The sequence below is a fragment of the Pinus tabuliformis genome, chromosome 1_1 (genome assembly GCF_031772625.1).
Source record: "Pinus tabuliformis cultivar Carrire ecotype Pingquan chromosome 1_1, CPIR1, whole genome shotgun sequence".
NCBI classification, from domain to species: domain Eukaryota; kingdom Viridiplantae; phylum Streptophyta; class Pinopsida; order Pinales; family Pinaceae; genus Pinus; species Pinus tabuliformis.
In genome coordinates, this window is record NC_142297.1 from 462,472,538 (window position 1) to 462,544,626 (window position 72,089).

Consider the following 72,089-nt stretch of genomic DNA (forward strand, 5'->3'; position numbering starts at 1 on the left):
CCTAAGGTGTGACAGTGCCTTAGCAACAAACAGATACAGCTATTCTGGTTCTTTCCTTTATGAAATGTGAAAGAGGGGAGATCAATGGACTTACCGTTGTCTTCTGTTTGTCCCTCGATCTAGATCCTCTCCTCTTTGGGTGTTCACAGCTACTTGCCTCCTCGCTTGCTCAAGAGAACAGCTACTTGATTCCCACGAGATCACAAGAGAACAACTACCTGTGACAAGAGAACAGCTACTTGCGACAAGAGAAGAACACAACACAAAGGCAAATATACATATTCATAAATGATTCAGGATTAGAAATAAATCAAATACACTAATGCAATCATACAAATACACCAGCACATAGGAGCAAACCAAGATAGCTTTATTGATAAGTAACAGGGTTCAGGAAGAGATACAACCCATAGGGCTCCAACCCAGCATCTCCTTCCCAGCAGAATGGAATTCCTTCTTCAGCTCCCTTCAAAGCATTAATCACCCAATATTTCCAGTCTCAAACCAATAGCAATTCTTTGCATTCACCAAATTCCAGCCTCTAGATCCCATGGAGGTGAGATCCATATATAGATGTTTGGAGAGAGGATGAGTCAGCTTGAGATGTGACTAGTGTCATCTCCCTCTGTCAGTTCTTGAGTCCACTTGGAGGTTCTTGCTTCCACTTGGAGATTTGGAACCTCTTACTCATCACCAGTCGAATTCCCTGATACAAGTGTCATTTTGGAAGCTTCCTAAGTATTGACACCTTGAGGAATGACTCTGCCACATGTCCAAACTCGCTCAGTGCAGGTAGCTAGTGTTGGAGTTGACATTCAACGCAGGTAGCCAGTATAGCAGTTGACATTCAGCGCAGATGCTCAGTGGAGCAGTTGACATGATCCTGAATTGACTTGTTTTTGAGTGGTTTCAGGTGGAGAACTTTTGTGAATTGCTGTGGCTAGTTAGCCTTGTTCCTCTAGGGGTAGGAACAACATGTTTAGGGACTTTGGATCCCTTAGATTATGGAAATTTCATGCTCAATGCTGTAAGGTACAAAAATGTCTATAATAGTTGCCCCCTAAAGTACGAGGCCGTTTATCGGGTGAAATGCTTTATCAAGGAGTGTCCGAAGTTCATCCATTTGCTGGGAGGAGACCTGTAATAAGATACAATACAATAGATTATGATTCATACTGCTTTCATGATCTAGCTGAGGCGGGCATTCCCATGCTCAGCTTTATAAATTCATTTTTGTACATAGAACAGATGATCGTCTGATGGTAGACTGATAATTTTGGCGAAATTATCATCCTTTGAGTAGGATGATCATCTGCTGCAATGATGTACATCTCAAATGTCTTTATTTTTCCTGAATATATATCGCAGCCCGGATGGATGAAACTAGATCCATGGTCTTCAAACTCGTTCGATCTTCACTCTAAGTACAAGTCGATCCATGTGAGAATTGCGTTGAAGTCGAACATGGAAAGACATCTCTTGATTACCGGTCAATGATGTAAACCGTTAACAAGCGCGAGAGGAATCACCGATAATGATAATGACCCTCAAGGTACTGCAGTACAATTCACGTGGTGTGAATAAAGGACTTGGCGTCGAACACCACACAAAATCTTCTGGTCGAAGGTCATTGATGTATACCTGTCGCCGAAAGTGAGAAACTTGCCATTGAGGCATGCAAGTTTCAAAGTACTGAAGGGGTTGTTCCTAGATCAACTTCTTGGATAATGAGCTGATGTCGACAAGAAGCGATCCGTCAAAGGAGGGCCTTGATGAATCCCACATCAGTGACATGGAACGGAGCTAATGATTTTAATGGAGGTGAAAACAATCTGTGACATATGATTCAGGGTGGCGGTCATGAATGGATGAAGGATAATGTATGGCAGTGGATGGGACCCGGCTGACTCTTTCTGAACGACTTCTCTTGAACATATGGTGACACTGATGCGATGGATTGGTAGCATTACCCCAAATATGGATGGTATGGCGAGACCATGGTGATGTGACCGGTGAATGAGACAACCCAACCCGATTGTGGTACAGAGGAAAAGTGTCATGTTCAAGAGAGACCTGCTACCATCAAATTTCTCTTTAGTTTTCTCCCAATTTTTCACCAGTCATTGCTGACCAGTACCTCTTTATTTTTTTCAAGCTTGAGGAGGATAACATATGCTTGTTCTATAACCTGCCCTTCGGGTAAGCACATCGCTATGTTTTAACGAGCCTAGCGATAGGGAAACTCGTTCTCGTCTAAAGACAAGTTTGTCGCTATTTAATAATTTTAACGAGTCTAACGACAAGGATAACTCGTTCTTTTTCATTTTTAGAGAGTCTGAAAAGATACATAAAGCCAACTGCAAAATTCCTTTTTCGTCATCTAATCCCTTAAGTCCAAAAAGTATAAAACAATACAGAAGGGATGAGTTTTCGATAGTTTTAACGAGCCGAACAAAATAAGCGCTCGACCTTTTTGTGCAATAATCCCTCAGGTCCAAAAATATTAAAATCTAGAGGAGGGATAGCACTTCCGGTCCTTTAACGAGCTGGAAGGCCAAGACTCGGCCATCTTTTCTTATTTTACGAGTCAGTTGAAAAGAGCTTAAAGAAGACTCGTCTTTTGAGGAACGATTGATAAACAGGGATAGCAGCAGATTCCAGGTACAGGTTGGAATTTTCCAATCACGGCAGTGTTACACTAAAAAATGTCACCATGCCTACTTACAGTTAGTATGGCTCAAATCAACAGTCATGCTACCCTCTTAGGCAAGTCTTATGCCTCTGCTATCCATCTCAAACTCAAAGAAGAGAGAAAGTCTTGTAAAAAATGTGTTTATCTCTGGGGTCGCAGGTTCTCTCTAGCCTTACCTGCGGGGACGCTCACCATGTTCACAAAAGTTGCGTCCATGGACGCTCTGTATGTTAAGGGACAGGTGCGTCCTTCTGTAAAAGGCAAAATGCGCGAGTTTCATCTTAAAAAAGTTACTTGTGGTTACTTCTAGAACCTTCTAGAGGTCGGTTTGATGAAATGGATGCGCCTCCAGTTGGTTCATGTATCTCTATTAAGGGGGAACTTATCCCATCAATAAGGGAGCTATCCCACCCAAAGAGGAGGATTATCCCATTGATGGTGGACCTGAATAACCTCTTTACAGCACTATAAATAAAGACATTGAGCCAGAAGGAGGGGAGGTTGGAGCTATACATTTTCTTTGGGTAAACGCTGCAGGAATTAGGACTCCCATTTAGAACCTTGTGAGGAGAGATTGTCTTTGCTTGATTCTACTTGGAAGTGGGTGAGCTTTGTCAAAGTAGAGGAAAACCCTTGATGGACCCTGGGAGGAACTTGCACAACACCAAGGCCAGGTTGTAAGAGTTTCTTTGTTTCGTTATTAATACAAACTGGTTTATTTTTCTCAATAGCTTGTGTTAATGAGTTATTTCATGTGTTCCTTGGTCTGCATGTTGAATATATGTTTTATTATATGAAATGCAAGTGCTTGGTAATTGTTTGATTGTTTGTGGTTGCAGGAATTGACATGAAGGAGGAGCTCATCCGGATCGGCAAGGACGGACTACAACAACAGCGTTTTGGAATAAGGTAAGCCTAAACACTTGTAGTTTTCATGTTGTAAAAGGTATATTTAGAGAAAGATCACTCCATTTTGTCTTGTTTGTCGCTAGAGATTTTAGAATCCTAGGGAGGTCAGTTGTGTTCGCACAAACGACTTTTTCTGCCACGACAAATTGGCGACTCCGCTGGGGAATCCATTAATGAGAGAGTCTTTTCCTTTGTGTGAACTTTGCTCTGAGGAAATCATTTTTATTTTCTGGTTTTTGACTGTGAGAATTAGTATTTGGGTGGCTTAGCTTTAGATTTAGTTAGATTTGGTTTTTCTTAATTTTTCCAGAAGGACGCACCCTCTGAGTACTGCACAGTGCGTCTTTGGACGCGCTGTTGCCGTTTGCACAGAGCGGGCCCGCACCTGTTATAACGGGTTGCCTGCGTCTTCCTGTAAAATTTAGGAAAATTCCATTTTTTGCTTTAATTGCTTTTAGATTTTGATTTTTCTTAGTGTTTTCTGCCCAGATCCTTTAGTACCCTGTCAAAAATTTTCACCTGAACTTGTTTTGTGAGCTTTGAGTGTTTTAGTGGATTTCAACGAAGTTTAGACCTAGGGTTTGATTTTTGGATAGGTCCTGTAGTGACTTTGACGGTAGAAAGTTGTCCAGCCTTAGATCTCTCTGGTTAGTCAGCCTTCTTAGAAGTCGGGCCTGTCGTAAAGTCTCCTTGTGTGAGCAGCTTGCCATTTAAGTTGTTTTGGGTCAAATTTCGAATTACTTGTTTATAAAGTGTTGATTTCCATTTTACAAAAGAACAAAAAGATTAGAGTTTTGTTTTGGCTAGTTTTTGATTCTGCAATAAGCTAGTCCTTGATTTGATTGTGATCAAGTAAAACACCTTAGAATAATCATTGTTAGTTTTGGCCTCGTTAAGATTGCTTAGAGTAAATTTACCTTTTAGTTTGCTTATGAGTGAATTTTCGTAGATTTTAATAGTTGTTAAGATTGATTTTTGGTTATATAGATTTATTTGCTTTATTAAAAGAAAAATACAAAAACATCTTCTTTAAAAGTCTTGTTTCAAGTAGCTTTTTGTTTTTGAAAGAGGAAAAGAGTTTTTTCGTGCATGTAAAGAGCGGTCATGTTTTTATGCTTGGAAAAGACAAACGAATTGTTTCTTTGATTGTCTTCAATTAAGAAGTTGCTTTTATAAAGATTGCATTCTCTCAACTTTTTAGTTAAGCAATTCATCGAAAAAGTAAAGTAGTGGGTAAATCATCCTAGGTGCATTTTGTAGTGGTTTTGAGTCGAGTCAACACACCACTGGTTTCACTTCCATCACCTTTTGACTTAAGAAACAACCTTAAAAGTAACGCTTAAATTAAAATCAATCTAGTAATTTTTATTTTTCTAGGGCTCTGAAACACCAACATAGCTTAGGCTAGGGTCTTGGAGTAGGTGAGTACTTAACTCTCCAAGACTACAAAACCAAACAGATAGTTTATCTTGAGTAGATTAAATCCAATTGTTTCAGTTACACTCTGGGAAAGCTCCTCTTAAAGGAGAAGCACGAGCTCGTGTCCGAACCAGTGAGGGGATCATTCCTCCCTCGTTGGGAACGACGCCAGACAGTACGTATTACAAACGGTAAACCTCGGATTAACCATTGTCGAGGAGCCAGGGGTCACTTATCGGTAAACCTTGGATTATTGTCAAGGAGCCGGTAAGGGGATTGAGCTTGTTACTCTGCCCTTGCGTGCTGTCGGAGTTTAGACTGTTCCCCCAGGTGTAATTGTTGTGATTGGTAACCTTAGTGACCATAATCTCTAGGATTCTACCCAAGGTGACGGTGGAGGGAAGGTCCCACTGTACCTGGAGCAGACGTCGGCTATACTCACTTGGATTTTCTGGGGGGTTCACTTCACTTCGAGACGGTTAAAGTGGAGGAACTTGGTCCAGTCTATTCATTAAGCAGGTTGTCGGCGTAACTGTTCCACCCGCCATTTCTGTACTGAATCCTGCGAGGTTGGACCTAATCACCAACTAGCGCTTTTGGTCCGGAAGATACTGTTTGTGTTTGGTTTGACGCTCTAGATTCTTTAGGCGTGTGCTTCAAATTTGTTTGCTTCTTTAGAAGACTTTAGGTGGTTTGATTTGAAATTTTTACTTTGTTTTCGTGTGTTGTAGTTAAAAATCATTAATTGTGGCGGAATTACCGAGACAGTCCCGTCGACTTCGGGGCAAGTCTCCTGAGATTGTTACCGGAATAGATTTGTTAAGAAAACTCCGTAAATCGCGGGGTGAATCTCCTGAAGACATTCCGGGTCAGTACGAAGGGTTAAAGGTCCTTGTAACTCCTCCTAGTGACAGTAGAGTAGGTTCACCTGAAGAAGGAGAATCTTCCTTGGTAGTCCATCCAGATTACCAAAGTTTAGAAACAGGTTACAATCCCGAAACTGTTACAGTTTCCGAGCTTGCTGGTAGTTTTTCATCTGCCAGTGAAACAGGCGAAGAACCTGAAATTTCCGAACCTGTTACTCCAACTCCTAGTGTTCCTGATTCACCAAGAATAGAAAGAATTATCACCGAAAATCTCCCTGTTGGTTTAATTGCTATAGAAGAACTTGTTCCAGAGGAAGAAATAGGCGTCTCTGATCCTGAAGATCAAATTACCCTTGATCTAAGGGAGCGTGAATCCATCTTTTACAGTCCTCCTAGAAGTACTCCTTGGTACCTTGCGTTAACCAATTTTTTAGACAACTCAGTAGGTTTTTCTACACCTCGTACTCCTTTTCCACCTAGAGGAATTCATACTCCTGTAAATATGTCTGGTCAGTCATCTGTGTTTACGCAAAGTCCTGAATCTTTTTTACATGGCGGTCCTTCTGTTCCTACTGGGTATCAATCACTTTCTGGTACCTTTGCGGGAGCATCTCCTCAACCCATTGATCATGGGTTATTAGTTGGAAACAGTGGTAATGTACCATTGAGTATAGGTGACATTTACATGATGTCAGGTTCAGTTCCCGTTACCCAACCTCAAGGTGGCCAATTACCGCCTGGGGGGCAACCTTCGTTAATGCCTGGGGGGCAACCTCAAGGTACTTCATTCGTGTCTGGGGGGCAACCTCAAGGTCAGTACGCTCCTATGGGGCAATACATACCTCAAGGTCAACCCCAGCCTCAATATGTACCCCAAAGTCAACCTCAGTATCAATATCAACCTCAAGGATGGCAACCTCAAGGATGGCAACCCCAAGGGTATCAACCCCAAGGGTATCAACCTCAAGGATACCAACCTCAAGGTCAAGGTCAACCCCAGTACCCGTATTTACCTCAAGGTTATCAACCTACGGGTCAATACTCTGGTCAAAGTTATCAACCACCTCAAGGGCAATCATATGGGACTGCACCTTACAATTATCAACCCTATCCTCAATCCGGCTATGGATCTCAGTATCCTCAACCTGTTACGGGTCAGTACCCTGGAATGTTAGTGTGGGATCCGTCACAGGGTCAACAGATGTCGCAACCAAGTATACAGTCGGTACCTCAAGCAGGACAACCTGTAGTTCCTGGTCCACCCCAGCAACCGCAACCTGTCCAGTCAAGTGTTCAGACCCCTGTAACTTCGGTAGTTACTCAGCCGCCAATTGCACCTGGTACTCCATCTCAAACGGCTGCAGCAACTACCGCCACATCTACCATACTTACTTCTGGAGTATCGGCAGCTCCGGTTTCTACTGTCCCTGTAACCACTCCTCAGACATCTGTACCGTTGTCTGGATCTACGATTCAAACCACAGTCCAGATGCCTGTAGGCCAACCTGGTACAAGTACGGTTGTTACTACTCAACCTCAATTTGTTCAACCTCCGTACCAGGGACAGTATCAACCTGGGCAAGCTGCCCAACAACCGGTTTACCAGTATCAACCGTATCCTGGGTACACTTATCAACAACCTCAGCAACCCCAGTACGGTCCGGTTAATCCTGGTTTTCCAGGAGGATATAATATCCCAAATGCGACTCCTGTTCCTAGTTATCCTGGATATCCTCCTCCTGGGGCTGGTATTGTGACCCAGAGTTTTAGAGATCCTAACCGGCAGTTACCGTTTATTGCAACTTTGGATTTACCCGACTTGACGCGCCTAACGAACGATCCAATTCAATATCTTCAGTTCTGGCCGCCAATGCCAAATAAGTTGCCCAGCGATATACCCAAGTTCGAAGGTAAGTCTGGAGAGGATCCGTCCAATCACGTGATGACTTACCACCTCTGGTGTGCTTCAAATTCCATCTCGATGATTCGATCCGCTTACGTCTTTTTCAGCGTACACTCATTGGTCTCGCGGCCAAGTGGTACATTGAGTTACCACGGGCCTCTTTTTACAACTTTAGCCAGTTAGCTACCTCGTTCTTAACTCATTTTCAGTTACCAGTCAGATACGATAACGGTACAGAGTTATTAACTTCACTAAAACAATCGACCTCCACGTATATTTCAGATCACATCCATGAGTGGAGACGTCGAAGGAGATTAGTGAAAGTTTTTATCCCGGACCAAATCTTAGCTGAATGGTTTGTCAAATCATTATTACCAAGAATTACTGAAGATGTAGCTAAGGCCGGAGTAGTTACTGAGGAGCAAGTCATTGCTCAGGCACAATACCTTGACTTAGTTTACACTCAGTCGGGTACGTTACACGAGAAGATTCCGGATCTTCCAAAGTCGAACCAAATCGCTGCTGCTCCTTCGGGATCTCATGCCGCTGATGGTATGATTGGTATCGTGACTACAAAGAGCAAGAAGAAGTCTTCCAAGGCTTCAACTACTCCTATTATCACTTTGCCTGATTCCCGACAGGAGAGTCTTCTCCTGAACTTACCGCCGATATTCACGCTGTAGAGTCATCTACGGCCAAATCAAAAAACGGTGGAAAGAAGAAAGGAAAGAAGAAGGCTAAAGCAGACAAGGCTCCAAAGGAGAAAACTGAAAAGTCGGAAACCAATGACGAAAAACGCAAACCTCGATATCCTTGTCTTATTTGTGAAGAGGATCATTTTACGAGAGATTGCCCTCATCGGGCCGAGGTTGTAAAAATAGTCAAAGGTTCTCCCACTCCTGCTGTGTTAAAGAATCCATTTCCAGAGCAGGAGAATAAGATGATAGGTTCTTCTTCGAATGCCAGTGAAGAACCCATTTTGATGATGTCTCATGTGAGGATTGCGACTCGATCGCAAGATTATGGTAGTAAGGCTCCTGTTGATGGCAAGGAAGCAGAATCTTCTCACTCTAACCCATCAACCTCAGCTCCTGGTTCCGATCCACTACAGATCGAAAAACCTAACCCAGACTTAGTGATTAAGCCGCCCGCCAAGGGTGTACTTCGAAGGTCTGCTTTCAATCCACATGCGAGAGCAGCCCAGAATTACAACATTGTTGAGGACTTAGCTGTTTCACCTTCAGCAATGTCGGCACTCGAAGTGCTGCAATCATGTCCAGCACAACGAAAATTGCTTTTGTCGGCTATCGGAGCTGTCGATGTTCAGGACCCGAACCTAATGATCTTTGATCTAGAAAATAGTACACCACGTCTCCCCCATCAAATGGCTTTCCAAATTCCAGTGATAGTCAAAAACAGGCCTATTCATCGGACTGTGATTGATGAGGGAGCTTCTACGTGTATTATGTCGATTCAATGTTGGAGATCGCTTGGTTCTCCTTCGTTGAACCAATCCCCCACCATCCTTAAGGCCTTTGATGGCCGTGGGTTCCGTCCGTTTGGTATTCTACAAGAATTGCCTATAGGGGTCGAAGGTAAAACCGTTAGTCTGGATGTGGAAGTGGTTGATGCCCCTCTAGACTACAACCTTCTTTTGGGTCGAAGTTGGTCATATGCTATGACAGCGGTCGTTTCATCGGTCTTCAGAGTAATTAAGTTTCCACATAACGGTAAGATCGTGACTATTGATCAGCTGACATACTTTTCATCCGACCCAGCCTCTTCAGAGAGTATCCAACATGTTGGTAAGACGACAATCCCTTATAAGGACGTTGGTGTAGGTTTAGTTAAGGATTCCGGTTTACTGGGAACTTTTCCTCTCCCTCCACTCAGCGTAGAACCTTCGTTTGCAACAATTCATATGATCACGTCAGAAAACATTATTTATGATGATCCTTGGTATGTTCCATCTGACTCTGAGATAGACTCATTCGGTGATGTTATGCCGTTGAGTCCGTATGAAATTGCTTATGAAGCTCTTATGTCTTTTACCGACTTTCATTCAACCAAAGCCGACCAAATGAATGTGGTCAGTGAAGAATCACTTTTCACCTCACCCTTAGAACGGATAGCGTTTCCCGAAGTCGTGTCATCTGACGAACAACTTCGCGAAATCCTAAGTGTAGACATCTACCATGGGAGATCTCCATCACAGATCTTCGTTTTTACCTAAGGATGATGCATTTGAAAATGATTTTTCATCTATCTTTACCGCTGAATATGTCAAAGACGCTCAGGATCCAACGAAACATTCTGATTCAGAGTTGAATTTAGGGAATATTTCTCGTACTATTCCCATTGATATTTCAGTGAAGCCCGGAATCGAGGAGAACATTCATATAGGTGCCTCATGTACAGAAGAAGAAATCCAAACTTACAAGGCCCTATTCCAAGAATTCCGCGACGTGTTTGCCTGGTCTTACGAGGAAATGCCGGGAATCGATCCTGCCATTGTTGTTCATGAAATCAAAACCTACCCGGATGCTAAACCCATTCGGCAACGGTTGCGTCAGATTCACCCTCGAAAAGCGGCTGCGATTAAAGCAGAAGTCGAAAAGCTGTTGAAAGCAGGTTTCATTTATCCGATCCCGTTAACGGATTGGGTATCGAATATTGTTCCCGTCAATAAAAAACAAGGAACAATAAGAATCTGTATCGACTATAGGGATATCAATCGAGCTTGTCCAAAAGACAACTATCCTACGCCTTATATCGATCAAATTATTGATGATTGTGCCGGAAGTGAAATGTTTTCCTTCATGGATGGTTTCTCGGGCTATAATCAAATCAATATTCTACCTGCCGACCAACCAAAAACGGCATTCATTTGTCCATGGGGGACATTTGCTTATTGCAAATTACCTTTTGGGCTTAAGAATGCCGGCGCTACTTTTCAACGGGCGATGTCTTATGCATTTCATGACATCAAGCACATTGTGCAACCCTATCTCGATGATTTGCCTGCTCATTCTTTACATCGAGCTGATCACCTTGTCCACCTACGAGCAATCTTTATGAGGTGTAGGCATTATCGAATTCGGTTGAATCCCCACAAGTGTGTTTTCTGTATAGAAACAGGTCGATTGCTGGGATTTGTTGTTTCAAAAGCCGGCATTCGCGTCGATCCCTCGAAAGTCGAGGCTATCATCAAATTGCCTCCTCCTTCGAGTTTGCGCCAACTCCAAAGTTTGCAAGGGAAAGCGAACTTTTTACGCCGATTCATCCCAAACTACGCCGAGGTCACTAAAGGTTTTACACGGTTGTTGAAACAGAACACACAATTCTTTTGGGACGAGATTGCCCAACAATCTTTTGATGCACTTAAACACGCGTTGACCCATGCACCGTTATTGCATCCTCCCAACTACAACCAGGACTACTTCTTATACCTCGCAGCTTCGCATTCCACCATTGGAATGGTGTTAGTTCAAGAAGATGAATTCGGAGCGGAGCATGTGATATATTATCTTAGTAGGACCTTGAATCCCACTGAGCTAAAATATTCGCATGTGGAGAAATTGGCCCTGGCAGCCGTTCAAGCTGTCCAGCGTTTCCGTCACTACATTCTTCTCCGCAAAACTACAGTTATTTCGGATTGCAACCCTATGATTTATATTTTGACAAAACAACTGCTAGGGGGCAAGTACTCTAAATGGATTGTCATCCTGCAAGAGTTCGACTTGGAGTTCGAGAAGTCCAAGTCTAAGAAATCCTTAGTTTTTGCGGAATTGATGTGTGATTTCCCGAGTGCTGACACAGAGACTGTGGCAGAGGAGTCCATTGCGGACGAATCTTTGTTTCTTATCAGTACTGTAGATCCGTGGTACGGGGATATAATCATTTATCTCCAAACCCAAACCTTTCGGCCTGAAGCTTCCAAAGCAGAACGTCGAAAAATTCGGTTTCAATCCCAGCCATACAAAATTATTGGAGATACACTTTATCGCCGGGGGGCAGACTTAGTTTTTCGACGTTGTTTAACTCACGAAGAGGCTGAGAGGGTTTTGAATGATTGTCACTCTGGAGCATGTGGCGGTCATATGTCTGGGTATGCCACAGCTCAGAAGGTGTTGCGCGCTGGCTATTTCTGGCCGTCTATGTTTAAGATTGTATCATTGCAGTCAGGAAGTGCCACAACTGTCAAGTGTTTGATCGCAAGATGCGCGCTCCACCTGCTCCTCTCCACCCTATAATTGCCGTTGGTCCATTCGCCAAATGGGGTATCGACTTTATTACTTGTAACCCTCACTCGGCCGGGGGGCATGCGTATATCATCCTTGCGGTTGATTATTTTACTAAGTGGGCCGAGGCGATGCCTACATTCGACGCAAGCGGCAAAACAGCTGCAGTTTTCGTATTCAATCATATCATAACTAGGTTTGGTGTCCCACAAGCAATCATTACTGACCATGGGAGCCATTTTCGAAACGTCATGATGACTGAGCTTACAAGCCAGCTTGGTTTGCGCCACGATAGCTCTACTCCTTATTATCCGCAAGCCAACGGTTTGGTTGAGTCTATCAACAAAGTTCTAGTTATCATGATCCGACGAACCATTGGTGTTCATCGGTCGAATTGGCACAACATGTTATTTTCAGCGCTATGGGCATACCGAACCTCAGTGAAAAATTCAACAGGGTTCACTCCTTTCCAGCTAGTTTATGGCTTAGAAGCTGTGTTACCCATTGAATGCGAAATCCCATCACTTCAAATGGCTGTCGAATTACTTCCAGCTACTTCCGAAGAGGAGAAACGTTTATTATACTTGGCTAAATTAGATGAGACTCGACGTGACGCTACATTGGCAATCGAGACTCACGCGAAACGAATGAAAGCTCAGTATGATAGAAATGTAACCCCTCGAAGTTTTTCGGAAGGAGACCTAGTACTATTATATGATCAAGCTAACGATAAGCTAGGTGCCGGAAAATTCGTTCCCATGTGGCATGGGCCCTACATTGTAAAGCGAAAGCTAGCAAAATGGGCTTATGAGCTAGTTGACTTTGATGGGGACTCTTTGGGTAAACCCAGAAATGGACTTTACCTAAAGGGGTATTATGCTTAAAAGGATGGGTATGGAGAAATTTTTAGATAGGTTAGATTTTCTTTCTAGCTAGCAAGTGTGTTAGTTTAGTCAGTATGCTTAGCTTAGAGAGTGTGATTTTTCGTCGTTATTCTGGCTTATCTTGGTTTTACTCTTGATATTGTAGATGTCGACGCCTCTCCAAACATACATTGGATTTGCTGATGGTGCTTGTCGTAGTACACGGAATATCTCTTCCGCAGCTTGGGTTATCTATTCACCCTCTGACGAGTTAGTTTCTATGCATGGGGTAAGCCTCGGTCAAACAACGAATAACATTGCAGAATACAGTGCAGTGGTTGAATTATTATCCGAATCTATTTCATTTGGAATTCGACGTTTGATAGTGAGGTTAGATTCTGAACTTGTTGTATTACAGCTTAATAGAGTTTATGCCATTAGAAATCCTGTGTTATTAAGGTTGTTTTTGAGAGTGCGTCTCTTGGAACGTGAATTTGATTACATTGAATATCAACATATTCCAAGGTCCTTAAATACATTAGCAGATGCAATTGCTTCTCGAGTGTTGGACAGACATTTACGATAATCATGCAAGTAAATTTAAAAACATTTCATCATACATGTTAAACAAGATAAGCCGGTAATAGTGATATATATAGATAGAAGTGTGTCAAAAATATATACATCGTCTTCGATCATAGGTTGAAAACACCTTATGATCGGCAAAATGATAGTACAAAAAGTCAAAATGTCACATGTGACTACAAAAGTGACTAGTCAATCACTGGTGGTGCTCTCTGTATGACACCACTGCGCGGGCTACCTTACGCAAAAATCTCCTAAACGGTCCAGGGACCGCGACTACGAAACGCTGAAGCCTGATAGGAATGTCGTCCATAGTAGTCTCAGGTATATCTGCCGTGAGACGCTCTAGATCATGCTCCAACTCAGCTAGTACTTCTGCTGCCGCGTCCTGTGGGGCCGGTACCGGTGCAGCTGGATGTAGTCTATCAAAAGGCCGGAGGTTGGCTGGACGCTGTGGACCAACATCTGCATTTTGAAAATTTTACTGTTAGTTTTGAGACGATATATATGAAAAATAAAAAATACATAATTAGAAAACTTGTGAAAATAAAAGTACCTCTGTCATCCCATTGTTCTCCCTGTGGAAGAACCATGTCCGGATCACCTCTAAAATCCATTCCGGCATACGGAAAGTCCTGTATCGAAAAAACCTGGTCCTCTAACCAGTGAAAGTAACTATCTGAGAATCGAACCACTGTCGCACCCTCGTCAGGATGCCGGGCCATCACCGCAACCCATCGTATCAGCTTTGGCTCCCGAGGACCCAAGATATCAACAGTGAGTTGCTGAGGGATCAGCATTGGAACTCTCTCCAAGGCAAAGCTCACGACTATAGGCCCATATCCAAAAGTCTTTAGTCGTCCGTTCTTTGCCTTGGTCAGTTGGCTCTTCATATGAGCCGACACAGCTTCACACCAGTTGAAAATGGTGCCTTGGTAACAGTCAATTGCCATCCGCATTTGGGATCCGGAAGCAATGTGTAAAGCGGCCGCGCCGCAAATTCTGGTAACCGTGAACGCTATGACTTTGAGTTCAGGCAGAGTGATGTGTTTTATCTCTATGCCTTTTGAATGGTGAGCCCCACGTGTGCACCACTCCTCGCGGAGACTATTAAGGGATTGGCCACCCGGCCTAGTCCCCGCAAGACTGAGTTGCTCGCCTCTGTTCGGCAAGCCAGTGAGAAAGTATACATCCGAGGGCTCTATCTCGAGCTGGTGCCCTCCTATGTAAAAGCATTGTTCTTGAACGTTCCATCGCTCAACCAGCCATTCCAAGAATCTTACCTGGCCCCTCATGCCCGGTATGGTCCAATATTTGTATAATCCGCATGCTCTTAGGGCATCCAGGGAAGGTTGATGATTTATTGCAGCTTCATCTTCCTCTACATGCTCTCTTTCTCTCCAATCTAACATGGTTAATGCCCTGCACATCAGAAATAGCAATTAGAAATTGATTTGGGAATTTTTGGTAGTTTTTTGAGGGAGTTGGGGTTTTGAAATGCGCACTTCTCGGAAGACGCACCCCGGCTTTGTAGCACAGGGCGCCCGGACGCGGCTGGCCTGAAGGCGGGCCGCGTCTTCCGACCATTTTCCCGTATGAGAAAAAGTCGGGGGACGTAGGTCACCCGAAGGGCACCTGCGTCCGCCGAGAGGCGCATTCCAAAACCAAAACCCCCCCAAAAAATGAAACTAAGACCTAAAAATTGATTCTAAACGGATAGAAATGCAGAGTAGGATGTGTAAAATACCTGGATAAGACGGCGTTCGATTCCGACGGTCAGATTTTCCGCAGCGACCACGGGAAGTTTCTTGTCAAAAGCTCCTTTTTCAACCTCAAAAGTCAAACGGTAAAAATGACATGGTAAAAGGTCTTTTTATAGGTTTTTTGGATGAATTAGTTCATTTTTTACCATGAAAAGATGTTTTTCGATGTATTTTTGCCTATTTTAAACAGGTATGAGTAATGTGTTGCTTTTGTGCAGGACAAAGGGATTTCGAGGGAAATTGTAAATTTTCACAAACAAAAATATCAGAGTCATCTTTTAAGCCCTTTTCTGACTCCTAAAACATGAAAAGATCGCCGAGCGTTTCTTTTACACTCGTTAAAATGGAATTAAAAGACGGTCCCCTTTTAGCTCTTTTCTGACCGTAAAATCAGGAAAAGATTGCCGGGTTTTTGTCGTTTCAAACTCGATAAGGAAATAAAACGACGTGTCCTTGATCGCTTTTTACTTTTCAGGTCAACGACACTATTATGAAAGTACTCCTTGGTCGCAAGATCAAGCGGTTCCCCCAGGTATTATTTTATACTTTTTCGGGCTTGAGGGACACAAATATACGAAAAAGTTCAACGTGGAGTCTCCTTTTGTTTTTTCAGACTCTCTAAAATTGAAAAACGCCGAGTTTCTCCTATACTGGGCTCGTTAAACTTTTACAGTAAAGGACCTGTTCAATTACAAACAGGAACGAACCACTCCTTCCTAGGGTTCGAATTTAAACTAGGTTGGACTCGTCCGAAGGATGAGCTTATAATCAAGCATATGTTATCCTCCTCAAGCTTGTTAAAAATAAAGAGGTACTTGCCAGAAATGGTGGGGGAAAAGAGAGAAGAATGAACCTGTTTGTTACCTTTTGTCTCAAAAGAAACTTTATTACCACTCTTGAACACGACACTTTTCATTCACCTGGGTTGGGAAATCTTTTACCTCACAGTTGACCAAACCACTTTAAAAGTCTTTAACCGGGTTCCGGGGATTAACTTTGAGTTATTTGTCACCAAGCCATCTGTCGTGTCGTTATGTGTTCAAGAGGTCTGCAAGCAAAACTTTCATCTGCAAAATACTTGTCATCCATTTGACCATCCCTGAGTCAGTCCTTACAGCAACATTTCTTCAACTTGAACAATGATTTCGTGTTGCAGGCTTGCCTGCAACGGGTCGCTTTCTATCGACATCGACACATTATCTAGAAAGATGACTTAGGAATCGACAGTACCTTGAAGTCTGCATGCATCAATGGCAGGTTTCTCGCCTTTGACGTCAGTTTACATCATTGACTTTCGATCAAAGGATTCCGTGAAGTGTTCGACATCAAAACATCTATTCACATTTCACGGGTTGTGCTTGGTACTTTGAGAACCATTGACATTACTGGTGGTCTCTCTCACGCTTGTTAACAGTTTACGTCATCGACTGGTAATCAAGTGGTTTCTAACATGTTCGACATCAAATCATCTAATCACATGGCTAGAATCGTACCAATTCGGGAAGTAGAAGTGAGGACCCTGGATCTAGTTTCTACCATCCAGGCTGCGAGGAGTTTTGTATTCATTATCTATGTAGACTAATCATAAACAGATGGCTGCGTCCATACTATGTCTACAAAAGTCTATAAAAATGATGTACTGCAAGATCATTCCTGTATCAGAATAGTTAGTCCATTAGTTAAAGTTTTGAATCTGAGTATGGGAATGCCTACCTCAGTGATGATATAATCTTATACATGTATTTTGTGTTGAAAATTGCAGGTTCCAACCAGGTCATCCACAAGACAATCCTTGAAATGATAAAGCGCTTCACCCTTCCTAGAATTACAAAACCCTAATCTATTCCAGGCTTCGCACTTTAGGGGGCAATCTGTTACACTAAAAAATGTCACCATGACTACTTACAGTTAGTATGGCTCAAATCAACAGTCATGCTACCCTCTTAGGCAAGTCTTATGCCTCTTCTATCCATCCCAAACTCAAAGACGAGAGAAAGTCTTGTAAAAAATGTGTTTATCTCTGGGGTCGCAGGTTCTCTCTAGCCTTACCTGTGGGGACGCTCACCATGTTCACAAAAGTTGCATCCATGGACGCTCTGTATGTTAAGGGACAGGTGCGTCCTTCTGTAAAAGGCAAAATGCGCGAGTTTCATCTTAAAAAAGTTACTTGTGGTTACTTCTAGAACCTTCTAGAGGTCGGTTTGATGAAATGGATGCGCCTCCAGTTGGTTCATGTATCTCTATTAAGGGGGAACTTATCCCATCAATAAGGGAGCTATCCCACCCAAAGAGGGGGATTATCCCATTGATGGTGGACCTGAATAACCTCTTTACAGCACTATAAATAAAGACATTGAGCCAGAAGGAGGGGAGGTTGGAGCTATACATTTTCTTTGGGTAAACGCTGCAGGAATTAGGACTCCCATTTAGAACCTTGTGAGGAGAGATTGTCTTTGCTTGATTCTACTTGGAAGTGGGTGAGCTTTGTCAAAGTAGAGGAAAACCCTTGATGGACCCTGGGAGGAACTTGCACAACACCAAGGCCAGGTTGTAAGAGTTTCTTTGTTTCGTTATTAATACAAACTGGTTTATTTTTCTCAATAGCTTGTGTTAATGAGTTATTTCATGTGTTCCTTGGTCTGCATGTTGAATATATGTTTTATTATATGAAATGCAAGTGCTTGGTAATTGTTTGATTGTTTGTGGTTGCAGGAATTGACATGAAGGAGGAGCTCATCCGGATCGGCAAGGACGGACTACAACAACAGCGTTTTGGAATAAGGTAAGCCTAAACACTTGTAGTTTTCATGTTGTAAAAGGTATATTTAGAGAAAGATCACTCCATTTTGTCTTGTTTGTCGCTAGAGAGTTTAGACTCCTAGGGAGGTCAGTTGTGTCCGCACAAACGACTTTTTCCGCCACGACAGGCAGTGTCACAAGGATGGCTAGGTGAAATCACTCTTCGCAGCTGTTCCTCAAAATGGGTAAACATGGAGGTGAACGATCGGCCAAATGAAAAGTGGAGGTGGCAGGTGCAAACACGACCAAGGCTTTTATGGCTGATAAATTTACGATCACAATGGTTATTTACCGGGATAGGTTCATTTTTTATTTTAAAATGAGCTTAAACACTGGAGGAAACTCTTGCTCACTGCTTATATTTATTTTTTAACGAGCATGAAGACCGCGTTAAAACTGCTCGGATCTTGCGTTTATTTTTTAACGAGCATGAACTTTATGCTAAAACTGCTCGATTAACCAGTCATAAGATAAGAGTGTCTCATCAAGATTCTATTTTTTATGGAGCTTCATCTCACTAAGCTTTGCTCCCTATCCTTTCTTTATGCAAGTTTGGAAACGACTAATCCTACGAGTTTAAAGGGTTAGAGGTCCTAAAAATTTTAAAAATAAATAGTTGCCCCTTGCTTGCACTCCGAAAGGTTTGCATGCCCCCAGGTATAAAACAGAGTTTCAAGGTTACCTCTACTTACCCTCTGCCAAAACATTTGTTTTAATCGAGAGAGGCTTACCTCTTTCAGGTTACCCAAAGATTGTCTTGTTACTCTTTCAAACAAAACACTTCCTCGGCAATGTTTACCGAAATAGACAAGGGTGAATGACTCTGGCGCCAAAAACGTAACTTTGACAAAAGAATCCTATCTAGAACAACCCCTCTTCCATCCACGGATGGGGTACGGACTAGTCATATTCTCCCGCGGAAACCTACCCTATACCCAAAGTTTTCCTACCGAAGCAGGCCAGGATGCATGCCCCCTAGGTTCCAGTCATATCCTCCCGGATTACTCGCGCTCATCAGGAGGACGGACCGTGGGTTGAGACACTTCTTGGATGAATAGACCATTTAGGGATGGTACATGACTATTTGCGATGCGTGATCCCGGAAACGAAAGTTGGTCCACGAACTTGACCATTCTTCCTTCATGCGGAAAACACATTACTCTAAAGAGTGAGGAGACTACAGCTCCCATGCAATATATATAGTCTCGTCCAAGGAGTAGGTTATAATCCAAGGGTCCTTGAATGACCATCACGTTCATTTGAACGGTCTTCCCTTTCAATGTTATAGGCACATTGGGGAGGATCCCTAAAGGTCGACTGGTTCCTTTATCAAAGCCCGATAGATTTCTCATCTCAGGCAAAAGCGCTGGCGAACCAAGCGCTTTCCAAGCAATAGAGGAAAGGATACTCACAGATGCCCCCTCATCAATGATAGTGCCAGCCATTACCATTCTGTATATTTGACAAATAATTCTGAATGGTATACTGGCTGGCAACCGGGGTCTGCCTAGTTGGTTCCAGTCAAAGGACACAACTAGGTTGCTTGGTGGTGGGACCGAATATACGGCCGGATAGCGCTCTGATGAACTTCCTTCCTGCGATAAAGGAATGGTGGCATTGTCCCCTTGATCATCAGAGTCAGTGTTGATGAAGAGAATTTGGACGGTGTCGTCTTTATTCTCCTCTGTGATGGTGTCATTCGAAGATAGAGCCTCTGAAGGCAAAATCGGGTCAACTGTCGTATCAACCATTTGAATTTCGTCAGGCATGGATCCAGACGGTTCATCTTCAATGACAGGTGCTTCGGCTGACCACCTGGGTGGGTCAGTTGGATTCTCAACTAGCGAGGGACTTGGCAAGAGTTTTTGATATCCAGAAGGAAGTTGCGCCCGTAAAATCGGGCAATCTTCCAGAACTCTTTTTGCCTCGTCTAAGAAGGGACAACAGTGGATGGCGTGATCACCTTCACACAGTTTGCAGGGAAATTTAGCTTTCCCGCTCTGTCCTAGGGCTTCACTCCCGCTAGTTGAGGTGAGTAGTCGACATGGCTATCAGAGGTCGATGCTACCGAATTGTGCAAACGGGGGGACCAGTCTCTTAGTATCCGGGGGATACAGGGACAATCTCTATGGAAGTGGTCTCCCTTGCATATGACGCATGACGATTTAGGCCTTACAAGTGCGGTGTGTGGATTTTTGTTAGATGACACTTGTTTTCCCCCAGTTGCCTTAGGCTCCTTCTTCTTCTTTTCTTTCTTCTTCTTCTCCTTCTTCTCCTTAGGAACACGGTTTTTTGATTTACCAGTTCTGTCAAACGAAGAGGATGGAGGGGAGGAAGATGAAGTGGAAGACTGGGAGGCAACTCTTGTCTGATCTAACTATTGACTCGACTGTTCAGGAATGGTGGTATTCTGAACGACATTGGTTGAAAAGAGCCATACTGGTAGGCCAATTGTCAGTCCTGGAAGCGACAATGTGGCCATGTGGGGCGCACCAACATCTCCCCAAGAGGAGAAGGGACTAGGATTTCCACCGAGAGGAATTCCTTGGTTGGTGTGCTCCATCTTTTCAACCTAAAGATCAACGCAGGATTAAAGGGTGATTGTTCCGTTTAAAATAAATTGTTTAACGACGCTTTAGACACAACTTGATATTTCACTTTTAAAGAGTCGAGAAACAGCTAAAGATGACTCTAGTCTCCTTCGATGTTTTAACGAGCCCGAAGTGACAAATGCTCGGATGGAATTTTTCTGTTATAGAGTCTGAAAAAGGCCAAAAGAAACTGCTCTAGAGATCTAGGCAGAGGGTGTGCCAAACTTTTCGCAAAACCGTAGAATACTTTTTAGGGTACGGGCGGTCAATCTTTGTGAATGCTGTGTTCACTGCATTGCGATCAGTAGGGCGGCCGACACGGATTCCTAAGGATAAAAGATATATGCCTATAGGGGTCTCCCAATATATACGCGATGGTACGTGGGAGCAAAATCCGTACTAGCGCTATCATCCCTCAGGAGGAATCACCCACCTTCCACGAGATCGACAATCACTAGGCTTAACGACGCCGGAACACGTCTCTAGCCTAGACCTCTATGCTATGCGTTATGTTACAAAGCATTGTTAGGTTCATTCAGTTTATTTTAGGTTGATCTTTTTAAAGTTTGCCTTTCAAGGTTCACCACGAGATGTATGATACAAATTCCTAAATGCAGTCTAAAGATGATAAGCAAGCTTTGCAATCTTTTCAACTTTGAAAATCCTAGCTACTAAGGGAAAAGGAACTATCTTTTCTCAAAGAGCAATCAGCACACTCTAATGCACTTTTCCTAAATCCAACATGCAAACTTATCAAACACAAATGCACAATGCAGGTGTTTGTTTTCCACTTTCTTAGTATATATGCCTACAAAGAAAGCTTTTTGCACAACTTTGAATTTGCTTTTAAATGATCAATACAAACGAGTTCACTTTTTCGAAATCAACAAGGGTAGAAGAGATTACAATCACTTTGCAATTTTCGAAATAAAGACTTGTTTTCACATTTAAAAGAGACAAATTCAAACCAATAAGCAAAAGTAAATCTATAATCAATCTGCAAACAGCCAATGAACTCTCTTCTAAGATCACAGTCAATCAGATCTGAATCAAAGGCTACAGGATGACTACTTTACTCATGCAAAGGAAAACTGTAAATGACGCCACAAACACATAAAAGCACTCACAGTCTTTTTGTACAAAAGGAGGCGGAATCTAAGCAAAGAAAAGGAGTTATCAGATTGGTACCTATGCTGGTTAAAGGCTACAAAAAACAGAGATCAAAACAGGGCAACAGAGGACAGAGAACCCCAGCTGCATAAGGCTAAACTGGTTCAGCGCAAGTCCAACACTGAGGACTTGACATTCAGCGCAGGTAGCCCTCATGGGACCTACGTTGAAATGCAGACTGCCTTCACAGGAGTTGGACTGAAGGAGAAACTCTCGTTTCCCCTGGGTCCTGGGTCATAAAATGCTCAAAAATCAACTGTTTCAGGCCAAATCAGAAACACAAGCAAGGTATAAACAGAGGGATGCTTTGAGAGGGTACTAAAGACTATCACAAAGGATCATCATATCATTTGGGGATCTATTTTTTAGACCATAGACAAGTCCAGCAACTGGATCAAAGCAGCAACTTTCTACTTTGCATCCGGGAAAGATGCAGTTTGATTGTTGCTGTCAAGTCTATGAAGTAAACAAAAATGACGGAAACACAAATGAAATGAACAAACAAATTCTCCCCAGCGGAGTCGCCAATTTGTTGTGGGGAAAAATGCCTATGCAGGACGATCCTATCCACCTAAGGTGTGACAGTGCCTTAGCAACAAATAGATACAGCTATTCTGGTTCTTTCCTTTATGAAATGTGAAAGAGGGGAGATCAATGGACTTACCGTTGTCTTCCGTTTGTCCCTCGATCTAGATCCTCTCCTCTTTGGGTGTTCACAGCTACTTGCCTCCTCGCTTGCTCAAGAGAACAACTACTTGATTCCCACAAGATCACAAGAGAACAGCTACCTGTGACAAGAGAACAGCTACTTGCGACAAGAGAAGAACACAACACAAAGGCAAATATACATATTCATAAATGATTCAGGATTAGAAATAAATCAAATACACTAATGCAATCATACAAATACACCAGCATATAGGAGCAAACCAAGATAGCTTTATTGATAAGTAACAGGGTTCAGGAAGAGATACAACCCATAGGGCTCCAACCCAGCATCTCCTTCCCAGCAGAATGGAATTCCTTCTTCAGCTCCCTTCAAATCATTAAGCACCCAATATTTCCAGTCTCAAACCAACAACAATTCTTTGGATTCACCAAATTCCAACCTCTAGATCCCATGGAGGTGAGATCCATATATAGATGTTTGGAGAGAGGATGAGTCAGCTTGAGATGTGACTAGTGTCCTCTCCCTCTGTCAGTTCTTGAGTCCACTTGGAGGTTCTTGCTTCCACTTGGAGATTTGGAACCTCTTACTCATCACCAGTCGAATTCCCTGATACAAGTGTCATTTTGGAAGCTTCCTGAGTATTGACACCTTGAGGAATGACTCTGCCACATGTCCAAACTCGCTCAGCGCAGGTAGCTAGTGTTGGAGTTGACATTCAACGCAGGTAGCCAGTGTAGCAGTTGACATTCAGCGCAGATGCTCAGTGGAGCAGTTGACATGATCCTGAATTGACTTGTTTTTGAGTGGTTTCAGGTGGAGAACTTCTGTGAATTGCTGTGGTTAGTTAGCCTTGTTCCTCTAGGGGTAGGAACAACATGTTTAGGGACTTTGGATCCCTTAGATTATGGAAATTTCATGCTCAATGTTGTAAGGCACAAAAATGTCTATAACAACTTCCTATGGCTGTGAACACTTATGGTTGTATGAACAATGGTGAAGTGAAAACAGAGTGGAGAAATGGAGTGTATGGATGGGTATGTGAATATATGATATGTAAATAGAGTTTAGGGAATGTGAAGGGGATTTAGGAGAGAGGGTATGGTTTTAGGGAAGTAAGTAGGGTTTGTAGGGGAGTAGGTAAGGTTTGTAGGGTTTGGGGAAAGTGTAAGTAAGAGTGGGGAAATGTATGAGGGGAATGGAATTAGGGAAAAATATATGTGGGAGTGGAGTTTAGGGAGAGAGTGAGTGGGGTGTAATAGGATAGAGGGAATAGGGTTTTAGGGGGACAACCAATGGATGAGATATGAAAATAATCTATGAATGAGCTTTAAAGTATATGAGAGGGTTTGGTGAAAACTAGGGTTTGGTTTTTGATAAACACAATTACCATAGACTAATGCAATAAACCCTTTTTCAACAAGAATAATTGTGTTACTTACTTGTCAAGAGGAAAATTTGGAGAATTGAGGAAAATTGGAGTGATTTGGTAGTGTTTTGGGAGGGTTCAATAGGTGCACAACGCCATCCAATAGGTGCGCAATGCAATTTTAATGCGCAACGCTTGAGTAAAAATGCACTGCACTAACTCAACAGGTGCGCAACGCACTTTTAATGCACAACGCCAGTTAACAGGTGCACAACACCTTTTTGCATACCAGTTTTGGAGGCCTTCCCGGTGTCCAAATTGGGCATGTGATAGCTCATTGGAAATATTATTCCAAAACATCTTGAATGTTTCAATTTGGAGTTCATTTTCCTTGTCAAAAGTCAAATCTTCCAAGACTGGTCAAAATGTGCAAAATGAGGTTGCCTAAATGCAGAGTGTTGTTACAGTCAACGTTTGAAGGTCTTCCTCAACTCCAAATTGCACTCATGATAGCTCATTAAAAAGATTTTTATGTCTAGTTATCATTTGACTCATCAAGAAAGTCATTTGACCAACTAGGCTGGGAGAAATCTTGATTTTACCAACGTCACTCCAGAGGTGTAGTAATCCTCCTGAGGCAACAATATTTTTGACATTTCTCTAAAACCATGACACCTGTTTAAAAGGTGGAGGTTTTTCTTCCTTGGTCTATTGTGGACAAAAAACTCTCTCACTTTTTCCAAATTCATTTTTTCTTAGTTAGAAACAAAATTCCTAGGAGAGGGAAATGACCCTTACCTGAGCACAACTGAAGCAGAACAAGGTGTAAAACAATGATCATAACTCTTTTAATGATGGTAAACTCATTCGAATGGTGACATGGACCGACACTTGGAAAACTTTGGAAAGAATGAAAAAACAAATCCTAGACCTAATACCTAGTGACCAAATTTTACTTGAAGATTCTCTGAAATGACAAAATTTGACTTTGACATCCTAAGACCACTTTGTAAGAGCATGTTTGATCACTGGTGGAAGGCTTCAAAGGCTGACACAAATATGGATTAGTGGAATTTCATCTCAGTGTGATGGCCTTCCAACTCTTTAGCACACATCGCACCCTTTGGCATACTCCTTCGTGTCCTTGAAAACCATTGGCCACTATAATCCTGTCTGCAACACTTTCTATGCAGTAGTGTTTCCCCCAATGTGGCCACTCACAACCCTTGAATGGAATTCCCATAGCACATCGTGTCTCTCATGGTGGAGGATACATCTTCGCAACACATGGTCAAGCCCCAATTTATATAGATGACCCGCAGTCAACTGGTAATCAACCGCTCAAACAAGCATGTACCTTCTCTGCGTGGCTGTGTACTCTTCTAGACATTTTCCCATGGAAAGGAAATGAAATGTCTTCTAGGTAATCTAGTACTTATTCTATCCTCAAAAGGTCCACTTCAGATAGTTGATCGTCTAGTGACCCTATTCTTTCTTCCAGTTTTAGCCTTGAAAGGTTATCAGGTCCCACATTCAGTCAACCAGGTTTTACAATCAATTCGAAAGTAAATTCCTAAAATAACAACAACCATCTACAAATTCTCTCCTCTAGCACAAGCTTGTTTGCCAGGTATTTCATAGTGGAATGGTCAGTAACGAACTTAGTCAGCCCCCCAAGCAAGGATTATCTAAATTTCTAGAGAGAATACACCATAGTCAGTGCTTCTCACTCTGTCGTGGTGTAATTCTTCTCTGTTGTGGACAAATTCCTGCTAGCAAAGTAGATTGGGTGCTCAAGGGTTCCCTCCCCTAGTTGATAAAAAAAAAACCCTAGAGAAATACCAGATGCATCTATATGGATGTGAAATGACTTATTCTAGTCAAGGTATACAAAAATGGGTGCACTTACCAATTTCTCTTTCAGTATATTTAGCGTAACTTGACATTCCTCCATCCATATGAAATGTTAATCTTTCCTCAGTAGCTTATCCATTAGCACAATGGTGAAGGCATAGTTGCGGATAAATCTCTTGTAGTATGCGATGTGTCCCAAATTCAGTTTGAGTTTTTTTACACTTGTAGGTGGGTCTGATGCAGGAGCATCTGCTTAGAAATTTCATTGTATTTTAGTTGACTTAGGGGGTCTTATGTTTTCAAGGAAGTTGGTTTCCTGAGTATTAAATTAATGTAATTTTAATGTTTTTAAGTAATTTTATGAGAGATATTTAGAATAGGATTTAATTAAGTATTGGGAGGCATATTTGTAAATGTTCTCGAATAAATGAGAACATGAGAGATTTAGGCTAGTTGATATTTCATAGTGATTGAGAGATTTCGAAATTAACTGTAAATATTAGATTAGGAATTAGTTGATGATTTTGTGGATAAAGAAAAGATTTTAGGAATTGGTTGAGGAGATAGAGGATCTGAATCGAAATTAGTTAACAAAACGTTTTGTATATAATTGTAAGCCTAAAAGGCATGAGGGATATAGAGAAATTATCCTTAGATAGGAATAGAGAGGGTTGGATTGTAGCCTACGGGCAGTAGGAAGAGAGAGGCCACTGACTAGAAAATCAAGCCAGAGAATGAAAAACCTTTGTAAATATTCGTTTATACATATATAGAGATCCGATTTCTGAGTTTTATAGAATATGGAGTATTTCCTATTGTTTTAAGAATTATGTTTGTGTGAATTAGGTTATTTCCACATAATATATATGTGCAGGGAGTCCGAGCAAAACCATAAAAGAGTACAAGCGTGCAGAGAGGACAATAGATATGAATTCTGGATGCAATGAACGAATACACAATGGTATTCTAGCTTAAATATTTTAATATTGAACTTACTAGGGTTCAATAATGATTGTGGATTATTAATTGATCTTGATGAATTCCATGTGAAGAGGACCAAAATATCATAATAAGAAAATGAGTGGTATGATTAGTGCATTATGTTATAGCTACAGAACATGTGACTTCAGAGGCATTTCATAATTGGGTTTTGAATATAGAAGCCACACATTACATATTGAGATCAGTTGCAGGAGAGGTAAACTATGATGTCAAGGGTTAGAAATGGTTCTGTGATTCACAATTTCTTTCAGAATGTGTGGGAAAGGGAGAGGAAATAATACATTGAATTGTGAGATTAATATATGCATTGAAGGAGCTATCGCGCGAGCCTGTGTAATTAAATCAAGCTCGTTGTTGAGTTATGACTGGGGTGAAGTTTTCGTGTTTCAAGATTGCAGCATTTAAAAATGGAGGTAGTCATCCTTCAGCCCACCGACCATCGTTTCAAGAGACAAAACAAATAGGAGAGCCTAGATTTGGTAATTCTATGTCAAATGGGATGTGAATTGCATTAAAAATTGTGTCAAAGAGAATTGAAGGTAAGAGGATCACCTCTGTTCGAAATTGAAATACTTATAATCATTGGTTGAATTAGAACACAAACCTTTCTGTTCATTGTGTAAATACGAATTTAATTTATTCTTTGTTTATTAACCAAGTTTGGGACAACATTGAATGAGGATCATTGTATCCATACAAGTGTACTTAGCTATGTGTAAAGTCCTCCTTGAATATGGTTTGTGGCTAAGAAGAAAATGGCTCATAAATAAAAGGTAAGGAGTAATGTGTGAAGGGTTGTTGTGTGAAATTGGGTCCATTTAAACTTTAAATACATCTGAGTATGAAAACGTAGGTGTAAAGAGAGAATAGTAGTTTTTATCAGAGTGGTGCAACATGAGTGTTAAATGTTGAAAGTTTTGCATCATTTATTTTTTTATTAATGTGAAGTGGATGAGCAAGTTGTGGGTAGTGCAATGAATGGTTGATTTCATGTTGGCAACCATATTGGCTGCATCACTTAGTATCAGAGCTTGGTTAAAGCTCTTTATAATTAATTTAGAATTGTGCAGAATGCAAGTGTGTTTGCGAAAGAAAGAGGAGATCAGTAAAAGCAAATGTGATTTATAGAAAATTGAGAGATATATTGCAAAGAGGAGATCGGGTTATTTGAATCTGATAAGTAGAAGGCATGACAGAAGATGAGAGTGAGTGATACTCTTAAGAAGAGATTACAAAAGCATAAAGAAAGTACAACGATGTTTGTTTTCTTGAGGAAAATGGAGATTCACTCGAATGTGAAGAGTGGATGGATACTGCTTGTGAAATCATACATGTATTTTTTTATTTAACTTTGGTTTGATTTTTGCAGGATAAAAGACAAATTGAAGATTGATAGTTGCAGCTAGTGAAGTATCTCAGCAAAAGAAGATCAAGCCTTAAGAAGTAGTAAGGAAAGAAGCTGGTAAGCATTTATGAGTGATAGAAGAGTGTGCCCAGAACCTATTATTTCATATATGATTGAAATAAAAGAGAACGGTTGTGTTCTCTAAGGTGCAGATGAGTTGAAGCCTAGAAGGGTAGAGGAATGCTGAAAGAGGTTCTAGAGATAGAGATCTAGTGCTTTCCAAAAGACCAAGTCTATAGGAAAGCTTGGTGAGGTAAGTGGCAGCAGGGAGGACTTGCTATTGTAGAGGCTTAGTGCATCTCATAGTAAGTAAGTGAGGAACTCATAGATATGGAGAAGAATATGACTATTGATAGTAATAACAGAGGTTCTAACGAAGACCATAGTAGAAGAAAAGTGAAGAAAGAATATGCCAAGGAAAATGGCATATGGAAGTAGTTGATTGATGAAGAATATGAGAGGGAGAAGGTGGAGGTAGTAGTTCATCTTGAAGTATTGATGAAGATGTTGCAGAGAAATAAGGAAGACCAGAGGCATGGTTATGTCATGAGGAAGAAAGTAAAGTAGCATAGGCTACAAGAGAAAAGAAATCAGCAGGTGAATATGCAGTTAGTAGAAGAGCTGAGAAAGATTGAGTATATAATGAGTGTTCAATTGAGATCTGAGGAACTCAGAGAAGCTGCGTTTAAAATGGAATTTCCCATTTGTGAAGAAGAATAGGGAGAAGTTTCAAGTCAATATGAAGACTGGAGATCTGTGAAAGATCTTATGAATTATTGTGAGAATTCAAGACAACAAGGAGTTTACCTTTCCGAGGAAGGAATTATTGATGATTTCCTGAACTGTTGGACAATTTCGGATCAGCAGGAGGATATAAAACCTTGTATTTTTTAATCTAATAATTGTGATGTGATTATAGGTTTCGCAGAGGATGGGCAGTCTTTTGAAGTTGTCATAAAATTTGATGAAAGTGTAGAAGAATATTTTTTAAAAGATAAATGCTCTGAAGTAAAGAATGATGGAGAGTGCCTCTTGAATGAAAAAAACATTGACTTGTTGCAACATAAAGAAATTAGTAATGAATTAGTATTTGAAGCTGTTACAAAATAGGGACAATTTCTTGTGGAAGAAGGAGATGAAGTTCGGTGTGAAAAAATGATATGTGAAATAATAGTTGAGACTATTGAGCCTTATAATTTTCAAACTGACAATTTGTTTATAAATGCAGGGATTATAAGTGATGATGAAGTACTTATGAAATGTCAAAGAGAAATTGAATTGCTGGAGTATTTGCTAAAAGAACCTTAGTATGACAGTGTGATTGCAGAGGAAGAAGTTCACTACTATGAACCAAAGTAGGGAGACATCCTTGGAACAGATGATGTGGAGGAGAGACTAGCTGAAAGTCTCGAGAACTCCTTGAAGAATAAGCATACTGATGTGATGACAGAGGATTTAGAGGAAAAATCAGAGTAGCATACTGAAATGTTGCCAAAGGAAGAAGAGGCACAAAGGCCTTATCTTTTTTATTTTGATAATTATTTTATGATTACAGGTTTTGTTGCAAATACTGGAGAAAATTTGGCACAGGTGGAAGAAGATTCTATGGAAGTACTTAATCCATGGAACAAGGATATTTAATTGCTGGAAAGAATGCTGGAGAATCAAGATTCAATGGAGAAAGATATAACCATGGAGAAGGAAGAGAAATATCAATTTCAATATTTAGAAACAAAAGAGCTTGAAGAAGTGCAAAATGTGAAGATGCAAGAGCTAGTGGACAACAACAACAAACTGAAGGAAAGCGAAAGAGGTAGTAGTAAATGGTAGAGTGTATACCATCCCAAGGATATGCTAGAAATGAAAATTGAGGAACTATGTGTATTGATGATGAAACCGTCCAGATGGAAAATATTGGTAGCAAAAGGGATGATCAATCACAATTTGAAGTTGATTGAAGAAAATAAGATGAAATAGAAGATAGCAGACATACAACATCAACAAAGGAGCAGAGCGTTTGGACAGTTACAAAATAAAATTTTGGACCCTGGAGGTTTTTATATCAACATATGAGGACACATGATCTGCAGATCATGATTGTTTTCAACCTTGGGAGTCTAATGCAGGAGAATCCGGCTCAGAAATTTCATTGTATTTTAGTTGACTTATTGGGTCTTGTGTTTTCAAGGGAGTTGGTTTCCTAAGTATTAAATTGATGTAATTTTAATGTTTTTTAAGTAATTTTATGAGAGATGTTTAGAATAGGATTTAATTAGGTATTGGGAGGCATATTTGTAAATGTTCTCGAATAAAGGAGAACATGAGCGAATTAGGCTAGCTGAGATTTCATAGGGATTGAGAGATTTGAAAATTAATTGTAAATCTTAGATTAGGAATTAGTTGGTTATTTTGTGGATAAAGAAAATATTTTAGGAATTGGTTGAGGAGATAGAGGATCTAAACAAAAATTGGTTAAGAGAACATTTTGTATATAATTGTAAGCTTAAAAGGCATGAGGGATATAGAGAAATTATCCTTAGATAGGAATAGAGAGGGTTGGATTGTGGCCTACGGGAAGTAAGAAGAGAGAGGTTACTGATTAGAAAATCAGGCCAGAGAAAGAAAAACCTTTGTAAATATCCGTTTATACATATATAGAGATTCGATTTCTGAGTTGTGCAGAATATGTAGTATTTCCTATTGTCTTAAGAATTATGTGTGTGTGAATTAGGTTATTAATACATAATATATATGTGTAGGGAGTTCGAGCAAAACCAAAAAAGAGGACAAGCATGCAAAGAGGAGAATAGAGGTGAATTTTTGATGCAGTGAATGAATACACAATGGTATTCTGGCTTGAATATTTTAATATTGAACTTATGAGGGTTCAATACTGATTGTGGGTTATTAATTGATATTGATTAATTCCATGTGCAGAGGACCAGAATCTCATAATAATAAAATGAGTGGTGTGATCAGTGCATTATGTTACAACTACATTGGAAGATGTGACTTCAGAGACAATTTGTAATTGGGTTTCGCATGTAGAAACCACACATTACATTTTGAGATCAATTGCAAGAGAAGTAAAGTATGATTTCAAGGGTTAGAAATGGTTTTGTGATTCCTAATTTCTCTTAGAATGCATGGGAATTATAGAGGACATAATACATTGAATTGTGAAATTAATATATGTGTCGAAGGAGCTGTTGTGCGAGCTTGTGTAATTAAATCAAGATCATTGTTGAGTTATGACTGGGGTAAAGTTGTCGCATTTCAAGATCATAGCATTTAGAAATGGAGGTAGTCATCCTTCAGCCCACTAATCATCGTTTCAAGAGACAAAACGACTAGGAGAGCCTAGATTTGGTAATTTCTCCGTGGAATACAATGTGAATTGCATTAAAATTGCATCAAAGAGAATTGAAGGTAAGAGGATCACCTCTGTTCGAAATTTAAATACTTATGATCATTAATTGAATAAGAACACAAACCTTTTTTTTCATTGTGTAAATAAGAATTTAATTTATGATCTATTTACTAACCAAGTTTGAGACAACATTGAATGAGGACAATTGGATCGATACAAGTATACTGAGCTATGTGTAAATTCCTCCTTGAATATGGTTTGTGGCTAAGAAGAAAATGGCTCATAAATAAAAGGGAAGGAGTAATGTGTTTAGGGTTGCTGTGTGAACTCGGGTCCATTTCAATTTTAAATACATCTGAGCATGAAAATATAGGTGTAAAGAGACAATAGTAGTTTTTATCAGAGTGGCACAGCGGGAGTGTTAAATGTTGAAAGTTATGCATCATTTATTTGTTTATTAATGTGAAGTGGAGGAGAAAGTTGTGGGTAGTGCAATGAATGGTTTATTTGGTGTTGGTGGTCATATTGGCTGCATCAGGATCCATATTCACTATTACCACAACCTTGGCAAGATCTATACAAACTCCTTCTTTACACACTATGTGGCTCGACAATGTGCCAAAAAAAATTACAAATATGCATTTGTTCAGGTTCAATGACCTCTGTAATTGTCTACAGTGATGAAAAATTATCCAGAGAAGATTGGAATATTTCTTCAGCAGGCTATAGACTATCCAGTCATCCATGTAGACCTCTGAGAACTTCTGGACATAATCCCTAAATGCTGCAATCGCAATTCTTGAGAATACTGTAGGTGCATTCTTGAGGCCAAAAGGCATTACATGATAAGGATAGGATCCTCATTCTATAGTGAAAGTATTTTTTCTCTTATCATCCTTAGCGATCCAAACTTGGTGATAGTGTGAAAATCCATCTGTAAAAGAGTATGCCTCATTCCATGCTACATTATCGAGAACCTCATCGTTGAATGTGGGAAACGGGTCATGCACACACGCATTGTTCAACTGTGGTAGTCCACGTAGACTCGTATTTCTGTGGCATATTTCTTGTGTGGTATTATAGTCGGACTTACCAAATCTGCCTCATCCACCAGAAAGATGAGTCCCGCTTCTATCATTTTTCTATCTCTTTCTTTACATTTTATTTAACTCTTGGGTTTAGTTTGTAAGATTGACACTTCACTAGATTCTCATTGGGATTTAATACAATTTTTACTTCCCCTAGATCCCTTGATTCTTTTTAACTCCACAACTAATGAGGGAAGAAAATCCTCATATTCTCTTAGGAGGTCAAAAATCTCCTTTGTAGTTTTTTCATCCCAATAATCTCCAATCAATGCTAGCTTTGGTTTTCCATCCATGCCGATGTTATGCTTTCGTACCTTTACTAAAAGAAAGTGCAGACAATTGGTTGTAGGTCCCTCCTTGATGCCTCTTTTCCCTTCAGTTTCATGGAATGACAGATGTAGTAACTTTTCCAAATCATCTTCATATGGTTCCTTACCCACCTTTCTACAAGCCATTGCTTCAGGATATCCTAAGTCGTAGAGATGTTGTAAGGTCCACTGATCTATGCACCCATCCATTAGCTAACCTGATGTGAGTAGAATTCAATTGATAGTCTGCAATGCCCCAATCAACCTCGTGTTGTTGTCTAATAAAGAGAAACTGCTAACAAACTGAGTAGCTAAGTTATCCCGTCTCCCGTTTTCCTCCTTACCTTTTCTTGTATATACTAGGGTTTTGGAAACGCACCCAAGGTATGTATGAACACATGCACCCATAATTCTTTCGAAACTCCTTCTTAGTTCCACCTGTCTTTACAATTATCCAAGTGTTGTTGAGGGTCCAAATCCCCTCTATCTTTTTCCAATTCTTGTGGGTATTCCCCTTCCTATATTAATCTCTCTTTCATTTCTCTCTTGATCCTTCCCCAATCCCAGAGGCAATCAAGTGGACTCCTCACCAGCATGTCAGGGTCACTTGCAATGCGATGTTTTGTAATGGTATTTTATGTTATTCAATCACAATTGCATCAATCTTGTTGAGAAATGAATTTACTAAGTCTATACCATTAAATATGGGAAAGTCTCTTACCTCCATGCCAATCTAGTTAAATAGACATATTGTAGCGCAACATCTAGTGTTGCTCTCATACCCGCCCTACTGTCAATCGTTGCATGCACATTTTGAGCCAACTTCTGAACTCTAAATTCTTCCCTAGCTAATAGATACTTCATTTATTGGGTTTATGTAGTCCTCCTTCTTACCTGTTGTTAGTATGTAGAGTTGATCTAATATCCCAGACTCTTCTCCGTCACCTTCTAGTTATGTGAATCTGGGTCCATGATATAGGTCTAGCAGTTGAATAACTATTACCCCTTCCACCTCAAAGGTCATCAGTTCCTTCTTTAGATATATGAAAACATAATTTTCAAAGGCCCAGTCTATTCCTAGTAGTGCAGGTTTAAGGATCCTTGTCTCTATTACCTTGAAACCTTCATGTGTCTTTACCCTTACTATATCCACTTCCACATCCTCCAGTCTGCCAATTGGTAATATACAATACTATTTCACCATTCACAACTAGTTTGGTGAGAATGTCAACTGAGGTTTCCCCAGCACTTCCCTCATCTTCCTTGGTAGGATGTTGGCATCAGAGCCAAGATCTAGCATAGTGTCCTTGATTTGAAATCCTGCAATCTGAGCATCAATTCTAAATTATCTTCATGTTCTCTTCTTGTTCCTCCATACTCTTCTAGTGTGTCTTTCAGACAATTTAGCGGAGATTTTTCCTCCCTCAACCCCCTCCTCTGGTATGGCTATCTTTAGACTTATTTCCAACTTCCCCAACATCTACTCATTGTTCACAATCTGCAGGAAAAACCTAAACCAATCCTTGATTGGTCGAATAATCGGGGAGTGTGGAATGTTTGGGATATTGTATTTATCCAACTCCATCTACCCCTTTTGTAGTCCTCTGCTTTTATCCATATTATCAAACAATTTTGTTGCCTCCTTGTAATATTGTTTCTGCTACTCGGGATCATAGGGATGCTTTGGGGCTGCCAGTCAAATGATTTTGGGTTATTCTAGGGTTCCTCAATTAGTTGCATTCTTTTTTCCCCCACGTATTACTATGTTAATATTGGATAGAGGGTCTGCCTCTGTGACCCTTGGGTTTGCATTGATTAAATTTGCTCCTCTCTACATGTTCCGTTCCTCCCATCTTGAAATTAGCTCTGGATAATCCTCAGTTGCATGTGCATTGACCCTGCATTGAGAGAACTAGGGCCTCCTTGGTAGAAGGAAATCCCATGCAATGTTTCCTTCTTAGTCATAGTTGTAACAACAAGCTAGACCCCTGCCTCCTGCCCTTCTGCCCCTTATATCCTCCTCCTCACCCACCTCGAGTAATCTCATTAAATCTGAAGGTTTAGTGGTCTAACCTATCAGCTAGAGCATCCAACACTCTAAAATTGATTGGTGTGGTGAGTTGTGGAAGAAAAAAACTCACAATAATTTTTATTTGGAACATTAGAGTAATTTTGTAATAGCAGGCATAGACAAGGAGGGTGTCCATATTCCCTGCACAATTCACAACATTTTGGTTGGTTGCGGCCAAGATACATCTCTTGTGATCTTACCACCATGACTCCTGCTATGGGTGTAGGCCCATGTGGTCCCCCTAGAGAAGAAGTGACACCTATGCCCTGCAACCTTAGGCATTTCGTGGCAAGATGTCCTTCCACCAAGTAATTTGCGCACCACACATTTGGTCTCATCGGGTGGGCTGGCTGCATATCCTTCAAATTCTTTGTTAAACTTGCAATTTGATGAAGGCCCAAAATACATGGATCATGTGATGTTTTTCCCCACCAGTATTCGTGCAGGTGCCCTGCCATAACTTCTATTTGAGTTGCTTTCTTGAGAGAATCCTACAATGTATCAATCTTCTATTGCGTCAAGCGTGTATGGGCGAGGGGTAACAATGCCTTGACAAACCATTCCCTCTAGTGATTCAGGTCTATGGTGTAACTGAGTTTGCCAATTACATCCTTAAATATTTGCATTTTTTCCCATGTGATCTCTCCTTTCCACTTCTTTATCTCGCACAACTTTGACAACCCCTGTTGATCAGTCCAAGGAAGTTTGAATTCTTGTACAGACTCTCTTTTTGTTGGAATAAGTAATTGCTGAGAGGGGGGGTGAATCAGTAATTTAATTATCTGTTAATTTTATTTTCTTATTGTGCTTTGAGTTATTTCTTATGTGTTGGGTTGTGTTATATTCTTTCCACGACTAGCCCACGTAGTTAACCAAGGGATTGGGGGGGGTCATAGGGGGTTGAGGCTTACCCGTAACCCCACTTTATGGGGTCTCGGCATGTATAAATATGTATTATAACATCGAAAGGAACATAATGAAAAATTTAGCTAGTAGTCCCTGTTTTGGGATCCAGGGGAAAATCTATGTGTATATGTGTTTTATGTGTTATGCTCTCGCATTATTTATTTTTTGTGTTTTAGAATTCATATGCAAGTAATTTTTTTATGGGGTTAAAACCTACATTTGGTATCAGAGCAGTTTTGGCTTCAAGGGGATGCCTTTGTTGTTGAGGGGTTTCACTCGGGCCTGTGGTAGACCCTGTTCAGTGGGAGATCTGCGAGATCGATTCTGTTGGTGAGAGAAAATGGCGAGTAGTGGAAAGATAGAGATTAAGAAATTTAATGGTCAAAGTTTTGAGTTGTGGAAACTCAAGATGGAGGATCTGTTGGTGGATAAATATCAGTGGATCACGGTAGATCCAGGGAAGAAACCAACGGGAGTGTCTGATGAAGAATGGAAGAATTTGGATCGGAAGGCAAAGAGCACAATACGATTGTGTGTCTCATATTCAGTATTGCTGAATGTATCAGGGGAAGCTACTGCAAAGGCTTTGTAGGACAAGTTAGGGACTTTGTACCAATCTAAGTCTCTGGTGAATAAAATGTTCCTGCAGAAAAAGTTGTATAACCTGAGGATGAAAGATGGAGACTCAGTGATAGAACATCTGAACACATTTAATACTATGGTAAGTTAGTTATTATTTGTTGATATTAAAATTTTAGATGAAGATAAGTGCAACGGTTTGTTGTGTTCTCTACCAGATTCATGGGATAGTCTGGTTATTACAATAGGTAGTAATGTAACTGCCTTGAAGTTTGATGAAATAGTCTCATCCTTGCTGACAGAGGAGATGAGACGGAAAAATATGGAGAGTCAGAATGGTGATGCCTTATCTGTATGAGGACGGTCCCAGAATTGAAACAAAAATAAATCATCGAGTGGGAGATATAAATCTAGAGGGAAATCTAAATCTCCAGGAAAACCTGTAAAGGTGGTGTGCTAGAAATGCAGAAAGGAAGGGCACTACAAAAGGGACTGTAAATCTAAAGCTCCTGATAAAGGGAAGGGATCTGATGATGCTCCTTTTGTAGAGGCGAAAGATACCTTAGATGAAGGTGGGTATGTGTACTTGGCTTCTTCAAGTACACATGTAGATCATGAGGCATGGTTGATTGACTCAGGTGCATCCTTTCACTTCACTCCCCATAGAGAGTGGTTCTGCGAGTATGAGAAATATGATGGTGGTGATGTCTTCCTGGGGGATGACAGGAAGGCTAGAATCATTGGTCGTGGAAAAGTAAAGTTGAAGTTGCAAGGTGGAAGGGTTAGAACACTTCCAGGTGTTCTGTATATTCCTACATTGGTTAGAAATCTGATTTCTGTAAGCAAGTTGGATGATGCAGGTGTAAAAACAGTGTTCGAGAAGGATACCTGCAATATGGTTCAGGGAGCATTGGTATTGATGCGGGGAGTTCGGATTGGAACTCTGTACAAGCTGCAAGGTAGCACTGTTATTGATGGGTGCAACAATTATGTGGTTCTTGAAAGTGGAGTTGAAAATCTAGTGGTCTCTGGAGAGAAGACCATGCGGTGGAATCAAAGGCTTGTACATATTGGAGAGAAGGGCCTTCAAATACTTCATGGTAAAGCTATGGTAGAAGGTATCAGTAATAGCTCTCTCGATTTTGATTTATGTGAAAATTGTGTATATGGGTTACAGAATCAGGAGAGTTTCCCCTCTGGTAGTAAGAGGGCAAAACATATATTAGAGCTTATGCACAGTGATGTGTTTGGACCTGTGAAGGTTCCATCACTAGGTAAGTCTATGTACTATGTATCATTTATAGATGACTTCTCAGGGAATACATGGATATATTTCCTTAAGAAGAAATCTGAAGTCTTTGACAGGTTTAAATAATTTAAGGCTCTCATGGAAAATTAGACAGAGAAGAAGATAAAGGTGTTGAGGACAGATAATGGTGGAGAGTTTTGCAGCAAGGAATTTGAAGAATTATGTAAGAAGTGTGGTATAGCATGGAAAAAGATTACTCCATATACACCTCAGCAAAATGGAGTTGCAGAAAGAATGAACAAGACGTTGATGGAAAGGGCAAGAAGCATGCTCAGTGGTGTTGGCTTAGGACATGAATTCTGGGCAGAGGTAGTGGATAATTCATGTTACCTGGTCAATAGGTCACCTTCATCAGCGTTGGAGGATAAGACTCCACAAGAGGTATGGACTAGTAAGAAACCCTCTCTTTCACATCTGAGGGTATTTGGATGTGATGCATATGTACATGTTCCAAAGGAGAAACAAACCAGGTTGGATAGTAAATCTGAAAAGTGCATCTTTATTGGGTATAAGGATGGTTTAAAGGGTTATAAGATTTGGAACCTAGTAAGAAGGAAGGTTGTGTACAGCTGAGATGTGGTGTTCAGAGAGGTGAAAGATGTTATTAAACATGAAGTCCAACCAAAGGAACCTAAGAAGATAGAGTTTGAGCTAAAGGAGGAAGAATCAGACTCTACAGCAGAGGAGGAATCAGAAGATGAAGAGCCACAAACTCCAGGTGTAAGAAGATCAGTTCGAGAAAGAAGGCAGCCAGAAAGGTATAGTCCATCTGCTTTCTGTTCAAAATTTTCTTTATCTATTATTGATGATGATCCTAGAACTGTGAAGGAAGCAGTGGATTCAGAGGATGGAAAACTCTGGAAAGAGGCCATGGTTGATGAAATGGAATCTTTGCACAAAAATGAGGCTTGGGATCTGGTGGAGTTGCCAGCTAGAAGGAAACCCATTGGCAGCAAATGGGTGTTCAAGAATAAGACAAATGCAGAAGGAAAGGTGGAGAAATACAAAGCTTGGTTGGTAGCAAAAGGTTATTCCCAGGTGTTGGGAATTTATTTTGGTGATATTTTTTCTCCTGTTGCCAAGGGAACTTCTATTAGATTACTTTTATCTGTTGCTGCTGCTTTTGATTTTGAGGTAGAACAAATGGATGTGAAGAAAACATTTCTTCACGGGGATCTAGAAGAGGAAATCTACATGAAGCAACCTAGAGGCTTTGCGGTGAAGGGTAAGAAAGAACTGGTATGCAAGTTAAAGAAGTCTTTGTATGGGTTAAAATACTCACCAAGGATGTGGTATCAAAAATTTGATATGTTTACACGGGGACTTGGCTTCACCGGAAGCAAAGCAGATCACTGTGTGTATTTTAAATTAATTGGTGACTATGTTATTTATCTGGTCTTGTATGTGGATGATACGTTGCTGGTTGGAAATGAAAAAGAAATTATCCAGGATTTGAAGACCTAATTGTCCTCCAAATTCGACATGAAAGATCTTGGTGCTGCAAACTATATTTTGGGCATGGAAATTAAAAGAGATCGGGCAAAGAGGAAGCTCTAGTTAAACTAGAGGAAGTATGTCAAGACAATACTGCAGAGGTTTAATATGTAGGATAGTAAACCAGTGAAGGTTCTTATTCCTATAGGTGTGAGGTTATCTACTCAAAAATGTCCCAAGACACAAGAAGAGGAAGAGGACATGTCCCGTTTTCCATATGCAAGTGTAGTCGGTAGCCTCATGTATGCAATGGTCTGTACTAGATCGAACATTGCACATGCAGTGGGAGTATTAAGCAGGTTTATGTCAAAATTAGGGAAGGAGCACTGGACAACAGTGAAGCAGGTTTTTAGGTATTTGCGTGGCACTAGTGATTATGGTTTGTGCTACCAAGGAAGACCGGGATTGGACAGAATGTTGGATATTTTTGGCTTTGTTGATGCAGACAAAGGTGGAGATCTGGATCAGAGAAGATCTACAAGTGGGTATGTGTTTAACCTATTTGGAGGTGCAGTCAGTTGGATGAGTAAGAAACAATCTGTAGTGGCATTATCAACTATAGAGGCAGAATACATGGCAGCCACTCATGCAAGCAAGGAAGCAGTTTGGTTGCAGAGATTGTGTTCAAGTATGGGGTTAGTACAGGGAGCTATAAGGATAGATTGTGACAACAAAAGTGCAATTTTCTTGGTAAAGAACCCTGCATATCATTCAGAGACAAAGCACATTGATGTTCCGTATCACTTTGTGACAGATATGATAGAAGGAAAAAAGGTGTTGCTAGTAAAGGTGGACACTTTGAAGAATATTGCAGATGCATTGACAAAAATCTGTGAGCTCTGAGAAGTTCTCTTAGTGTAGAGAGGCAATTGGCATTTCAGGGCTGGAAAAATGACTAAGCTCTCTTGTGGCCCCCTGTGGAAAGAAAAAAACAAGTGGGAGAATGTTGGGTTGTGTTATATTCTTTCCACAACTAGCCCACGTAGTTAACCGGGGGGTTAAGGGGGGTCACAAGGGTTTGAGGCATACCCGTAAACCCACTTTATGGGGTCCGGGGCAGCGTTCCAGAAAATTTTGGTTTTGGACCCTAGTTAGGTTGGGTGGACCCACCTATGGTTTTGTGCATGTTTTTTGCACATGTTTTTGGACGCAATGGTTTTTTCGTCCATGGTATTGGATGCGATGGTTTTCGGTCCATGTTATTGGACGCAATGGTTTTCGGTCCATGGTATTGGATGCTTCGGCATGTATAAATATGTATTATAACATTGAAAGGAACATAATGAAAAATCAAGCTGCTAGTCCCATTTTTGGGATCTAGGGGAAAATCTCTGTATATATGTGTTTTATGTGTTATGCTCTTGCATTGTTTATTTTCTTTGTTTTAGAATTCGTATGCAGGTAATTTTTGTATGGGGTTAAAACCTACGTTATGTTCCTTCATATATGAGAGCATTCATTCATGAAACATAAAATCAACAAACTTTCAGATACACATACTCAAATAAAAATCTCATGAGCAACACACAATTTACACAGTGTTTTCACGTGGAAACCCAAAGGGAAAAACCACCAATTTGTTGTTTGTTTTATGATGCAATTTAAGAACCAACTTAATTACATATGTTTGTTTGTGAGAACCCACTCACTAGAGGCACCAATCCCCTTGGTTTAGCAAGCACCAACTTTCCAAGAGGAACCAACCTCTTAAGTGTGCAGGCACCAACCTATCACAACCACTGTTCTACTATTTAATACAATTTTCAAATTAAAAACGAAGGCTTACAAATTACAAGTAAAATACCAACTAATGGATGTCTTGCAGATTCAACTTCTACACTTTTCTTTCTCAACACTTGTGGTATTCCTCCTCTTGCTGCACATAGGAACACTAACTTTATGCTCTGCTTTCACTAACGAGGGCTCTCCACTGTTTTCAACAAAAAACTACCCTTGAAATACTCTACTCTGATGCCTTAGCTCACTTCTCTACTCTCACACACATATTCTCACAACACTACGTAGTTCAATGGAGATCCTAAGTTTTGTTCTAGTGTTGCACTTGGCGCGATATAGCCCCTGTCACACTAAATTCTACCCAAGCATGTACCCCTGACATGGCACTCCATCCTTTCGTTGATTCATGTTTCCCCTATTCTATCACTGCATTTAAAATCATAGGAATGGGTGATGATTACTTCAATGTCTCATTGTAGGAAGCCCATGTTGTGCATTTATTTTCATTCCCTTTACACATTTCACAGATACTCCCCATGCTTATTTATGACTTGTAGAGATCTACCTACACATACTCATGGAGTCTCTATTCTTCATTTAAATTCACAAAGTGTGCAGAATAGGTCTTCGACCATTATCCTTACTATTCAACATTCAAGACCTCAATTTTTTATTCATACATATTTAATGGATCCATGTACCATCATATTTGAGTTTTTCATCGCAACGCTATGTAGTGGTGTTAACACTACAAAAAAACCGATTTACAACCTCTAATCATGTCTAGCCCCTTTTAATTCTACCATTATCTAACTTTGATCATAGGATTGAGGGTTGTGACCTAAGGCTTAGCCTTAAGGAACTAAGGCGTATAGACTCATGTCTGGGGGCCTTTTTCCCTTTATAAAGTTCTTTCTCCCTTGTTTTTGTGTTTATTCTATACCATGCACTTAACACTATCAGAACACCTTATCGACGATTTCCACTTTGTGAACATGTGTTGTCCATTGAAAGTTTCCAATTGTCAATTGTTGGTTAGACCTCTGTGTTCGGTCGTAGCCCTTGGTTCTTCGACTCCTCGTGACTGCATGCTAACGTGTGCGTCAGAGCCCCTTTATTGGCAAATCGCAATCATAGATTTCATTAGGAGTGACAATTGTGATCCTCTGATTGTCGAGCATTGGTGTGACATGAACAATGCCATGTGGAACACTCTGATTGGTTACACGTGTCACCCAGATATGGCCCATTAGGCCATAAAAAATGACCAAAAACACCTGCCATGTTTTGTTCTGTACTACAATGTCATGCTAACGTCAGCAACCACTTAGCGTTATCAGAACCAATTGGATCCTACCACGTGTCCTCATTGGAGCTCATCACTAGCTACCATGTGTCCTTATCAGACCCAATCAAGTGCCTCCATGTTTCCTCCTAGAGGAGAGAGAAAGACCCTCGCCCTACTTGGTTTTGTGTTTGATTTCCTTTGTTAAATGTACTTTTAGCTCTCCAGTGATTTAACAAAGAATGCACTCTCCTCGACATTTTAACTCAGTTGGTGTTCGTTGATTGGTGAATTCCCATTGTTTTCAATTGTGAAATGTGGAACGTCGATCGCCGATATGCATGGATCGCTGACCTCTGATGGTCGATGCACCGATATGGAATACAGTCGATCCTCCAACTGTATATATTTCGGGACCTCCGATTGTCAATATCACAAGCCGCTAATTGGTTAATTTCATATGCTATTACGCTACATCTTGTAACCTTTGATCACCGATTTTTGATTGGACACATGTCAGAAGGACAACCACTCATTTTCCTTTACCTTCTCTTTTGGAGATGCATAACTTCAACTCGATCTAACTTTTGATCGAGAAGTCCATTATGGGATTTCCACATACTGTTGGAAATCATATTCTAAGCACTATCCAATGGAGGTGGCCTGATTAGCATTTGAGCCTATATGATACCTTAAGAAGGGCTCTAGAGTCTCTACACAACAGGAATCACAACCACCAAGGAATGAAGCCCAATCGTTAGGTTGAGCCTTGTTTGACATCATTGCCAACATCTATACAACCAACCACCTACACACCATCAAATGTCTAACTATCTCCCCCTTTGGCATTGACGGAAACACTACAAACTCCCCCTCAGGCTTGGTATGGTCTGCTGTGATGCCAAATTTCTTCCCCTTTAACATCAGTGGAAAAGAAAATTTCACTTGCACTCCCCCTGAACCAATGCAACCTACTCTCCCATGTATTCCTCTTTCTCAGTAGCTGCCACCACCTACCAAAAATAGGTCATGTGGAGGGAGGAGTCACAACTCCTATCTATTGGCTTAGAAACTCAAATGGTTCTCTTGCAAGTGCCTTGGTAAATATATCTACCCGTTTCTCCTTAGTGGGAACATACACAAGTTAAACAATGTTGGCTACAATGTGTTCCCTCGAGAAATGATACTTGATAGGAATATGCTTGGTTTTTTAATGCATGACTAGATTTTTTGAGATGTTGATTGCACTAGTGTTATCACACATTATTGGAATGGGATTAGACAACTATACCTGTATGTCTTTTAAGGTTTTCTTCATCCATAGAATCTGTGTACATCAAGTTGCAACAACAATATATTTTTCTTCAGCACTCGATAGAGAGATGGAGACATTTTTCTTACTAACCTACGATGCCAAGTAGTCACCCAAAAGGAAAGTTGCACTAGAAGTACACTTCCCATCATCTAGACTTCCAACCCAATTAGCATTTTTGTAGGCCTTCAACTTAAATTCATTACTCTTGGCATACCACAACCCATATTATGTTGTACCTTGAAGATGTTTGAAAATCATCTTAACAATTACCACATGAATGTCTTGTGGACAAGCCTAAAATCTTGCCACAATTCCCACTGCTTGCATGATATCAGACCTTGAAGCTGTTAGATATAGTAAGATTCCTATCATCAACATGTATTCAGTCTGATTTACCCATGGCATTGCATCTTCTTTGCACAATTTGTAGGTTGTAGACATGGGTATGCTGATAGGTTTTCAGTTCTCCATTCCAAAAAATTTCATTGTTTCCTTAAGAAATTTGGATTGGGATATAAAAACTCCACGTGGAGACTACTTAATTTGCAGACCTAAGAAGAAAGACAACTAACTAATTATGGACATTCCAAATTCTGTTTTCATAGAGTTTGCAAGCCGATGACCCAAATGCTCCTCATCGCTACCAAATATTATGTCATCCACATATAGAACCACTACCAGTAGATGTGTTAAAGATCCATTTGGGCACATCAAACCCATCATCTAGATTAGTGTTTTAGGGCTCATCAAACCCTAATTTCAGTTGCTACATGCCCTAAACAAGTCAACCCTTTGAATGCCTCCTTCCCAGAAAGTTTCATGACATGAAGACATCTAGAAATAGCCTCTAGAGGGACCAGCGCATGTAAGCCCTTGTAAAGGTGCATTGCAAAGTAGTTGAATCCACTGCCAGAGTGCTCTGCAGAGCACTTAGGCTTCCTTTCACCTGCACTGGGCAAGAATGAGTGAAATTCACGTAGGCTTTGGGGAATATTCTTATCTTTTGGAGTCATCTAGAAGGTTCCCTCACTTATCAACTCTTATGAGCTCAAAAATGGATGAGGAATGAGTTAAGGTGCATCCTATCCTCTCATCCCTCCCTCCATGGAAATAATTCTAAGTATGGAAGGCCATTCAATGCCACCATTTATGACAAAACCTCCTTCTTATTCTTCTAAATTGACCACTCATATAAGTGATCAAGGGCTTGACTATGCTGAATTATAAGGAGATAATGTTGCTATGAGAATTGGCTTTGAAGAAAGTATTGTAATGCTACAATTTTGTCATGCTTTTGATGTGATGTGGATGGGATCCAAGCTGGAGGAATGACTTTGAATATTGAAAATTATTAAGAACATTGGAGCTCGCACAAATATGTTAAGTAATTGAATAATAATGAAGTAAGAATAAGGAATTAGGGTAATAACTTCTTCACGCCGCGATCAGGGTTGCGCGAAGGCAACATCAAAGGCTGCAAGGGATAGATAGTTGCATGAAGCAACATGCACATAGGGTCGAACCGCGAACCGCCAAAAACCATCAGAAATCTATAGGGTGCGGAAACCTGGCTCCAACACCCTACATACTACCTCGGCTGAGACTTCAGTCTACGCACCGCGGACTGTTACCAAAAGGGTTGGTAGTTTCAGGATTTGTTTGGATAAATCGTCTCCAAACCTGGGTCAAGCCCATATAAGCCAACAGTATGTGTTTACTGTAGGTGGAACAACTATCATTTGGATCTCAAAACTGCAAAGTGTTGTTACACTCTTAACAATGGAAGCATAGTATGTTGCTACTATAAAGGCTAGTAAAGAAATGATTTGGTTACAAAGGTTTCTGAATGAATTGGGTAAGAAGCAGGAGTTGAGCAGGTTATATAGTGACAACTAGAGTGCCATACATCTTGCAAAGAACTCTGCATTTCATTCCAAGACTAAACATATACATCTCAAGTGATGTTTCATATGGTTAGCATTGGGATATGGACAGTTGAAGCTGGAAAAGCTACACACTAGCCATAATCCTACAGATATGTCAACAAAAGTTGTAACCAGGGAGAAACTGAAAATATGCTCAATTTCAATTGGTCTTTAAGTATGATAAAGAAGATGAGAAATAACCAGGTCCAAAGTGTAGTCATTGTCCAGCAAATGAAGTAGTGGTGGAGTTGCTATAATCAATCTCCAAGTGGGAGGTTGTTGGGTGTGGAGCCTGATTATCTTGTTTATTTAGAGGTATCGCCACATTGGACCCTAGTTTGCAATGTAGCAGCAACGCCACCCGTAAAATATATGTTGCAGGAGGGGTCGAGGGGGGCCCCTGCGACCTTTGGGAGCCCCCCCCCCCCCTCGTCGGTGGGGGAATCAGGGGTAGTGCCCCCGAAGCTAAAAATAGATGTGAAATTTCCTTGTAAAATGCTGTAATTTCATAGTCAATCTGGGCCATTCATTAGGAGGAGATATGACGGTAGAAGTTATGTTTAATTTATGGTTTTTTTCCCTAGAAGGCAACCACTCACCATATATGAGGGAATTGTATTGCGTCTATGTAGATCGGTATTCTGAGCAAGAAGAGAGAGGAGATTGAGCAAGAGAGAAGAGGGAATTACAATGGATCTGCTATAGGTTGTATCTCTTCAGTTTGCTAGATAATATAAAAGGAAGGATTGGTTGTTCCTTCGTGGATGTAGCCCAAATTGGATGAACCACATATATCTGTGTCTCTCTTGTTTTATGCATCTTCTGTGTTTATATTTCTACAATATTTTATGTGTTCCATTACTTTGTAATATATAATTTTCTAACATAAGTAGAGTTAAAATGTTCTCTTATAATTATCGATTTGATTGTCACATTTGATTTTGAGATGGATATGGTAATCTATAGAAGCTATACATTTTGGCACTTCTAAGGTGTAATTTTTCCTTCTCTTTGATATAGAGCTCCGGGATATTAGGAAACGATGTTTAGGTTTCATTTTTAGTTTCTATATTCTATAGAGTTATAAAGAGCACCTTTGTAAACAGTTTAATCACCATTAGATGGATTTCTGTTGGAGGCAGAATCACTAGTATTTGGAAAATATTGGATAGCAGAATGTTTGTAGGAGATACTATTTTCTCCTTTAATCATAGCCCGTGTATCACAGATGCTATCCTTATTGAATATGATCTCTCCACTACTTTTATTATTTCCTAATCATAAGCCTTGCCATGGCAAGTTTTAGAATGATTGGTTGTTTTATTGAAACAAAAATTGTTGTATAATTTCATGAATTTTGTCCTTTATTTATATGAGACATTTTTAAAAAATTTATGGCTTTATAATGTTTTTCGAATGGTTATGGCCTACTAGAAAATATGTTTTATTATTTGTTTTAAGCAATTTTGGGTGTTTTGCCTTATGGATCTTCTCTATTTGATATCCATAATAATTACAAATCTTACTACCAACTACATATCCCTAATTGGAAATTTAATCTAAATCTATACTTCTTCTTTGTTCCACTTTCCTTATGTGTTTTACTCGATTTTTATTTTTTAAAACTATTGAATTATGAAGGTGCTAAACCTAAAAAATTGAACCATATTGAATCTAATAGTGATAAACCTAAAAAACATTGAAAACTCTCACAGTACAAATGAACATTACATATCATTAAATGGCCATCTTTTATATATTTGTTCTTTAAGAGTTTTGATGTAGCTTTTGGTCTTTACCCAAAAATATTGTTTACAATGCACTCTCAAATGATCATCTTTTACATGATTTTCGACCATTCCCTTAATAATCATCAGTTGCAATATTTGTACTTCAGAGTACAGAGTTTTAGCATTTAGTTAGAGAAATAGATGGTTTACAATACCCTCTTTTACACATCAATCAAATTTTCACCTAATAATCATCAATTATGTTAAATGCTAAACTATGATAGAGCTCTTACACATAAGGAATTTCAATTGAGCACTTTTTAGAACCTAACCTATAATGTACTAAAGTTGATTTTAGATATAAAGAATTTACATTGTTTGAACTTAAAAGTATTTTAATTATAGATTTGAAGATATAGAACATTATCACAACTTGAGATGGCGAAGCTTTTCTCTACTTTACTTGAGCCTATGTTTTTCAAATTGGTGAATTATTGATTGCACATGAGTTTATTTGATATAGGAGGGCCTATATGGATGCAAATTTGATTGAAGAAGTCTACACTAAAGACCTTAATTGATTTGGTTGCATATGTTCTTGAAGAAATCCTTGAAACCCTGTCATATATCTCCTTCTCCTTATTTTGTTTTTATGTCTTCAAGTTTTAAATAAAATTTAAAATGTACAATAGAGCATCAACAATGTTTGGCCATTTTTTTATCATTGTAAATTATAACCAACCTCATAGGCTAACATGAGACTCTTTGGCCTTATTAAGTCAACTTCATGACTTCACCAAACATGTAGATATTTTGTTGTCCAAATTTAACTACCAAGAATTTTATATTTGTTAAGTTCATGAATGCACAACATGATGTGGTTTGCAACTTATTTTTATATATTTTTGAAAGTAAGCCTACTACTAGGTATTTTAATTTTTTAGTTCGGGTTATTACTAGTTAAAATAATTTTGAAACAACATTTAAAATTAAATTTGGTGATAAATGAATTATCTTAACAATCTAAGTATTATAGTCATCTAAAATGAAAATGGAAAACAAGTAGTGTTTGAATCAATATAAATTGCATAAGTACAATTCAACATCACTATCTTATCACTTTTCATTATCATATTCATGAAACTACCTTGGATGAAAAATTTGAGATTCAAAAGGTGAAAAAGGAGATAGTGACCATAAAGGTGAATATTGGTCTTGAAGATAATAATAATTCAATTATGATGAACTTAGGGAAGATAATACAAGGGTGCTTAGGAAAGTACTTGGTATTACAAAATCTAGCAAGCCTAGTGCAAAGACTCATTAGACAACTTATCTCTTATAACAATAAATAGATTAGCCACCATTGTCGTCTCAATGATGTCTCTCTTGCTATTTTGTGATTGGATGTTATTCTCACAAGGGACATTTCCTTGGAAAATCTTAGAGGTTAGATGACTAGGGCTTCAAGCTAAATTGCTCTCGAAGGATCTTGTACATAAATCATCTAGAAAATTATTCAATAAAAGAGGGCTCAAGGGTGATTGGATTCTAATGGTTATGGGAGAAGGTAATGACAAAGCCTTGGATAATATGATGAGAGCTACAAATGTTCAAGCACACTTTCCACCAAACCCAAAAACTCATGTTTTTATGATATGCAAATTTGCAATGTGTAATAACATATAAAAAGAAAGGAATAACCTATAAATGATAAAATCAACAGAGGATTAAAAGTTATCAAAGAGGTAAGTAAGGGACATGTCAACTTTAAGTTTTTAATGGCTGAAAATGCATGTAATGATAATAAATATCTAGACTTCAACCCTATTTTTATGCGTAAAACATACAATTAATGCTAGATTTTGCATTTATAATTTTATTAAATGTAGTTCCTACCAATAAAAAAATACAATATAGATGTTAAATTGTTATAAAATGCATATTTAGACCAAACCCTAACCCTAGTTAGTTAGCAAAAAATACTAAGAAAATATATTTTTACAAGGTGATCTCACAAGTAGATTAGTTCTTCTAATCAATTAGATTATTGAGTCAAAGAGGGCGAGGTCAATGCTGGAAGGACTTGTATGAAGAGGGTGGAATACTAAAGATCTACTCTTATAAATTCTAGCGACTTATTGTAACAGGAGATGAAAGGCCAAAGGATGCATGCAACAAGTTCCTTTGGATTCTTGAATGGCAATTTTATCATAAAATGTTGAGACAACTTTTCATGGATGATTCTACACTTTTTAACATGACACAATATAAACCTCGATTTTAGGAAATGACATGCAAAATCGAAAGAAAAAAAATTATAATAAACTTACACCAATCAATTAGGATTCACTTCATCAATCCAAAGATAGTCGCTTGATGCAAAATATTGCAACCAAGGAAATTCACTCCATCATTCATCCATAGTGATCAAGAGAAAAAGAAAACAACGCTAGTATGCACTTATTCAAGACAAAAGAGACATTGTGTGTGATAATGAGCAAGAGAGATTGGTTTCCTCCATTCATACGAGGGTTAGTCAAGTCATTGTTCACTAATTTACAACAAAAATCCCTAAAAGTTTGCTTGGAGTGTTTAACTAGGATTAAAGGTAACAGTCAAACCTTAATATAAATTTACAAAATAATAAAAAAACATAAGAAGTATGTAATCCTCCACATGTGTATGAGGAGAGGCTCTCCAATATGATGTCATTCTACAAAAATGGTCATATCCTTCAAGCAAGTGATAAAGTGGGTCCAAGAGTGATCCTGACTCCAAGGGACATCATCAAAGTGCATGGATACATCTCCAAGTAACATATCCTCCACCAAAATGTCATCATAAAGAAGGCTCATGTCACCTTCCCAGGGCATGCGTCAGTGATGTGGAAGACCTAGGACTAAGTGTTGACATCAACATAACATGTGATATACCTCATAAGCCATCTCAGGTGGTCTCAATAATATTATGGACCTTAGAACATGGAAACTTCCATCAAATAAGTGCAAGGCCACTGTGGGGGGATCCTAGGTCCATTTGGACACACCATTAATCAAGCTAATTCCTTGGATTATTGGCTCAATGTTTCATATCTAGAGGTATAGTAAAGGGTATTTTACCATATCTTGGAATGGTGTTAAGCCATATCTTAAGGGATGTCTACTATACATATGATGAACCACCTGAAACATAATCTCAAGATCAAGTGATATCAAAAAAATTAGGGACAAAAACCATTAAAGCATCATAATGGACCATACTCAATGTTAGGAGTGTAAAAAATACTTCACACAAACCTTGATTTCAAATGTCTTTCTAGCTCATGATTTGTAGGCAAGTTACCACACTTATGTTTGGGATGATTATGCAATTATCCCTATTAGGTGTTTCCAACCCCTAAGGGGAAGGACATTTCATAGGTTGGCCCATCAATCCATAGATGCATGTGATAATGTGGTCATGGAATGGGAAAGGCTTCAAGGAAGATGACTATAGAAATGATACTAGCTAAAGGAGGTCCAACATATTTGAATATAATAATGAGAAGAGCAGAAATCATGGACATATAAGTTACTTCTTTCATTGGATTTATTTTTCCACGCCTCTTGTGCACCAAGTTTACTTCACTGGTTTGTCTTTCTTCATGCATTACTTATGTGACCTAGCTTGATTTATGTTTTTCCAAGACCCCTTATAGATGCAGCAATTTATCATTCATTAGGTGTGGGACATTTAAAATTTCACTTAGCTAGAACATGAAATTATTAGGAATTGGGTGATGGTTGGTGAGGGGGATATAACTTATTCTAGGATTTTTCCCACTTGCTTCTTTCTATTGCATCAAACTCTTAGGGAAATTTTCGAGGCCTTGGCCTAGAGATGAAGATATAAGGTGCCAATCTCAATTACCATTGACAATCAACCCAAATAATGGAAGTGAACATAAGGGAAGAATGGAATATGATAAGTATGGTTTACCTTGGGCACACTATATCAATTAGTGTCCCATATTATTTCTTGTCCTAACAGTGGAAGAAAAGGGCCTTAGGAGAGGACACAGTAGACTAGAGAGAAAGGATAATCTCCTAAGTGAAGCATCAGAAAAAGGGTATAATAAAGAGCAGTCAATCATCTAGCTTGGCCTATGATTCATATTAGTATGCCCCAAAACATTAAATGAAAGCATAGTGGAGAGCTCTAAAGGAAAGCTACTTTTGAATCATCATAAGGATGCTAGCTATCCAACTAACCAATGGGCAGGAAACATTTCTCCTAGGGGTTACCCACTAAAGTGGGTGGGTAATAGTACTTAAAAGGATGATGAATGTATTATGGTCACAATCATGGAATATGTCCATTTAGTAGTTGATGGTAACAAATAGGTCCACTAACTAGTTAAGATAAAATAATATAATAATGAGGGGTAGTTGTCATATAATCATAGCAATACTTATGAAGAAGTATAAATACACGAGTATCATTGTATTAAATGTGTTGGATGTATTATTTTATAAAAAGCATGATTTTTGGAGTGATTTATTCCATAATGAATATTCGATGGTGCTGCAATAATTTAAGGTTTTTGTTTCTTATGTTGTGAATGTTTTGGTGTTTTTGAAGACAAAAGTTTAATTCTCAAGCTTAAGAGTTGGTTTTTCATTTTATTTTTCTTGTATGTACATATAAGAGAAAATAAATAAAATACCAACCCTTAATCTTGAGGCTTAAACCCTTGGCTTCAAAAATACCAAAACATTCACAAAATAATGAACACAAGAATACAAAGGTAGGTTAATGTAACACTATCAAATATGTTTTATGAAATGGATCACTTCAGAACTCATGTTGTGATCCGAATAGAAAATTTCACCAACCCATGGTATTCAACCACCCATGTTATTCATCCACCCATGGAATTTACCCATGGTATTGTAAGTGACATCCACCCATGGTATTCATTCACCCATGGAATTGACCCGTGGTATTGTGACATCCACCCAGGGTATTCATTCACCTATGGAATTGACCCGTGGTATTGTAACTAAAAAATACTATAAATAACAAGTCGCATTTTGTAAAAGGATAGATTGTCTTACACATTGTAGCCTTTATATTTATTATTAGTTTTAATAAAAAGTTTCTATGTGGTTTTATTTACTGTGTGTTATGTAATTTTCTTTCTAGCATTGCAATTCTTCAGATCTTGGGGGCCTCCCCCACAAGATCCATTTCAATCTTTTAGATCTTGGGGGCCTCCCCCAAGATCTAGATAAGTGGTATCAAAACAGGTTATGATTCCATGGGAATGAGAGTTTGATGAATATTCTAGTTTCAAAATTTGCAGCAATAATCAACAAACTTCATGCATGTGCTACGTCCTCCACAAAACATTTTCTTGGGCCAAGCGGGCTGATTTTTTCTTTTTTTCATTTTTTTGTAGGAATGTTTTTGGGTGGCGATTTTGCGGATCAAATCTGAAATTTTTTGGTGAAAAATTCACGAAAAAATAACAGATCTGTATTCCTTGTGAAAAAATACCCAAATTCAAAAAACAAATCGGCCAAATCAGAGTCCAAATGAGGGAGATATCTCTGATTTAAAATCAACGATGTTGCAGAAATGTTTCTAATGACAATTCGTGGACGACGACTCTCCTATATATATATATATATATATATATATATATATATATATATATATATATATATATATATATATATATATATATATATATATATATTTCACAATTTTGGTACAGAATTTCAGAAAAGTGATTGTATATCTAAGCTCCTCTCGAAAAATTGCTCTGTTTCAAAAAAAAAAATGGGTTGAATCGGAGCTCAGATGTGGGAGATATCACTGATTTGAAATCAATGATTTTTTTCAGAACTTTTGTGATGGTGGAAAAGCACGAATATGAGATTCTAGAGTGTCTATATAAGGATTTCCAACACATGGGAATATGAAAAATGGTCCTTCTATTTCCAAAAATAGGTTATAATAAATATTCTGAGTTATATTGATTGAGTTATGTCCATTTTAATTCTGGAGCAGCATTTGGAGCGGGACGTGACCTCCCACCCTGCTTTAGTAGGAACCTGCTTCACATTCATCAGTTTCAGCATAGCAACATTCGGCTTGGGTTCTTTGGAGACATGCCCTCCCACCCCAGGCTATGTAGGCACCTGCTACTTCATAAACAACCAACATCACGGTTATGGGTCAACCGCACAAAATCCTTGTCATCGAAGTCCATTTGCTAGGCCACACACTATTAGCATCATAGTTGGTCATAAGCATTACAAGGTATCTCTATCCTCAGATCTTCGTTTTTCATGGTTATGGGTCATCCACAAACCCACACTTCATTGAAGTTCATTTGGTAGATTGCACATTGTCAGTATCATAGTTGGTCACAAGCATTACAGGGTATCTCTATCCTCAGATCTTCATTCATCATGGTTATGGGTCATCCACAAACCCACACTTCATCGAAGTCCATTTTCTAGGCCGCACAATGCCAATATCACAGTTGTTCACAAGAATTACAGGGTATCACTATCCTCAAATCTTCTTTCATCATGGTTATGGGTTAACCACATAAAACCCTTATCTTCAGTGGCTCTTCATATTCAACAAAGGCTTCGTAGGAGGGAACTTCACGCAATGGGGACCATTGCTCCTTAAGGAGGGAGGAATGATCCAAATAAAAAATTGCATCAACCCATGGTATTCATCCACCCATGTTATTCATTCACCCATGGAATTTACCCATGTTATTGTAAGTGACATCCACCCATGGTATTCATTCACCCATGGAATTGACCCATGGTATTGTAACTAAAAAATACTATAAATAATAAGTCGCATTTTGTAAAAGGACAGATTGTCTGCCACAATGTAGCCTTTATAGTTATTATCGGTTTTAATAAAAAGTTTCTTTGTGGTTTTATTTACTGTGTGTTCTATCATTTTCTTTATAGCATTGCAATTATTCATATCTTGCCCCACACACCCCCCCCCCCCCCCCCCCACCACCACAAGATCAATTTCTATATTTTAGATCTTGGGGGCCTCCCTCCAAGATCCGGATCATGTTGACTACCAAACAATATACAACATTCAACACATCTCAATACAATGTGTATTTTTAGTTTCCCACATGTATTCGTAGGGATCTAGGACAACTACCCGTTCTCATTATATTATTTATTTTTAACTGAGTTTATTTATCACCCATAAACTATTGAAGGAATATATCCCATGGTTATGGTCACATTATATTAATTATTCCATTGGGTACCTCCTTAGTTATTCAAAATTATATTCACTAGGTACATTACATTTAAGGTATAAATGTTTTGGTATTTATGAAGACAAGGGTTTCATTCTTAAGATTAAGGATTGATCTTTTATATTTTGATCCTTACTATATATGTTCACTACAAGTGGTGTGAGAGCTCTTTATTGGGTGTAAAGTGCAAGACTTTTGGTTTTTTTTTTTGTTTTTTTGTTTTTTTGTTTTTTGTTTTTTGTTTTTGTTTTTTGTTTTTGTTTTTTGTTTTTGGTTTTTGGTTTTTGTTTTTTTTGTTTTTTTTTTTTGTTTTGTTTTGTTCTTTTTTTCTTATTTCATATTTTGAAGGTGAATAGGGGATGAAAACAATTAAATATACTTTTAAACCGTTGATGTAGCTGCTATAACAACCTCAAATTTTTTACATTTTAAAAAATTTGGAGTCCCCCTTCTTTTATTCTCCAATGGATAACACTCAATAACTCCTCTATATTCAATTCTCTTTGCTAAATTTTAGTAAAATACTTTTTTTGCATATTCTTGCTTCAACACAGCACATTGTAATTCTACATCTCACAATTGTGATAACAATTTCCTCTCATAAATTAAACCCGTTATCACACTTTGGCTCGTGATAATGTGACTACACATCACTTGTTGCACCATCTTAAGAGACCTCATAGGATTTCTCGCAAAAGTGCATATACTGCACGGAACCTCTCACACATGTGGAAAAATCTATACAAGGGCACCCCTATATCATTTTACATTGAATTTTTATACTCTGAGTCCTTAGTGGCATTGTGCAAGGAGACACAACATGTCGCAATCTATCGTAAAAACACTAGTTTATGGGTTTGGTGGAAAGTGTGCTTGAACATTTGTAACTCTCATCTTATTATCCAAGGCTTTGTCATTACCTTCTCCCATAACCATTAGACTCCAATCACCCTTGAGCCCTCTTTTATTGAAGAATTTTCTAGATGATTTATGTACAAGATCCTTTGAGAGCCATTTAGCTTGAATCCCTAGTCATCTAACCTCTAAGATTTGCCAAGGAAACATCCCTTGTGAGAATAACATCCAATCACAAAATATCAAGAGAGACATCATTGAGGTGACAATGGTGGCTAATCTATTTATTGTTATAAGAGATAAGTTGTCTAATGAGTCTTTGCACTAGGCTTGCTAGATTTTGCAGTAACAAGTACTTTCCTAAGCACCCCCATATTATCCTCCCTAAGTTCATTATAAATGAATTATTATTATCTTCAAGACCAATATTTACTTTTATGTTCACTATATCTTTTTTCACCTTTTGAATCTCAAATGTTTCATCCAAGGTAGTTTCATGAATATGACAATGAAAAGTGATAAGATAGTGATGTTGAATTGTACTTATGCAATATATATTGGTTCAAACCCTACTTGTTTTCCACTTTCATTTTATATGACTCTATTACTTAGATTGTTAATATAATTCATTTATCACCGAATTTAATTTTAAATGTTGTTTCAAAATTATTCTAACTAGTAATAAATCAAACTAAAAAATTGAAATACCTAATAGTAGGCTTACTGTCAAAAATATATAAAAACAAGTTGCAAACCACATCATATTGTGCATTCATGAACTTAAAAAATATAAAATTATTGGTAGTTAAATTTGGAAAACAAAATAATTGTGAAGTCATGAAGTTGACTTAATAAGGCCAAAGAGTCTCATGTTAGCCTAAGAGGATGGCTATAATTTACAATGATAAAAAAATAACCAAACATTGTTGATTCTCTATTGTACATTTGAATTTAAAATTAAATTTTAAAGACAGAAAAAGAAAATAAGGAGAAGGAGGTATATGACTGGGTTTCAAGGATTTAGTCAAGAACATATGCAACCAAATCAATTAAGGTATTTAGTGTACACTTCTTCAATCAAATTTTCATCCATATAGGCCCTGCTATATCAAATAAACTCATGTGAAATCAATAATTCACCAATTTGACAAGCATAAGCTCAAGTAAAGTAGAGAAAATCTTAGCCATCTCAAGTTGTGATAATGTACTATATCTTCAAATCTATAATTAAATTACTTTTTTAAGTTCAAAGAATGAAAATTCTTGATTTCTAAAATCAAATTTAGTACATTATAGGTTAGGTTCTAAATGGTGCTCAATTGAAATTTCTTACATGTAAGAGCTCTATCATAGTTTAGAATTTATCATAATTGATGATTATTAGGTGAACATTGGACAAATGTGTAAAAGAGGGTATTGTAAACTATATATTTCTCTAACTAAATGCTACACCTATATATTTCGAAGCAGAAATATTGCAACTAATGATTATTAATGGAATGGTCGACAAACATGTAAAAAATGACAATATGAGAGTGCATTGTAAATAATATTTTTGGCTAAATACCAAAAGCTATGTCAAAACTATGAAAGAACAAATATATAAAAGATGATCATTTAATGATATGCAATGTTCATTTGTACTATGAGAGTTTGCAATGTTTTTTAGGTTTATCACTATCAAATTCAATATGGTTCATTTTTTTAGGTTTAGCACCTTCATAATTCAATATGGTTCAAAATAAAAATCTAGTAAAACACATAAGGAAAGTGGAAGAAAGCAGGAGTATAGATTTAGATTAAATACCAATTAGGGATATGTAGTTAGTAGCAAGATTTGTAATTATTATGGATATCAAATAGAGAAGATCCATAAGGCATAACACCCAAAACTGCTTAAAACAAATGATCAAACATATTTTTTAGTAGGCCATCACCATCCAAAAAAAGTTATAAAGCCACAAAGTTTGTAATAATGTATCACATAAACCAAGGACAAAATTCATGAAATTATACAATAATTTTTTCAATAAAACAACCAATCATTCCAAAACCTACCATTCCTAAGTTTATTATCAGGATATAATAAAAGTAGTGGAGAGATCGTATGCAATAAGGATAGTATCTGTGATACACAGACTGTGATTACAATAAAAAATAGTATCTTCTCCAATATGCTGCTATCCAATATTTTCCAAATAGTAGTGATTCTACCTCCAACAAAAATCAATCCAATGGTGATCAAACCATTTACACAAGTGCTCTCTTTATAACTCTATATAAGATAGAAACTAAAAATGAAACCTGAACATCATTTCTTGATATCCTGAAGCTCTATATCAAAGAGAAGGCAAAATGACACCTTAGAAGTGCCAAAATGTATAACTTCTGTATATTACCATATCCATCTAAAACTCAAATGTGACAATCAAACCGATAATTATAAGAGAACAAATTAACTCTACTTCAACAATAAAAGTAAATAAGATGCAACTCAAGTCTGATTCTTAAATAATTTCCAATTTGATATTTACATAATAGAGCACATCAACTATATTTCCCAAAAATGTGGTAAGCACCTTGTTGGCTTGTATGGGCCTAACCCAGGTTCAGAGATGATTTAGCCAAACAAATCCCAAAACTAGAGGCCCTTTTGGCAACATTCTATGGTGTGCAGACTGAGGTCTCACTTGAGGTAGTATGGGAGGGTGCTAGAACCAGGTTTTTGCACCCTAGAGATGTATGAGGGTTTTTGGTAGTTTACGGTCTGACCTTGCGCGCATGTTGCTTCGCGCAACTATTTACCCCTCGCAACCTGTGATGCTGCCTTCGCGCAGCCTGGATCACGGTGTGATGAAGTTATTACCCTAATACCTTAGTATTACTTCGTTATTGTTTGATTACTTATCATATTTGTGCGAACCCCAATGTTCTTAATAATGTTCAATAATCATATACATGCACGCGATCATCAAACAACATAAAGACAGAAACAGTAAGATAAAACACAGATACACACGATTAGAATCAAACTTATCTTTATTAATTCTTTTTGCGATTACAAACCCAACTCTGCCCTGCGCACTCAGCTACAGGGGTCCGCGCACTCAGCTGCGGGCTCTACTAGGCCTCTGCGCACTCAGCTGCAGAGCCTCTTCCTACTACTACGACTCAAGACTTAGACTTACAGACTCAAGCCTCTTTCAGACCTCCATTATTCATTCTCTATTCTTCTTCTTCCCTTTAAAATTTAGAGCCTTGCTCTATTTATACAATCCCATGGTCTGCGAACCATGTGTAGGCCGACATTACTTTATTCTACTTTACATAACTTAGGGCAGACAACCCTATGACTCAACCATCTACTTCGTGCTCTGCACAATTCATGGAGTCTTTACAATATCTTTGACCAAAACTTGGGCTTTGAGCCCCAAAAACATGCTGCGGGGGTATCTGATGCCCAACACACCTTAGTCTCTGATGCCCCAAGTACAAAAATCATAACTCTTTAAACAATAGGATTGTGTTGCTTCCAGGACCTCCCATAAGAGGTAAACCAAAATCATCAAACATCGAAGTCCTAAATTGATTTACTCAATTGTGACAACCTAATTCCTAAGCTTGAACCTCATAACTTTCTCAAAGAATTTGTTTGCAGTTTCTTGGCAGTTCTTAATTTGGGAAATTCGTATAATCAATTCTTTTAGTTTTTGGTTGTATTTGACTAAGGACAGTAATGTCATCATTTTCTATTCAGCATTCAAAGGTGACCTCACTGTAATCAAAATCGTTTCCAGGAAAGGTATGGTGAACAAGGAGTCCAAATACAAGATAAAAAATACAAATTTGGAAGAAAAATTTAATACAAAATTTTCATTGAGCTTTCCATTTTTCCAACAAAAACAATAACCAAAAAATAAAATGCAAAGATGGCAACCAACATCCCAAACAATATGTTATAATTTAGAGATGAACAAGCTTACTTGTGCCAAGATTTTTCTTTGTGACAACGCATCAAACATGGCACCATGTACTTCAAAATTGGTTAATCTTGGATGGCTATTGAAAAAATCAACAAAGTTTACCTCAAGAAAGGGTTGTAGTCTTTTTGAATCTCCGCTAAGATCAATTTTCATTACCAAATTCTTCACATCAGTTGTTGATTGCACTCCCTGAATGGATAGATACTCTAAATAATTCAACCTTATTTACTTTGCCTGGGAAATAAAACAATTTGAAATATTACAAAAACAAAATAAGTGAGAAATCAAAATAAAAATATGCATTTAAAAGAAAATGAAATGAAACAGAAGAACCGAAAGCAAATATGTAAGAGCATCTTAAAACATAATCTGTAAACCTGCATTGTTTTCTATTGAAAGCTACCTTAGGGAGTGAATTCCCTTTATACGAATCCAGGAAGCTCCTTGATTTTCAAAGGATTGAAGTTTGGGAGTAGTTATGTTGAGAGAGAAATCACTTATAGCATAAAAATCCAATCTAAACTGCTTTAGAAGTTGTAAATCAATGATCACCGCTTTGACACCATCACGCCCTAGCAAAGCTAAACACATTAGCATCAGACAAGCATGGATGCTGTTGGATAAATAAAAATCACCTGTACGAATACCAACAACTTCCAATGTATGAGGGCTCATGAAAGAGCTCCAATTTGGTGCTTGTAATAGATGAACACCTCGTAACTTGGGGCTTTGAAGATGAGGCGAGGAACAAATGTAATGAATCTTAGTGGGAAAATTAGGTACAAGACCTTTTACTACAATATTATCTAGTCAAAGTTCCAAGTGCTTCATTGAAATGCATGTGTGTGAAAACCAAGCTCGTAAGCTATTCCAAGAAAAATGGCAAGAAACAATTAGCCCTTCCAATGCAGATGTTGAAAATACCATGCGTCTTACAACACCATTGCCTCTCTCCATTTTTTACTAACACAGCAGGACATGGCCACATCTTTGGAATTATTCACAAATGCGAGAATGTGTTGAATTATTGCATCATGCAACACATCCATAATCCCCCTCAAAGAATCATAATCAATATCCATGGTGCCAGCCATTGCAAAAGTTTTTTTTTTGTCACAAACACCTATAAGGAATATGACCATAAACCAGAAATTTCAACCTCCTAAAGACCAATCCTTGGATATCCTTGGATATATATATATTTTATTGGTCTCTCCCCCTTCAATCATATAAATGAAGAATTTCAATAGGAAACCTAAATGAAATCTCAAAAACCTGAAAGGGCATAGACTACAACTCTAAGAATAATTAAATCACGAACTCCATAGAATGCATTGAGACTGATATTGTCAACGTATGAGGAAAGTTCAACAAATTTGATAAACCTTTTTGAGCCAATACCTGATTTTAGCAACACAATTTCTTTTAGAAACCCTTTAAATTTCTCCTAAAATTTCTTCCACTCTTTTAAGCTTGGATATTAGATCTAGGGTTCAGACAACCTTAAAATGACAAACAAAATTAATTCTTAAATGCAAAATAATAATGGATGTGTCTATGATGACTCATATCCAAAACCCATAAATTACATAAGAAGAAATAATACTAACTAATAAATGACATAAAACCCATAAAAATTGAAGCCTAAAACCACTGAAAGGAAAAACTATTGATGAAGAGGATTTTCACACTGCAACACATGCACTGACCTGCCACCTGTAAACCTATTTGAGTATTTTAAACAAATAATGCAATGGTGAGATTGAACAAAACAATTTTTAGAAAACAAACAGATGCAACAGAATGCTAGTTACCCAGAACATATTGAAATAGTGATGTGGTCAATTCTGTTGGATACTTACAATTCAAGCTCTATGCAGGGAGGTCAGCGAGTTTTGGAGAAGCAAAGGGGAAGGGAGGTTGAGGATTTCTGGTGCGACTCGATTTTTTGTCTGTTTGGAATTCAAGTCACCCACCTGCCACCTTCATTGCATTAATGAGCAGAGTAGAGGGCCCCTGGCTAGACGGAGGATGTCACTTATCAGAATCGAAAGATTTTGATTCTGACAGATTTTGACAGTCAAATCAGAAACAAAGCACGTTGAAGGGGTTGGAGGAAGGCCCGCTAGAGCCGTAAGATGTTCTGGGTAGGAACGGAATCCGAGAACTTCCTCTACCTGGATAAACTACTCCTTGGATGGCCACAGTGCTCACTACACGCCGCAAATGGAGCTTTTTCATTAATCTTCATTGACATGTAATCATAGGCAAAATGGATAGTACAATGTACAAAATGCTCTATATTTTACATCATGTGGTGTAGTAAAATATGCCCATGCAAAAGATATTGCGGCGAAATAGCATTTTGTGTTTATGGTGAACTTTTTCAATAATATATATTTTTAAATAAATAGATAAACATAAATTTTGTATTTAAAATATTTTTTATCAATAAATTTAATAGATATTTTATTATTATTATTTAATTTATAATAATAAATTTAATATAAATTTTTGAATCACATATTTTAGTTATTTAAATATTATTTGCCTAATAAAAATTAATAATAAATATTTTTATTTCATTTTATATATATATTTTTTATTTTCACTTTTCAAATCTTTTAATTCATATTTCAATTGTTTTTTTAATAAATTTCAACTTTAACCTATACATTTCCCAAATTATTATTTTTAATATTAATTTATTATATATTTATTATATATATTTTTTAACTTGTCTTTTGTTATATATATATATAAATATATAAATTTCAAATGTATAAATATGTATAGATATATTTTTCAAATATATAAGCATGTACATGTAGGTACTTAACCGAATGAATAGTAACATTACTAGCCTAGATCCATCAAGTGCCAAGAGGGTTCGAATATTTCGAGGTGCAAACCTCTTTTCTGAGTGCAAAACTTGAGGAAAGGTTCGCACCTTGAGAGATTTGATCCATGTCAACGCTTGATAGATTCGGAGTTAAGATGGATCTAGGTTGGTTTCAATTGTGTCCGACCAAAGAAAATTTAACGAACGTATGATTCATTTTATCAAAAATATGTAAATTCATCTAATATTAAAATATTAATTTTGAATTTTCTAAATATGTCTCAAATTAATTGGTCATTTTAATTTTAAATTTTCTTAGTTACCTGAGTTTTTTGAGATGATAAATATTGTTAATAACTTTAATGATGAAATAAAAAATTTGAATGTAAAGTGACAATTTAATAGTGTTGAATGATAGAAAATGTGAATAATAAGAATGTAGTCAATTACAAATAGTCTTCATTGTGATTAATCTCAAACTATTTTCTTCTACTATTCTTATTGTCACCCTTGTTACTTTTGTCATCATTTCATATTAATTGTCATATTTTCATATTGATTATATGAAAATGAAAGGTTAAATCGTAAACCATTTAAATATTTAGCTCGATTCATTGTAGTAAACATCATACTTTGTCTTTCTTTCTCTCCAATATCAATAGGTTCAATTACTATAACACAAAAATCAATGTACATTGTCAATAATTTAGTGTGTTTACACTGAAATCAATGCACACTGTTAATCCAATCACTTTAAAATTATTGTACCATAATACATCCAATTACATCAAATCATAAATCAACATCTACATTAAAATCAATGCATGTAATGAAAGCAATCAAATAAGATTAGAAAACAACATTTATACTGAAATCAATGCATCTAATGCAAGCGATCAAATATGATTAGAAATCAACATTTACACTCAAATCAATGCATCTAATGCAAGTAATCAAATAGGATTATAAATCAACATCTACACTGAAATAAGTGTTTCGAGTGAAAGTAAGAAAATAAGATTATAAACCAACATCTACACTGAAATCAATGCATATAGTCCAAGCAATCAAATAGGATTAGAAATCACCATCTACACTGAAATCAATGCACTTAGTGCAAAAAATCAAATAGGATTAGAAATAATCTACATTGAAATCAATGCATCTAGTGAAAGAAATAAAATATTATTAGAAATCAACATCTATATTGAAATCAATGAATCTAGTGCAAGCAATCAAACCCCTCTCTCTCTCTCTCTCTCTCTCTCTCTCTCTCTCTATATATATATATATATATATACATCTTTGTTACTACTATCACTTTATGTATTTGTTCTTCCCTCCCATATATTTCTAGAGTTAATATATATCATGATATATTAATATATATTAAAATACAACAAATTTAGTATTGTATAATCCAAATTATTAAATTTAATAATATTAATATTATGATATATTAATATCAATATTAGATTTAATAATAATAATAATACTATTTTTTTAATATTACTATGAGGGTTAATAATGTTTTTTTGCATGGTATTAATAATAATTTTTCCCATTGGCTTCACCTAAATAAAACTTATTTTTTGAGTGTTAGTAAGTATAAAGATGTTTATGGAATAAATATAAAAAAAGATTTTATTTATTTACCACACCTCTCCTTCATTTATATTTTTATTTAGTTTCCATGCTTCTGTAATATATATATATATATATATATATATATATATATATATATATACTCCAGATGTATGATAATTACCATACATCTGGAGTATATATATATATATATATATATATATATATAATATTTACCATAGCTCTCATTTATTTATAATTATATTTATTTACCATACCTCTTTTTTTGTTTGTAAACCTCTTTATATTTTAAATTCATAATATGTTTATACATAATAATAATTAGATTTACTTTTAAATAGGGCCCATATTAGATTAAAAATGTTAAATTTTAAACATATGTTTACATGTTTACATGAGATCTACCCCATACGTGGTTGTGAGAGATCTACCTAGCTGTAGAGGGCCCCTTCAAGAAGGTTGAAAATCCCATGAACAAACATCATAGGGATGATTACACTGGTACAGTTCACCTTCCTTACATCCTAGGCACCACTGATAAAATTTCTCACATCTTGAGAAAGAATAACATAAAAACCACGTTCAAACCTTTGAAAACAATTAACAGATGCCTTAAATCTGTAAAAGATCCTATTGACCCTAAGCACCACAAAGGGGTCTACGTGGTCCCTTGTTCATGTGGAAAGACATACATTGGGGAAACCGACCGATCTATATCAACTAGGATTCAGGAACATGCGGCTGACATTAACCATAACCACTCCAAAACCTCCTCCTTGGTTGAGCACTCTAGTAAAACCAATCACCACATTGCCATCGAAGAATCCTATGTTATGGCCAAAATTGAGCATTACCACCATAGGAAATTCAGAGAAGCAATTGAAATAAGAAAACACCCCGATAACCTAAATCGTGATGACGGTTGGAAGATAAGTGATAATTGGATTCCCGTGATAACAGATAATTCAACCACTCCCCAGTCCTCCTGTCCTTTCCCCCCTTAAATCCATTTGTCAGATTAATATCCTTCACCATCATAAAATAAAAAAGCCTACACTATCAAATTAAATTGAATCTGTAATTAAAATTATATCATAATAATTTAAAATCAAGCAAATTAAATAAATAAATAAATAAATATATATATATATATATATATATATATATATATATATATATAGATATATATAAACTAATAATTCACATTTATAACTAAAGCATGATTAAGTTAAATAAAATTGAAAATTCAAATAAAGACAAAAATGAAATTAGAATAAATTCTAAATTAAAATAAAATTAACTCAATCCTAAAATAAATAAACAAACCTCTCCTTAATCAAGAACCTGTCGGCTTTTCACTCTTCCCATCTCAACATGTATTTATTCATCCTCACCCCTCTCTGACTTCTTCACAAATTCTAATCCTGATGATGAGCCACAGGGGTTGGTTCGAAATGTCGATGTACAAAAACAACAGATGCGATGAATCCGGAAGACACAACCACATAGAATGCAAATTGCAGAAGTCTCAAATCCATTATATCCCCTATTAATTAGGAAATTCCTTAATATGGATTGCGCAATTCCTTTAGGCTGATCTCCAACTACATGCACCACCTGTACAACTTGGATTAGTTTACAACTGATAATACATCTTTGAACTCCTATCTCAACTGGGTAACTCAAATTCTCTATATGCATAAGTTATTTTGGGTTTATTGATCAGCTAACTGAATGATCACTGAAGATGACTAAATTCACACCCCACTACTGGACCTTCCACTAGTTCCTCTAATAGTTGGAACTAGTTTAACTAATAATAACTCAATTTAACTGAAATGGATTGTTAGAAATTAACAATCAATCATACTGAACTAAAATTAAGTGTATCAACCTTGAATTAATTGAGTTAATTAAGTGACAAGGGTCATGTCACCTCAGTTAACTACCTCCAATATTTCTGTTGAAATAGAAATTCAAATTTTAATCTAGTTTGGCCGAGGCAAAGTCAAACCTATATTTTCTTGTTGCATTTTCAACACTCCCTCTTCGCAAGAAATGGATTATTAGATATCCCGATCCTACCTCTATGGAACTTGTTGGCACAAAAATAAAAGCGGGGTTAAGACACTAGGTTCGGTCACAAGGGTGCCGACAAGGCTCCATTGTAGTCTAGAACAACACTGACATTTTCACCTTACCCAAAAAGGGTAAGGAGTCTCACTTGAGGTGTGCTCCAATAGAAGTTATATGAGGGTAGGAATATGATATCAAGGAAATCATACCAATCGGAAGAAAACAAAGTATAGTAGCTTAACATGAAAAGTAAATAGATCACAACAGTGTATTAATGCTACAACAAAAGACTACCTAAAAAGATGCATATATAAAAAAATTAAATAGCTAGCATAATACACGATGAACACTTTATAACTCTAGAACATTCTTCTTCATTGATATGAGATAAACAAATTACATAAGTCTCTCAACATGCTCCTTAATATTATAACTCCACATACATAATACAAACTCATACAAACATAAGCATGGATTTGTTCTCATCACTTTGCAACATAAGAAGAATGGAAACATTAAGAGCATAATGCAACTGACCAACCCATTCTCTTCTCTCCTCTCTTATTTTTATCTTCTTCAGCCAACCTGAACTGCCTGTTCCTTTTCCCTTGCTCAGTTGTGTTGGCTTATAGGGGCCTGACCCAGGTTTAGAGTTAAGTAGCCAAACAAATCCCAGTACTATTGGCCCTTTTGGCAACAGTCCGCGGAGCGCGCCTGAGGTATCACCTGAAGTAGTATGGGACGGCTCGACCCTGCGTGCAAGTCGCTTCGCGCACTTTCCCGTACCTTGAAACATGATATTCTGCCTTTGTGCATCCCTATTCAGGGGCTGAACGCTATGCTTCTACGATATTACCCCAGTCCTTGCTGGTATTCCAATGTTAGTTGATTATTTTAGCCTACTTGCATGCTTTACATTATACTTAACAACATAAACCATTCATATAGGTGCGCGCAGTAAATAAACAATATATTTGAAAATTATATCAAACATGCATTAACCCAAGAATAGATACATAGAATTATAATAAAAATTCTCTTTATTAGTTCCTTCCTCGGTTATAGACTCGACTCCGCCCTGTGCACTCAGGTGCAGGGGTCCACGCACTCTGCCGCGGACTACTAGGCCTCTGCGCACTCATCTACAGATCCTTTTCCTACTCTATGACCCAAAACTAGACTTTTATCATAGATCTTCTACTACTTTTCTCTATCCATCACTTTCTACAAATTAGAGCCTCACTCTATTTATACAATCCCATGGTCTGCAGACCATGGGTAGGTCTATCCAGCCGACATTACATTACAAAACTAGGGTCGACAACCCTGTGACTCTATCATACCTCTTGCGCTTCATGGAGCTTTACCACAAAATTTGGTCGAAACTTGGGCTTTGAGCCCCAAAACATGCCTTTGGGGGGGGGGGGGGGGGGGGGGGATTCCATGCCTAACAGGCCCCCAACCCAAACATCGTGACTCGCCCTTGAGTCACTCTGTCGACATGATGATCTTTGCATGGAGTCCGTCCAACTATTCTCGAACTACACAGAGGTCAGCAGTGCACTGAGTTGTTGTTTTCTGGACCTGATACATACACTCTTCCGACACCTCTAAGTTAGGAGTGCTTCTTCTCCTCAACATGTGCATCCCCTGCATATGGGTAAGCTTGCCTTTCTATAGCTGTCGTGATGGTGAATGCCTCATCAATCCAAGGCTAGATGCGGGCTTTTAGGACTGCTTCCTTAGGCCATGCCACATCCAACTATTCTTTTAGCACCTTCGCCTACTGCATCCATGCAAGCATTTGAGTGAGGACCACCGTCTTCACAGTACCCCAGACACTGTCATATTACTGTTGGATTTCTCATGCTTCTATTTCTAAGCGTTGGATATTGGGGTCCTCCTTGATCTAGATTTAAATAAGAACGCAACAAATTACAGAGATAACCATAAACACAAATATGCAATGGAAATAGTGCTTCATTTCATTAATGTAAAATACTGAAATATGCTTATAAACAGAAATGGAAATAAACCAGCTAGGGCAATGGTAGCTTATCTCTAAGAAGAGATGTGGCAACTACATGCCTCTAAACTGTGTTACAATGAGGCTCGAAGGCCTATTTATTGTTGAGGAAAAATGGAAAACCCTAAACATCCAAAAACCTAACCCTAGAAGATGAACTGCCAAATTGTGGGCCCCATTTGGGTAAATTGGTACATCAACTTCCCGGGGTCGTAACTTTGGCATACGATCTCTGTTTGACATGCACAATATCTTGTTAGAAATATCTACCTGAGAAATACAACTATGGGAAGAGCAACATTAGTTTATTGAATGATGTTGCTCCCATATTTCCCAAAAAACGTCGTTTAGGGCCTCAAAACGGCTCTGAAAGTTCAGGACCCAAAAAATTGCTAAAAATAGTAAATTGTGTTGCAAATACGGAAACTGAAAAAATGACAAAGATAGTTGTAGGGGTCCATGTGGGATAGGTGGGTGGCCACCAACATCCACCTAGATCATTCCCCCCCCCTTAGGAAGCAATGTTCCCCATTGCATTGAGTTCGTCCATTTGCTAAACTTGGTCCCTAGTGAGCTATTCTACAATCTCTGATGTGTCTAGTAATGGTGGGATGCATGGTCGATGATTGTCCACATTGAACATTCGCTGCAAGCGAAGGAATGGGGAAATGATGTGCTCCAAAGCATTGTTTCCCACAACCTTGGTAATGGTGTAAGGACCATGTTGGAGTGGTCGGAGCTTCTGATGGGATCTTGTAAGGTGTTCTTTCTGCAGATGCAACTAGACTTTGTTGCCGATCTGAAACTTGTGTGGTACCCATGTGAGATGTTCCTGTGTTCTGTCATGACTGTATCCCTTTGTTGTTGCTGCTGCTTGGAGGAACCCTTCGCAGGGGTCTTGGATGTGGCTACGATCCTCCCCTTACTTTCGGAGTGAACCAGACAGAAAATGAATTTCCTGGTCTGTGAGACGATCTTGCTACATTTCTTATCATAGACCAAAGAGGTGGTAGTAGGTGGGGCTACCTCTAGTATCTTGTATAATGAATTACCTAAAGTAATAATAATAGCTCGAGGCCTTGAATCATGCACATCATGTCACCTCCATAAGTATGGCTGGCCTAATAATACATCAAAAACATCCAGTGGTGCAACATCACACAATACCTCATCTGTGAAGGGTTTGATGCTGTAGGGAAGGTGGCATTGCTGGCAGACTCGGAGATTTCGTCCTTGGTGAAGCCACCTTATACTGTACGGCTGCGGGTGTGGTGTAGTCGGTAGGCCCAACTGCTTCACGACCTCTACTGAAATGAGGTTCTTTTGGATGCCACTGTCGACAATGAATTGCAGTGGCAAACCCTTCACCCACATCTGTGAGTGTAAAATACGCTCTCCCTCCTCTGGATATTCGACCTCATTATTTTGGATCTTAGTAGTGGCAACAGTGACACTGGGCTCTGCATCAGTGATTTGCTTCCCTTTTCCATTCCCCTTGTCAGGTTTTGACTCAGGGTTAGAACATGCATCTGATTCTGAAGCCGTCATCTTAGCCACCAGTGACTGCTTGGTCTGACACTCACTTGTGTTGTGAGTGGGGCTCTTGTGGAACTCAAACCACTTTCCCATGTCCTTCTTTGACTTCATGGTGTTGTTAGTTTCTTGCGACTTCGACGGGTTGCCTTGGGTCACCCTGCCTTAGCTTTGTCCTTTGGTCTTCGGATTTGCAGATCCAAAGTCTCGCTTCTTCTGTTTGAGCTTTTGCTCGATTTTGATAGCGTATCGGTATGTCGTGCTGAGCGAGGAGATGTTTATGAACTCCATCTCTTCCTAGATGTACCTCTATAGGCAGCCATGGTATTTGAGTACCAAATATAGCTCAGAATCCTTGATACCCAACTTTGTGTGAAGGGTATGAAAAATATTGGTGAACTCTGGCACGTCTTGGTCCCTTCCCTGCCGCAGCGTGGTCCACTTTATGCATTGGTCCTCATAGATTTTGACAGGGTAGTACTACTACTTGATGGCATCTTGGAATGAATTCCAAGTGGGTGTGGCTGAAAATAGTGAGCGAGTACTTTCATCCTTCTGCTCTCGTAGGTTTCCCACTAGTCCTTGACATGGGGGGCTGCTTTGAGAAGAGTGAAAATAATCTTTTCCCGACTGGAAAAATCATGAAAAGAAAAATAACCCTCTAGCAAATTTAACCATTTATCTACGACATTTGCATCTATCTAACCTTCGAATATGGGGATTTCAAGATTAACTTGTACCTTAAATAGTGTGGCATTTCCAGAGTAGCTGTTGGAAGCTGATGCATCGCCTCTGGGTAGCCACTGAAAGATCTGGGAAAAGTTTTCCATCATCGCGTTCCTTTGTCACACGAGAGCTTCTTCGAGTAAGATTTTGATAGGATCTCCTACCCCCTCATCTTTATTTTCATCCACCATGGGAGGCCGTCGGGATTTGTGAGGCTAGTCTTGCAAGGTTTGACCAATTCAAGCCCTAACTCCTTATATCCTGACCTCGTTGGGGACATGCAAAGAAAAAAAAAGAAAAAGTAGACCGCTTTGATACCACTAATCTAGATTTATATAAGAATGCAACAAATTATAGAGATAACCATAAACACAAAGATGAGCGGAAATAATGTTTCATTTCATTAATGTAAAATACTGAAATATGCTTACAAACAGAAATGGAAATAAACTAGCTACGACGATGGTAACTTATCTTTAGAAGAGATGTGGTGGCTACATGTCTCTAAATTGTGTTACAATGAGGCTTGAAGGCCTATTTATTGTTGAGGAATAATGGAAAACTCTAAGCATCCAAAAACCTAACCCTAGAAGATGAACCACCAAAGTGTGGGCCCCGTTTGGGTAAATTAGTACATCAACTTCCCGAGGTTTGTAACTTTGGCATACGATCTCTATTAGAAAGATCTATTTGAGAACCACAACTTTGGGAAGAGAAACATCAATCCATGGACCCATGTTGCTCCTATATTTCCCAAAAAAACGTTATTTAGGGCCTCAAAACGGTTCCGGAAGTTCAGGACCCAAAAAATTGCTAAAAATAGTAAATTGTGCTGCAAATACGGAAACTGAAAAATTGAAAGAGACAGTTGTGGGGGTCCATGTGGGATAGGTGGGTGGCCACCAAAATCCACTTGGATCAATCCTATAGAGTTGTGAGGACCTCAAGTGATTCTTCCAACAAGCCGGTGCAATCTCGCACTGCACCTCCAATCCCGCGGTGATAGTGCTAACACACTGTTCTCTGACTTCAAGAGGAGTGGATGGATGTGCCTTTAACTGAAGCTCAGTGATTTGAAGATTTAGCTCTAGCTGAACCTTGGTTGTTTCCTTCCTGGCCCCGCAGACTCTTGCTGCTAGCCTGTGGATCCGCACCTTCGCTGGTAGATCTGCTGGGATAGCTAGATCTGAGATGCTTCGCTAAGGATTGCTTATCACCTGCACTAGCTGTTGATTCTACGTCACCAATTCGTCGCACTCCAAGTTTATTTGTTCCATATTTATTTTCTGCTAGCTAATTACTTGGAGCGCGCAGATCTCCCTAGCGTGCAGCTCTACCGTTATCCCATCCTACAATAGATATAATGTCTCATGTGGAAGGGTAGCTAGATTAGCACTAAGACCTTTCATTGTGCTGATCGAGAACCTGTCGGCCTCATATGATGTCACTAGAGCCCCTTCCGAAAACACGATTGTGTTTGTCATCCGCGCATGCACCATTTTCTCTACTTCCCTGGATCTGACTGCGAGGGTATCAACCTGAGTGTGGCGCACCTGTAATTCCTGTAGCTACGCTCTGAGGGTCCCTAACACAATCTGGTTCTCCTGCATGAAAGCTTGGAGAGCCTCGTTTGTGACATCACGCACCGTCTCGCCGATGTCATGTAGATCACCCTTCGTTAGGGTGATCGGGTCAATGGACAATTTTGACGCCTTGATATTCTTCCTTGATCCTGCTCACTCTGCCAGGTGTTGGCACTTCAACTGTGTGGATGTGATTCATGGGTCCATGTCTCCTTCCTCTGTTTCTGCTTCCTCTACTACCCACCCTTGTGAAGGCATTGTTTGGCCCTCAGTCGTCTTTGTGGCTGCTTCCTATGCTGCTGCTACTACTGCGCCTTTTCCTGCTCATCTGCCTTCTATGTCGCTTCC